Source organism: Chiloscyllium punctatum, chromosome 45 (assembly GCF_047496795.1).
Source record: "Chiloscyllium punctatum isolate Juve2018m chromosome 45, sChiPun1.3, whole genome shotgun sequence".
NCBI classification, from domain to species: domain Eukaryota; kingdom Metazoa; phylum Chordata; class Chondrichthyes; order Orectolobiformes; family Hemiscylliidae; genus Chiloscyllium; species Chiloscyllium punctatum.
Genome location: NC_092783.1, coordinates 30,265,747 through 30,337,835, shown reverse-complemented (window position 1 = coordinate 30,337,835; position 72,089 = coordinate 30,265,747).

The following is a 72,089-nucleotide window of genomic DNA, read 5'->3' as shown; positions in this document are numbered from 1 at the left end:
GGTAGGGGATGTTAACTTTCCAACATAGACTGGGACTGCCATAGTGTTAAGAGTTTAGATGGAGATGGATTTAAGTGTGTACAAGAAAAAATTCTGATTCAGTAAATGGATGCACCAAATATAGAAGGTGCCAAACTTGACCTACTCTTGGGAAATAAGGCAGGGCATGTGACTGAGGTGTCAGTGGGGGAGAACTTTGGGACCAGTGAACATAAATTTATGAGTTTTGAAAGAGAGATGGAAAAGGATAGGCCAGACCTAAAAGTTGAATCTCTAAGTTGGAGGAAGGATAATTTTGATGGTATTAGGCAAGAAATTTCAAAAGCTGACTGGGGGCAAATGTTTGCAGGTAAAGGGATGACTAGAAAATGGGAAGCATTCAGAAATGAGATAATGAGAATCCAGGGACAGTATGTTCCTGTTAGGGCGAAAGGAAAGGCTAGTAGGTACAGGAAATGCTGGATATCTAAAGAAATGGTTCAGAAAAAAGAAGAAAGGTATAAACAAGATAGATCGAGTGAATACTTAGAAGAGAATAAAGGTAGTAGGAGTATACTTAAGAGCATTTTGCATCATTGTTTACTGTGGAAAAGAACATGGAAGATATAGAATGTAGAGAAATAGATAGTGACATCTTGAAAAATGTCCACATTACAGAAGAAGACGCCCTGGATGTCATAGAGTCATAGAGATGTACAACACAGAAACAGACCCTTCGGTCCAACCTGTCCATGCTCACCAGATATCCCACCCAATCTAGTCCCACCTACCAGCAGCTGACCCATATCCCTCCAAACCCTTCCTATTCATATACCCATCCAAATGCCTCTTAAATGTTGCAGTTGTACCAGCCTCCACCACTTTCTCTGGCAGCTCATTCCATACACGTACCACCCTCTGCGTGAAAAAGTTGACCCTTAGGTCTCTTTTATATCTTTCCCCTCTCACCCTAAACCTATGCCCTCTAGTTCTGGACTCCCCGACCCCAGGGAAAAGACTTTGCCTATTTATCCTATCCATGCCCCTCCTAATTTTGTGAACTTATATAAGGTCACCCCTCAGCCTCCAGGGAAAACAGCCCCAGCCTCTTCAGCCTCTCCCTACAGCTCAGATCCTCCAACTCTGGCAATATCCTCATAAATCTTTTCTGAACCCTTTCAAGTTTCACAACATCTTTCTGATAGGGAGGAGACCAGGATTGCATGCAATATTCCAACAGTGGCCTAACCAATGTTCTGTACAGCCGCAACATCACCTCCCAACTCCTGTACTCAATACTTTGACTGATAAAAGAAAGCATTCCAAACGCCTTCTTCACTATCGTATCTACCTGTGACTCCACTTTCAAGGAGGTATGAACCTGCACTCCAAGGTCTTTTTGTTCAGCAACACTCCCTAGAAACTTACCATTAAGCGTATAAGTCCTGGTAAGATTTGCTTTCCCAAAATTCAGCGCCTCGCATTTATCTGAATTAAACTCCATCTGTCACATCTCAGTCCATGTCTTGAAATGCATAAAAGTAGATAAATTCCCAGGACCTGATCAGCTGTACCCTGGAACTCTGTGGGAAGCTAGAGAAGTGATTGCTGGGCCTCTTGTGTCATCGATAGTCTCAGGTAAGGTGCTGAAAAACTGTAGTTTGGTAATGTGGTGCCACTGTTTAAGGAAGGTGGTAAGGACAAGACAGGAACTATAGACCAGTGAGCCTGACGTTGATGGTGGGCAAGTTGTTGGAAGGAATCCTGAGCGGTAGGATGTACATGTATTTGGAAAGGCAAGGACTGATTAGGGATAGTCAACATGGCTTTGTGTGTAGGAAATCATGTCTCACAAACTTGATTGAGGTTTTTGAAGAAGTAACAAAGAGGTTTGGTGAGGGCAGAGTGGTGAACATGATCTATATGGACTTCAGTAAGGTGTTCGACAAGGTTCCCCATGAAAGACTGGTTAGAAAGATTAGAGCTCATGGAATACAGGGAGAACTAACCATTTGGATGTAGAACTGGCTCCAAGGTAGAAGACAGATGGTGGTAAAGGAGGGTTGTTTTTCAGACTGGAGGCCAGTGGCCAGTGGAGTGCCACTGGGATTGGTGGCACTACCTTTCGTCATTTATATAAATGATTTGGATGTGAGCATGAGAGGAATAGTTCGTAAGTTTTCAGATGACACCAATATTGGACGTGTCGTGGATGGTGAAGAAGGTTACCTCAGATTACAACAGTATCTTGATCAGATGGGCCAATGGGCTGAGGACTGTCAGACGGAGTTTACTTTAGATAAGTGCGAGATGCTGCATTTTGGGAAAACAAATCTTACCAGGGCTTATATACTTAATGGTATATTAAGTATATAATACTCGGGAGTGTTGCTGAACAAAGAGGCATTGGAATGCAGGCTCATAGCTCCTTGAAAGTAGAGTCACAAATAGATAGGATGGTGAAGAAGGCATTTGGTATGCTTTCCTTTATTGGTCAGAGTACTGAGTATAGTGGTTGGGATATCATGTTGTCGATGTACAGGACATTAGTTAGGCCACTGTTGGAATATTGCGTGTAATTCTGGTCTGCTTTCTCTCGGAAGGATGGTTTGAAAATTGAAAGGGTTCAGAAAAGATTTACAAGGATGTTGCCAGGATTGTAGGATTTGAGCTATAGGGAGAGGCTGAAGAGGCTGGGGCTGTTTTCCCTGGAGCATTGGAGGCTGAGGGTTGACCTTGTAGAAATTTATAAAATCATGAGGGGCATGAATAGGGTAAATGGACAAGATCTTTTCCCTGGCATGGGTGAGTGCAGAACCAAAGGGCATAGGTTTAGGTGAGAAAGGAAAGATATAAAAGAGACCTAAGGGGCAATGTTTTCACACAGAGGGTGGTACATATGTGGAATGAGCTGCCAGAAGAAGTGGTGGAGGCTGGTACAATTGCAACATCGAAAAAGCATCTGGATGGATACATAAATAGGAAGGGTTTGGAGGGATAAGGGTCGGGTGCTGGCAGGTGGGCCTAGATTGGATTGGGATATCTGGTCTGTATGGATATGGATTTTGATCCAAGGGTCTGTTTCTTGTGCTGTACATCTCTATCACTCTATGACTCTATAACTCTTCTTTAAAACCAATGAAGCATTTATGTAAATAAAAACAGGAATAGACGTCTCAAAAATGATTATAGGACAAGAAAATCCCAGTTTGTATTTCCCCACAAGCACAGCGTGCGAATAGTGGCAAAATTGGAAATAACTCAACGGATTCAAATGTTGATTGATATTTGACCTTTTAATATATCAGTGGTTTTACCGTAGAAGCACAGTGATCATTTTACATGTTTATCCATACAAAAATTACGGCATGGTGGAACAGTGGTTAGCACTGCTACCTTATAGCGCTAGAGACCTGGGTTCAATTCCCCCCTCAGGCGATGGATTGCGTGGAGTTTGCACATTCTCCCCGTGTCTGCGTGGGTTTCCCTCGGTTGCTCCGGTTTCCTCCCACAGTCCAAAAAAAATGTGCAGCTTAGGTGAATTGGCCATGCTAAATTGCACATAGTGTTAGTTGTAGGGGAATGGCTGTGGACTTGTTGGGCCGAAAGGCCTGTTTCCACACTGTAAGTAATCTAATTTAAAATATATCGGCACAGCTGATGTCTCTCTTTCTTCGCCTCCTGCTTTCTCCCCATTTTTTAAATATATCTGATGCCGGGTTTTGCCTCTCCAAAATTGTTTTTCTCCATAACATGAAGTCAACAACATATCGTCTCAGCCAAATCCATTCAATTCTTTCTCGAGAGATTTGAATCCATTGGGTAATATTTTCTCAAAAACCCGTCTGAGTATTAAGTGAACTGGAAGTGCTTGATGGGAACACACGGAAGTTCTCTGCTCAGCATCTAAGCTCAAATGTATCAAAGCTGCGAGGTTTTAGTCTGTTATTGTGAAAAGGACTTTTCATTGTATCTCACCAGTATTATTCTTAGCTGAGGAATGTTTGATGGCTCAGTGTGATGCATATTTAGTTTATAATTAACTTCTACTAAAAATCTCTGGGAATGTTTAATATTAAAGTGAAGAGGGAGGTTAATTCTGTATCGAATGTATTGTACATACACTGAGGGTGTTTTCCCTGGGGGAAATGCAACTCTATTCTGCAGCTTAACCAAATGTGTTTGACAAGATTGCACAGCGCAATGTAGTGAAAGATTTACCCATCGCATACGTGAGCTGTACAATCATGGAAAACATTAGATGTAACAGTGCAAAGGGATTTGAACCTCTACCATTGCCTTCTTCATTTCGGAATGTTGATACAAGAATGAACATGGAACATAACTATGCATTGAACTTTGCTATACAGGTAGACAATAATCTATGGGCACTGACACACATAGACACACAAACACACACACATGCAAAATGTCTTTTAACAAGTCTTGCAGTATTTAATGAATGAGCGCTGAGAGAGCTTTAATATGTGATGTGTGTAATATGTGCGTATTACATGCCCCAGTGTGCGAGATAGGGTGGTTTAAATATAGTTTTAATCTCCTCTGCAGTAGCCTTCATTGTGTTTGACAAATATTCAGCAGAACTGAAATAACGCAACCCAACAAAAGAGGGAGAAAGGTGATCTGTCAATGATGTTATCGAGACTTGTCTTTATTCATGAGGAAGAGGAATTGAATCACTGGGCTGTTCTTGTAAAAGATGAAATTGAGGAAATTTAAGTAAGACCTATTATAATTGTGAAAAGACTAACTTAGAGCTAAAGTCAATTGTAAGGAACCAGACGAAGGTATACGTGAGGACAGCAGATGCTGGAGATCAGAGTCAAGATTCGAGTGGTGCTGGAAAAACACAGTAGGTCAGGCAGCATCCGAGGAGCAGGAAAATTGACGTTTCAGGCAAAAGCCCTTCATCAGGAAAGAGACAGGGAGTCTCCGGGGTGGAGAGATAAATGGGTGGGGGCTGGGGCTGGGGAGAAAGTAGCTAAGGGTGATGCAGACCATTCAGCAAATGAAGTTGGGTCTTTCATTCAATGACATCATGGATGAACTAATAATTCTCATCTCCACTTTTCAGCCTTTTCCCCAGAAGCATACCGAATCAGAATTTATCCATTCCACCCTTGAAAATACTGAATGACTCAACCTCAACAGTCTTCTATGGTAAAAACTCCCAGAGATTCACTGCATTCTGGGAGAGGACATTCTCTTCTGCCATAAATTTGTAACGTTGAATTCATACTCCCAGTCCTAGACTTTCCCATAAGACATAGGGACTGAAATTAAGCCATTTAGCTCATTAGTCTGCTCTGCCATTCAATGATGGCTGATAAATTTCTCAACGCCATGCCCTCCCATAACCCTTGATCCCTTTGATACTCAAGAACCTATCGATGTTAACTTTAAATATACTCAATGACCTGGTGTCCCACAAGGGGAAACAACCTTTCTGCATACAACCCATCAAATATTCTGAAAATAATAGATATTTCAGAATGTCAGTACTGAATCTTCTTTGTTTCAATTAGTACAGGCCCAAACTACTCAATCTCTGCTCTCAAGACAGTCCCTCCATCCTCAGGATCAGTCCACTGAACCTCATGTGGATTGTCTCACATTCCAGTCTATCTTGCCTTTGATATGAGTCTCAGAACAGTTCACAGTATTCCAATGTAGTACAGAGTCATAGAGTCATAGAGGTGTACAACATGGAAGCAGACCCTTCAGATATCCCAACCAAATATAGTCCCACCTGCTAGCACCCGGCACATATCCCTCCAAAGCTTTCCGATTCATATACCCATCCAAATGCCTCTTAAATGTTGCAATCGTAGCAGCCTTCACCACATCCTCTGGCAGCTCATTCCACACACGTACCACCCTCTGTGTGAAATGTTGCCCTTAGGCCTCTTTTATATCTTTCCCCTCTCACCCTAAACCTATGCCCTCTAGTTCTGGACTCCCCAATCCCCGATCCCTATTTATCCTAGCCATGCCCCTCATAATCTTGTGAACCTCTATAAGGTCACCCCTCAGCCTCTGACACTCCAGGGAAAACAGCCCCAGCCTCTTCAGCCTCTCAGATCCTCCAACCCTGGCAACATCCTTGTAAATCTTTTCTGAACCCTTTCACATTTCACAACATCTTTCCGATAGGAAGGAGACCAGAATTGCACGCAATATTTCAACAGTGGCCTAACCAATGTACAGCCACAACATGACCTCCCAACTCCTCTACTCAATACTCTGACTAATAAAGGAAAGCATGCCAAACGCCTTCTTTACTATCCTACCTACCTGCGACTTCCACTTAAAGGAGCTATGAACCTGCACTCCAAGGTCTCTTTGATCAGCAACACTCTCTAGGACCTAACCATTAAGTGTATAAGTCTTGCTAAGATTTGCTTTCCCAAAATGCAGCACCTCACATTTATCTGAATTAAACTCCATCTGCCACTTCTCAGCTCATTGGTCCATCTGGTCCAGATCCTGTTGTACTCTGAGGTAACCCTCTTCGCTGTTCACTACACCTCCAATTTTGGTGTCATCTGCAAACTTACTAACTGTACCTCTTATGCTCACATCCAAATCATTTATGTAAATGACAAAAAGTAGAGGGCCCAGCACCAATTCTTATGGCACTTCAGTCCTCCAGTCTGAAAAACAACCTCCACCAGCACCCTCTGTCTTCTATCTTTGAGCCAGTTCTGTATCCAATTGGCTAGTTCTCCCTGTATTCCATGAGATCTAACCTTGCTAATCAGTCTCCCATGGGGAACCTTGTCGAACACCTTACTGAAGTCCATATAGATCACATCTACTGCTCTGCCCTCATCAATCTTCTTTGTTACTTCTTCAAAAAACTCGATCAAGTTTGTGAGACATGATTTCCCACGCACAAAGCCATGTTGACTATCCCTAATCAGTCCTTGCCTTTCCAAATACATGTACATCCTGTCCGTCAGGATTCCCTCCAACAACTTGCCCACCACCGAGGTCAGGCTCACCGGTCTATAGTTCCCTGGCTTGTCTTTACCACTCTTCTTAAACAGTGACACCACGTTTGCCAACATCCAGTCTTCCAGCACCTCACCTGTGACTATCAATGATACAAACATCTCAGCAAGAGGCCCAGCAATCACTTCTCTAGCTTCCCACACAGTTCTCGGGTAGACCTGATCAGGTCCTGGGGATTTATCCACTTTTAACCGTTTCATGATATCCAGCACCACCTCCTCTATAATCTGGACATTTTGCAAGATGTCACCATCTATTTCGCAACAGTCTATATCTTCCATATCCTTTTCCACAGTAAATACTGATGCAAAAAATGTATGTTGAGAACTTTTTTAAAAAAAGTTTTGTGGGAGATTTGGTATAACACAACTGGCCATTTTGTCACATATTAAAAGCCTCAAATCCATTTTATTTTTCATATAAGCGTCTGTTTGTACGTTCCCAGGCTCAGTGAGGTGGCAGACCTTGTAGCTGTGCTAGCACCTGGTAGTGAACTCTTTCCCAGTATAGGAACGTTCGTCTTTCACAAGAATCTACTGTAATAATAACACCTGCATATCAGCTACTAACTAACACTGTCCAGACAGCTACATGACTGGGGCTAGTGACTGGGTCAATTGCCCACTTATTCATTATGATTCAGTTAACAGTTTGCTAATTGTTAAATGATTGGAACCTATATAACCACGCAACTCTGTATCTCGTTGGAGAGACTTTGTGACCAGTAGGCTAGCTTGTTTCTCCCCGTGAGCTCGCGGAATAAACAGTCAATAACTCAAGGCTTGTGTGGTGTGAGTCAGTCTCCTTAATTCGAGCGAGTCTCAGGCTGAATATTTTCATCCTATCCCCCACAGTTTGGCGTAGTCAGAAGGACCTCTATTGTGCAAGGTTACCAGAACTTTCCCTTAATTTTCTTTTCCTTTTGATTTATTATTCAGCCTGTTTGAGTCGGCGGGTTTTATTTGCAACTCGTCGGCAGGAGTTTTGCGAATAGTCGGTGGATTTATTTGTGAGTAGTCAGCGGGTTCATTTTGCGATTACTGGCCGGGTATGCTATTGCGATTAAACGGGACAAGCTGTGTTCACCAGGGGCGACTGTTTTTCTCTATTCTGCCACTCGCGGAAATAAGTACACTGGGCCGTAGAGAGGCCAGTGTTTTAGTTCTGATGTCTGTGTCTGTGTTAAAAGGTTAAAACGCTGGTGAACGATACCTAAACAAACGTTGCTTTTTAAGACCCCTGTAAACATTCTCCCATGTCAGTTTCTGGCTGCTAGGTAAAACAAGGACTGCAGATGCTGGAAACCAGATTCGCGATTAGAGTGGTGCTGGAAATGCACAGCAGTTAAGGCAGCATTAGGAGATTTTCCTGCTCCTCGGATGCTGCCTGAACTGCTGTGCATTTCCAGCACCACTCTAATCTAGTTTCTAGCTGCTCCTTCTTTGAGCCAAAAGTCGAGAGTAGGAAACGGTCTTAACATTAAAACATATTAAGCTAACAGCGTTTGCCTAGTATTGTTGGCTGGGATCCTGAGTTCTGGTGTCTGTGTCTCTGCTTCTCTGTTGTATGCCTTTTTTTTGGCTTTGCTGTCTGTCTTGTCTATTCGCTTTGATCGCAACTTTCTAAAATCGATGGTGACAAGCTGCCACTGTGGATGAGGTTACCTCGTCCTGCTGTGAAGGACGGTCTGCAGCATTTGGAACCTTCAAAAAGGGCTCTGCAGTGTCATGGTAAATATGACGTGCAAGGTGAGGTCAGAACTGCTTGGGCCCCGGGCGTCACCAGCCAACATCATTTAGAGGGAGACAGGTGATAGTCATTAAATTATTCCCTTTGCGCTTGATTTATATGGGTGGTCCCATGGAAACTGGCTTTATGCAGGATCATTTAAATTAGATAAGATTGACTATTGGTTGGTTAACATTCCCCCGGCATCGTAATTAAATGCTTACTTGTCTGAAAGTTTCAAGAGATTGGTAAATGACACCAGCCTGCCGGAACAAAAGATCCTCACCGATCCCCTAGGTGTCCTCCTTCTCCTACACCCTTGACTCCCCTGCCTTATTCTCCTCAGTACCCCAAAATCCTTGTTTCACCTTCCCAATCTGATCCCCTTATGGAGGAGATTAGTGCCTTTGTTACTACTGGCAATGGGGAGCAGAGGGTGCTGTGCCCAGTGCTGCTCCAGTAACATGTTGTGAATCCCACCCCCAGGGGAGTGGTCTTGCGATGACCCAGGCAACGCCTGCTGTTTCAATGCCACAGTCACCTGATTCCCCACACTGGCCATCGCTACTGTTCTCATTTAAACCAGCAGCAATCGCACCTTGAATCAGGAGGAGGCGGCTCCTCAGATTTTGATAGTTGTCTTAACCCGCAGTTGCCGAGAATAATGATAGGGCGCACTCCACTGGACACACGGAAGTTACAAGACACCCCTGACCTAATAAAGTGACCTGTACCCTTTTTATTGGCTTTTACAAATTTGTGATATTTATGACTGCCTTCCTCAGAAGGTGCAGACTTTATTTTTATTTTTTTTTACCCGAGTGGCCAGTGACGAGCACTGCCCTTCACATCAAAGGGCAATGCTGTGTGATCAAAACAGTGAAGGGGAGGGTAGGGATTAAATCAAAATAGAGTTGGAGGGGGAAAGTCTGTACACGAAGGTACAGACTTTTTTTTTGAAAAAAAATGAAAACTATTGTTTGTTTTCTTTTTATTTTTAACCCCCACACTACCGCCTAACTGCGGTAGTGCTTATTTTTTTTCCCCAAGCACCCATGGTGTGTGTGCAGGTGTAAAACACCGTGAAAGACACAAAGTGCATGAATCTTTATTCAATTTCCACCACCAGGAAGATATGAAAAACACCCGAGTGGCCAGTGACAAGCACTGCCCTTCACATCAAAGGACAATGCTGTGTGATCAAAACAGTGAAGGGGAGGGTAGGGATTAAATCAAAATAGAGTTGGAGGGGGGAATAATGCATTCCACTCCTTGCGGCGCCCACCTCTCCCTGAATGACTCCAGGGTGTTGGTGGACACTGAGTGCTCCTTCTCCAAGGACACACGGGCTCTTACGTACCCCCGGAAGAGGGGTAGGCAGTCTGCCCTAACGACCCCCTCCATGGCCCGCTGCCTGGACCTGTTGATTGCCAGTTTGGCCAGGCCCAGGAGCAGACCCACGAGGAGGTCTTCGGACCTGCCCTCCCTCCTCCGTACCGGGTGCCCGAAGATCAGGAGCGTGGGACTGAAGTGCAGCCAAAAGCAGAGGAGAAGGTTTATAAGAAAATCAAAAAGGGAGTGCAAACGCCGACACCCAATATATACATGGTCCACGGACTCCACAGCGCCACAGAACAAGCAGTTGGGCTGGGAGTCCGTGAACCACCACAATCTGCAGTTGCAGGGGACTGCTGCGTGCAGCACCCTCCACCCCAGATCCCCGAGAGAAAGGGGGAGGACTCCCGCGTAGAGAGACCTCCACTGGGGATCTCCACTGCCCGGTGGCAAATGGGCACGCCAAGGCGTGTCTGGGCGGTGGATGAGGGAGAAGAGGTGGACGGTGTGCAGCAGCAGTCTATACAGGATCTTTCTTTTCACATCTTTGAAAGGGACAAAATTAAAATTCCGGAGGCAGCTCAGGTTGTGGGGCACAGGCTCCCGCGGGAAGTACGGGACCTTGGGGCCAATGTGAAATTCCGTCCGGGCCGGGGTGAGCACGGACGGGATCCCACCGCACACCGAGCGTCCCCCAACTGGTGCACTACTGGTCTGAGCACTGCCGTTTTAAGGCGTCGGATGGCGGTGGCCACGTACCGGATGTCTACCGCTGCCCTGCTAGCTATGTCCTGCGGCAGCATCCAGCCCAGGCCCCCGGCACCCAGCACGTCCCCGACCCTGGTCACCCTCGCCGTCACGGCCCTCCCCTCCGACAGCCACTCGAACCCGTGAGTACGGAGGTGCGGATTCCTGAGCAACGGCTCCCTGACGACAGCTGCTTCTCCAGCCGGAGGGTAGGCGCGACGCGATTCGACCATGTTCCAAACAGTGATCCTGTCCTGGTAAAAGACAGGCAGCGTCTTGAGGGCGACCTCCAAACCGTCACGGTCGACGAACAAGAGCTGCATGCCGTAGTTGAGGTTACGCGCCTGGCGGAAAAAAATACATCGCCAGGGCGCACCACCTAGGAGGAGGCTCGACTTAAAGGTATCACCGCAAGGTCTGAAGGCGGAAAGTCACGACCTGGGTGCGGACGCACACCAGCGACTGACCGCCCTCCTCAATAGGGAGACTCAGAACCTGCGCGGTGACCCAGTGCATCTTTTTGTCCCAGAAGAAGTTGACCAACGTTCTCTGGATGTCAGCGACGAAGCCAGGAGGGGGGGACCAAAGTGACTAGCCGGTACCACAGCATGGCAGCCACCAGTTGGTTTATGACCAGCACTCAACTCCTGTAAGATAGCACTCGGAGCAGTCCTGTCCAGCGGCCCAGGCGAGCCGAGACTTTGGCCTCCAGCTCCTGCCAGTTGGCCGGCCAGGATTCCTCAGCCGGGCTGAGGTAGACCCCCAGGTAGAGGAGATGGGTGGTACTCCAGCTGAACCCCCGTAACTCCTCTGGCAGAGAGTCCACCTGCCATGGACCGACCAGTAGTCCGGAGCATTTGGCCTAGTTGATCCTGGCGGAAGATACTGGCGAGTACATGGCCTGGCACTCGCGCATCCTCCCCAGGTCAGCCGGGTCGGTGGAAGTGAGGAGCACGTAGTCGGCGTATGCCGAGAGGACCACGCCCGCGCCGTGCAGAACCAGCCCTGACAACCTCCTCTGCAAGAGGCGCAGGAAAGGCTCCACGCACAGGGAATACAGCTGGCCGGACAGGGGGCAGCCTTGACTCACTCCTCTCCCGAAGCAAAGGGGCGCCATTAGGGACCCGTTAACTTTACCCAGACACTCTGTGGCGGCGTACAAAAGTCGGATCCAGGTGACTAACCGCGTCCCGAACCCGAATGCCCGCAGAGTCCCGAGCAGGTACTAGTGATCGACCCTGTCGAACTCCTTCTCCTGATCGAGAGACAGGAAGGCACTCGGCAGACCAGCCCGTCGACAGAAATGGATCAGGTCCCGGACCAGGTGGACATTGTCGTGTATCCTCCGGCCCGGGACCGTGTAGGACTGGTCTGGGTGAATCATGCGGGCCAGCACGGAAGCCAGGCGGGAAGACAACACCCTCGCGAAGATTTTGTAGTCCGTGCTGAGGAGGGAGACCGGACGCCAGTTCTTTAAGGAACGAAGGTCCCCCTTCTTTGGCAGCAGGACGATGACCGCCCTACGCCAAGAAAGGGGCAGCTGTCCAGCATTTAGACACTCCCCCAGGACCTGTGCGTAGTCGTTCCCCAGAACGCCCTGAAGAACTCCACAGTCAGCCCGTCCAGCCCCGGGGTTTTGCCCCTCGAGAGCCGGTTGAGGGCACCGGTCAGCTCCTCTAAAGTGACGGGAGCGTCGAGCCTTCCGGCGTCCTCCGGGCTGAGCTGCGGCAGGTCCTCCCACAGAACTCTGTGAGCATCCTCGCTGGACGGATCCGGAGAGAACAGAACCTCGTAATACTTTCGAACATGGGCCCTGATGCCCTCCGGATCTGAGACGAGGGACCCGTCGTCGGCCAGCAGCACAAGGAGCTGCTGACGGGTGCCACGCCTTTTTTCCAGCGAGTAGAAGAAGGGGGAGCTGCGGTCCAGGTCCTGCAGGAGCTGGATCCGTGACTTCACGTATGCGCCCCAAGCCCCAACTAGCTGCAGGTCCCAGAGCGCGGCCTTCTTCTCTTCGTACACCCCGCGCAGGGCCGGGTCCGCGTCGGGCTGACCAAGGCGTGACTCCAGGTCGAGCATCTCCCTCTCCAACTCCCCGATCCTGGATTTCCACCTCTTGGTCGACCCCCTCGCGTACTCCTGACAGAAGACGCGGATGTGAGCCTTGCCCACGTCCCACCATAGCCTCAGGGAGGGGAAGCTTCCCAGCTTCCTTCTCCAGCCGGCCCAGAAACGATGAAACAAGTCCTGGAACCACTCTTCCTCCAGCAGCAGGTTGTTAAAGTGCCAGTACGTGGAGACGAGCCTGGCGCTGAATGGAAGGAGTTCCGCCCACACCAGGTGATGGTCCGTGCACGACACCTGCTGCGTGGAGGCCTTCGGAAAACAGGAGGCGTACGCCCGCGAAACGTACAGGCGGTCGATTCTGGACGCTCCGACCCCAGGCCTCACGAAGGTGAAGGTGAAGGCGATGGAGTTGGGATGGAGATTCCGCCAGACGTCCACTAGGTCGAAGGACTCTACCAAGTCCCCCAACCTCTTCCCCGATGCTCAGCCAGTGCGGGCACCGCCGTGGTCCCTGCCCTCTAGGACGCAGTTAAAATCTCCCCCGAGGACGACGCACTGGTTCTCGTCAATGGAAGCGAGATGAGCGGACACTTCTTCGAAGAAGCTCGCTTGCCTCTGCCCGGCCAGGGGAGCGTATACGTTCACCAAGTGAAACACCGCGCCCCCCAGCCGAACAGTCAGGTGAAGCAAACTGCCTGGCACTGGCTCCCTGACCCCCAAAATCTCCGGCTGAAAATGCGGGGCCAACAGGATAGCCACCCCGCCAGATCTGCGGGTGAGGTGACTCATGTAGGACCCCCCTCGCCACTCCAGGAGCCAGGTGGCTTCGTCTCCCGGGGTAGTGTGGGTTTCTTGCAGGAAGCACACCGCATACCTCCCGTCCCAAAGGACCGAGGGGGGGGTCTGGAATCTGCGCTGTGAATCCCTGCTGCCGTTGATGTTGAGCTTGGCTATAGTCGTCTCCATGTCGGAAGCGTTGCGCTACCACCACCAGTACAGTTAAAAACCAATTACTGGGAGGATGAGGGTGGGGCACAGGTGTCCCTCTCCCTCACCAGGAGTGCCCCCAGGAGGTGCCTGGCGAGCAGCGTGGGCCGACCAATAGACTCTCTCAAAAGAGCTCCAGCGGTCGAGCGCCAATTGGGCTCTATCCCGGCAACCTAAAGTTTCCTCGACAAATTCCCGGAGTTCCTCGAGGGGGATGAGGGGGAGATCAGCAGGAGGCACCTGGGACTCAAATGTCACTGCAGACAGAGTCCGCGTCGTCCCCGGTGTCCGCTACCGATCCCTCCTCTGGGAGGTCGCCTCGGTCACCGACCCCCTCCCCCACCGAGAGGATGGGGGCTGGTCCGGCGCCGCCAACCGGCCTCAAACCCCCGGCGACCCCACCCCCAGGGTCACCGGCGGTACCTTCCTCGGCGCACCCCGTCCCAGAACACCCCGTCGGGCGGCAGAGGCTCGGGGCTCCGCTCCTCTCCCAACACCGGGACGTCTGGCTCCTCAGGGAAAAGGTCATCCCTCAGGGTCAAGGCCCCCGAAAAAACAGTCTGGGAGGGAGGAGCGAGGATAACACCTTCCCCTCTGCCGCTCGGTGACTCAGTAAAGGGTCCTCTGTCATCACCCGCACCATGGCCCTTGTCATTGTTAAGGTCCTCCGCAGGGGCTAGAGGAGTCGATGCAGCAGGAAGCCCTGCTGTAGCACCTGGGGGTTCTGGTAGGTCAGGCCGCGGTGCGGGACACTGGGGGGGGTGGGGGAGGGGCAGCGCCACTGGCGCACTGCAGGAGTATCTCTCCCCTCTAAAGGCCAGCACCTCTTCCCTAGAGAGACAGGGAGGAATTTATGTGCTGTTCCCTCTATGCCTGCCTTGGTGGTCGTGGGGCCTGAGGTCCCTCCCCCCCAGCTTTTCCTGGAATATGATTGGCTGAGGGAAGGCAGGGGCTGTGGCCAGGGTGGGGTGGGTCAGCTGTGTCACTTCCTGCCCCGCCCCTGGTTTATCAGGTGACGGCAGGGGCCCAGTTCCCTCTCCAGGGCCCGGAGACACGGTCGCTGCAGGAGATTGGGCAGTGGTGCCTCTTCCCCAGGTTAGTGCCAGGGTGGGGCAGGGCTCGGGCTCTGGAGCCCCCGGGCCAGGTGTTGCAGCACCAGGGGTGGGCGTCGAAGCCCCAGGGGTTTCTCCACGGGGTGTCAAGGGTAGAAGTGGGGTCAGGGTCGGGTACAGGTTTGGGGGTCAGGGATCCCATGCCGGGGCGACGCTGGCACGGCCGCAGGGGCATTATCGTGCCGGGGCGGGGAAGGTCGTGGGCTGGGTGTCAGGGAAGGGGATAGGGTGGTCTCCCTGGGGGCGGGCTTGACGCGACGCATCTTTTTGAGCGCCTTCTGGCTGGCTGGACCCTCACCCCCTTCCCTGCTGGAGGATTGGAAGCCTCCTGCTTAGGCTCCGGTGCCAGGGCTTGTAGTGTTGACTTTGGGGAAGGGGGAGTGGGTGCGGCGGCACCACCGTCAGCCGTTGGCGCGGGCTGGGCAGCCTTCTGAGTGGGGCAGTTTTTCCTAATGTGCCCCACCTCGCGGCACAGGTGGCACCGCACACCGTCCGCCGTCCAGAAGGTGCGGTTGGCCGCGCCCTCGGAGGAGGGTGAATGAGCCCTCGGTGACCTCCTCCCGGGCCAGGCAAATAAACACCTGGCGTCGGAAGGAGTAGATGCGCCGGAGGGCAGGGTCCTTCAGACTGAGCAGGAGCGGTTGGATCCCTGACCGGATCTCCCCCTATGATAATGCTCAATCCCCACTCCCAGGACACTGTCACCTCCCAACTCTCAGACTCTGTGTGTCTCTCTCCTGACGATACTGCCCTATGCCCACTCGCAGTGTCTGTGTGTCACCCTTCCAAAGATGCTGCCTTATCCCCACTCACAGAATCCATGCACCTGCCTCTCCAGGCCAACTTCCCATCCCCAATCCCAGTGTCTGTGTGTCTCCCTCCCCATGAAGCTGCCCCATCCATACTCCCAGAATCTGAGTGTCTCCCTCCCCATGATACTGCTCCATGCCTACTCCCCGAGTCTGCGTGCCTCCTTCCCAAGGACGCTGTGCCATCCCCTATCCCAGATTCTGTTCTCCTGCCTCCCCAGGCCACTTTCCCATCCCCCAACCCCAGAGTCTGTGCATCTCCCTCCCCATGACACTGAATCATCACCACTCCCAGAACCTGTGTGCCTGCCGCCCCAAGATTCTGCATCAACCTGACTTCCAGCTTCTGTGCCTTTCCCACTCCACGATACTGTCCCATCCCCACTTCCAGAATCTGTAAGTCGCCCTCCCCATTACATTAAATCATCCCCATTCCCAGAGTCCATGTGTTTCCCTTCCCACAAAACTGCCCCATTCCCGCTCCCAGTGTCTGTGAGTTTCATTCCCGCTGATACTGCCCCATTCCCAAAGTCTGTTCACCTGCCTCTCCAGGCCAATTTCCCATTCTCAATCTGAGTCTGTTTAACTCCCTTCCCACAACACTGACCATTCTAAATCCCAGAACCTGTGTGTCTCCCTTCCCATGACACTGCCCCATTCCCCAATCAGAGTCTGTGTGTCTATCTCCCCACAACACTGCCATATCCCCACTCCCAATGTCTGTGCCTCTCATTCGCCACAATACTTTCCCAACTCCACTCCCAGAGTCTGTGTGTTTCCCTTACCTCGACACTATCCCATCCCCACTCCCAGAGTCTGTTTGTCTCCCTCCCCACGAAACCCCCCCCATCCCCATCCCCATTCCTAGTCTGCGTGTCTCCCTCACCACGACACTGCCACATTCCCACTTCCCCAGTCTGTGTGCCTGCCTCCCCATGACACTGCCACATTCCCACTTCCCCAGTCTGTGTTTCTGTCCCCACGACACTGACCCATCCCCATTCCAGAGTCCGTGCACCTGCTTCCCCCGGCCACGTTTCCATTCGCATTCTCAGTATCTGTGTGTATTCCTCCCCATGAAACTGTGCTTTCACCACTCCCAGAGTTTGTGTATCTCCCTCCAATTGACACTGACCCATCCACACTCCCCAAGTCTGTATGCCTGCCTCCCCATGACACTGCCACATCCACACTCCCAGAGACTGCTTCTCTCCATCTGTTGTGCTGCAGTCTCTCAAAAATCTCCTGACATCTCCCCCCACCGCCGCTCCCCCCCCCCCCCACCACACCAGTAGAGAGAAAGACAGAGAGGTAGAGAGAGGATGGAAATTGTTTGAATCAAAACAAAGATGTTTTAAAATAATAATACAGAGAAACAAATGAGATCTATAGGCTAAAGTAAGAATTGTGGGGGCCCTGGCTAATATTTTTGTATCTTCATTAGCTATGGGTGAGGTCCCAGTAGATTGGAGGGTCATGAATATAGTGTCCTTATTCAAGAAGTGCTGCAAAGTAACCCTTGAGAACCATGTACCAGTCGTCTTATCAACTCTGCTAGATTAGTTACTTGAGAAGATTCTGAGGAATAAGATATACATTTAATTGGAAAGGCAGGGTTTGATTAAGAGTTGTCAGCATGGCTTGTGAGTGGGAGATTGTGCCTCACAAATTTGTTAGTGTTCTTTGATGAAGTGACCAAAATAGTTGATGAGACCAGGGCAGTAGCCCTAGTCTACATGGATTTTGGCCAGGCCGTTACTAAGGTAGGCGCTCTGGAAGGTTAGATTGCATGAAATCCACATTGAGCTGGCAAATTGGATAAAAAAATTGGCTCCATGGTAGGAAGCAGAGGGTAAGAGTGGAAGAATACTGGTTGGACTGGAGGCCTGTGACAAGTGGAATGCCTGAGGGATCGGTGCTGGGCCCATTAATGTGTGTTCTCTAGATCAATGACATGGATGAGAATGTACAAGACATGATTTGTCAGTTTGCAGATGACACTAAAGTAGGAGTTATCGTGGACAGTGAGGATTGTTATAAGAAATTGCAGCAGGACATTGATCAGCTGGGGAACTGGGCCAAGAAATGGCAAATGGAGTTTAATGTAGATAGGTGTGAGGTTTTTCATATTGTCAAGTCAAATTAAAGTTAGAGTTTCATATTTATAGAACAGAATCCATATAATATGGCATCAGGACACTTTGCCCGATAAGTCCATACAAACCCTCGAAACAGCATCCCAACCAGACCTATATCCCCACCCCATCATTGATATTTCCCCTGACTAATGCACCTACCCTGAACATTATGGTCAATTTAGCATGGCCAATTCACCTAAACTGTACACCTTTGGACAATGTGAAGAAACCAGAGCCCCCAGAGTGGACCTACACAGGCGGGGCGAATGAACAAATTCCACACAGACAGTCGGCCATGGCTCGAATCGAACCCAGGTCCCTGATGCTGTGAGGTAGCAGTGCTAACCACTGGGCAACTGTGCTTCCTTACTTTCAGAGGGAGTGGTAGGGCTTAAGGAGTCTAATGGAACAGAGTCATTGCTGATCGTGTTCATAATTCTCTAAAAGTAGAGACACAACAGCCTTTGTTGTTGAGGATGCACTTGGATTATCGTGTTCGGTTTTGGTCACCTTGCTGCAGGGAGGATGCTTTAAACTGGAAAGTGTGTGGAAGAAATTTACAAGGCTGTTGCTTGGTCTCAACGGTCTGAGTAACGGAGAGAGGTTGGACAAGTGAGTTGTTTCTTCTTTAGAGCATAGAACAGTGCAGGAGCATAGCGTGTAGCAATAATAATGCTGCAGTGGCACAGGCAATCAATCAAGAAAAACTGATGTATGTAAGAATGGAACTATAATCATGGGATACCTTCGACATGCACATCGATTGAGCGAATCAAGCCGGTAGAGGCACTCTTGAAGAGGAGTTCATAGAAGTCATCCATAATCACTTCCTGGAACAGCATGTTACCGAACCTGCAAGGGAGTATGCAATCTTAGATCTGGTCCTGTGTAATGAGACAGGTAAAATTATGGATCTCATTGTTAAGGATTCTCTTGGAAAGAGTGATCACAGTATGATTGAATTTCGGATACAAATGCAGGGTGGAATAGCATCATCTAAAAGTATTATTTAAATGGTGCAGGATTGCAACATGCTATTGTGCAGAGGGACTTCAGAGTATTCGTAAAGTTGATTTGCAGGTTCAACAGGTAATCAGGAAGGCAAACTGAATATTGGCTTTATTGCTGAAGGGATTGAATTTAAGAGCAGGGAGGTTCTACTGCAATTGTACAAGGTGTTGGAGAGGCTGTACCAGGAGTATTGTGCGCAGTTCTGGTCTCTTTATTTGAGGAAAGATATACTGACTTTAGAAGCGGCACAGAGGAGGTTCACCAGACTGATTCCGGAGATGATGGAGTTACACCAGAAGGAGAGTTTGAGCAGCCTGGGACTGTACTCACTAGAATTTCGAAGAATGAGACAGGATCTGATCAAAACATATAAAATTATGAAAGGAACAGAAAAGATAGAGGCAGGCAAGTTGTTTCTGTTGGTGGGTGAGACTAGGACTTGGGGACATGGCCTCAAGATTAGGGGGAGTAGATTTAAGACAGACATAAGGAGGAACTGCTTCTCCCAGAGAGTAGTGAATCTATGGAATTCTCTGCCCAAGGAAGTAGTAGAGGCAGCTTTCATTAAATATGTTCAAGACATAGTAAGATGGGTTTTTACATGGTAGAGGATTTCAGGGTATGGGGATAACGCTGGTAGGACGAGCTGAGACGATGGATAGATCAGCCTTGATCTTAACGAATGGCAGAGGAGGCCCCTTGGGCCAAGTAGCCTACTCTTGCTTCGATTATGATTAAACTATGAGCTTGAGGGGGATCTTATAGAAGTGTCTCAGATCATGAGAGGTATGGATAGGGCAAATGAACTCAGTCTTTTCCCAGGGTTGAGGAATCGATGACTGGAGGGCATCAGTTTAATGATAGAGGGAAAAGAATAAAAGGGAACCTGAGGGGCAATTTTTGTACACAGACTGGGGCAGCACAGTGGCTCAGTGGTTAGCACTACTGCCTCACAATACCAGGGTCCCAGGTTTGATTCCAGACGTGGAGTTTGCACGTTCTCCCCGTGTCTGTGGGGGTTTCCTCCAGGTGCTCTGGTTTCCTCCCACTGTCCAAACATGTGCAGGTCAGGTGAATTGGCCCTGTTAAATTGCCCATAGTGTTAGGTGCATTGGTTGAAGGGAAATGGGTCTGGGTGGGTTGCTCTTCGGAGGGTTGGTGTGGACTTGTTGGGCCGAAGGGCCTGTTTCCACTCTGTAGGAAACCTAATCATATGGAATAAGCTGCCAGTGGATTTGGACAAATACATAGATATGGAAGGATATGGACCAAGTGCAGGGAAATGTGGTTAGGGTGGATGGGTCTTTTGGTTGGCATAGAGCAGTTTGGGCCTGTTTTCGTACTGTAGGATTCTATGATCCTTTCCCATCACTGACCGACTTCCAAAATCTCTCCAATCTTTCAGCACTTTCCCCTGATTTAAACCCAGAAAACAGGAATAGATTTCAATTAGGATCAATGGGCAAATGCTTTCTGAGAGCCCCCAGTGTCTATTTCCTGAAAGGTTGGGCAATGAATCAATGGTGGGGAGTTTATTTTTTTCTCTCTCTCCCCCTCCCTCCATGTTTAACCTACCCATCTCCAACTGGTGCTCTGAAACTTGGGGAGGTTGGGGGGGGTAATAAAACAGACAGAAACAAAACCAATGACTCCTCCTCTCTCCAGTTTCAATTCATTGAGCACAGCCTCCATGCACACTCCACGTGGGAACGGTGCTGTTTCTACATAAAGTATTAATGAAGAACATTCCACTGGTACAGTCACCTTTCTCATTCTCTATCCATGCCGCTCGCCCTGTCCTTATCTCTCTCTGTCCCTGGCTCTCTCTCTTTCACTCCCCTCTGCCTCTCTCTCTCTCCCTCTCTCTCCCTCTCTCTCTCTCTCTCTCTCTCTCTCTCTCTCTCTCTCTCTCTCTCCTATCCCTGTCTCTCTTTCACTGCTCTCTTCCTCTTTGGCTCCTCTCTCCCTCTTTCACTCCTCCCTCCTTCTATCACTCTCGCTCTCTTTCTCTGTGTCCCTATCTCTCTCTCTTTCATTCATTCCTCTCTCCCTGTATCTCTCTGTCCGAGTCTGTCTCTCTTTCTCTCCCTCACTCTGTCCCTATCCGCCTATCCACCTCTTCTTAGCTTTCCTCTTCCTTTTGAGAATCTCGCTCTCTCTCTCTCTCTCTCTCTCTCTCTCTCTCTCGCCCGCCCTCTCTCGCCCGCCCTCTCTCGCCCGCCCTCTCTCTCGCCCCCTCTCTCTCGCCCCCTCTCTCTCGCCCCCTCTCTCTCGCCCTCTCACACCATATCGTCGATGGTTTGATTGAAATGCCCCCTCTCCTGCCTCACATCTGCCCCATTTTGACTTCCCCATGTGTCTTGTAGACATTCGTTACATCAACATCCCATTTTCGAGGGTGGGACATGAGGTATGGGATGTGGTGGAAGCGAGAGAAGATGCAACCCACCCATTATCAGACCATCAGCAAACTTAGCCTGGGGCCTCATATGTCGGGTGTGAGGAGACCTGCAGGCCAAGGGGCGCACAGCAGCCACAGGCAGCTGAGGGATTCCCTCAACACCCTGTCATAGCCCACCCCCTCCACCATCCCTGACCCCCCACTCAACACACACACACACTCACAGATGAGCTGACATTGAAGTGAAGGCCACTCTGCACAGCAGGACCCTACCAGCTCTCTCCAGCCACCCCTCCCCCATGGTAAAGGAGACAGAATGAAGAAATGGAAATGGCTGGATGGAGGGACAGGGAAACCTAACCCTCCCCTCAGCTCCCCCATTGCCCTCGTTCACCAATGCACTACATTTGAGTGATGTCTGCACCTTCTATTTTGTCCTCGCCATCTTGTGGCCCTGTCTGAAATTCAGATATAACTCTTCACAATGATTGACAAAGCTTCACATAGGCTCAGGACTCCAGATCTCACCATCCCCCAAACCCACCAAACTGCACCGCCCACCGCCCTTTCTCCCCCCCCCCATCCACCACTCGCATACACAACTCCCGGAAGGGGCGAAAGTTGTAATGAAGCAAAAACCACACAGCAAGATCCCACACGCAGTCTCATTGCATTCAAATGGAAGCACATCTCAAGAGTTAGAAACTAGAGGTTGCAAAGGCTGACTCACCTTCCCGCCACCACCTCTTGTTTGTTTTTTCTCTGTCTTCTTCTTCTTCTTTCTCTGTCTTTTTCACTTGTCTCTGTCTTCTTCTCTCTCTCCCAGGCTGTCAGCTTCACTCATGTGCTAGGTCTATTTATTCTGCAATTTCAATGTTCAATAACTGGAGACCACCCCTACCTCTCCCCAGCCCTTGTATCTATTCTCTGCCCCCACATCCCCACCCCAGTTCTCCAAACTTATTCCCACTCCTGCCTTTTCACACACTCCCTCTTTCTCCATCTCTCTCTATTTCCACACTCTATCCGATTTAAAGCTTTGTCTCTGAAATTTTGTACCCTGTCATTTTGTAAACCTGCGAGGAAAACCTGACCCGTCACATTGCAGAATTTACGTTTTAAGATGATCGGTTAGTCTGTAGAGATTGCTAGTGGGAGGGGAGAAGACCCCAGACTGAGGAATGGCAATAGAGAGAGAGAAAGGAGGAGAGAAAGAAAGAGCCAGACGATTGACAGTGAGAAAGGGAGGAAGACTCAAGACTGATAAAGGAACAGAGTTGAATAGGACAATAGAGAAAGAAAATGTCAAATCAGAGCCTCTGCAAACCATATTTTGACACTGAGCCATTTGTTGCAATGCAGAACATGCTGCAAGATTCCACAAGCAGCAGTGCGACTGCAGACAGATTTTGTCTCTCCCTGATGTGGTTAAGGGTTCAATTCTGGCTCCAGAATGACACAGAGGGATACATTCTGCTGTTTGCTGAAATCAAAGCACTTCCCCCTTTTTCTACTGTCTATGTGGTCTGTCTGTCTGTCTCTCTCCTCCCTCTCCATCTCTGAGCTTTTGCTGTCTGTCCCTCTTTCTCTAACCCCCTCTTTATTTTTGGTCTCTCTCTCTCTCTCTCAGATTTAATCTTGTGCATTGTAATCTTTATCTTGCCTTTTTAAAAGACTGTAACATTGTTATTTGGCAATATTCTGTATTATAAACCAGGGTACTGTTTCCCAGCAGTCTCTATGCCAGCAATGCTGCAGGTCATTGGTGCACAGTGTGATCCCACAGGATCCTCAGGCCTGTCCCTCTCTGGAGGAAATTTCTGTCCAAGGGAAGGGTTTCATATTCCATTGTAGTTTCAAAGTAAAAATTCCTCTGTGGGGTGAGTGGATTAAGCGAGAGGGAAAGTCGTTGGAACAGGAAAGGAAGGACATTATTAAACAAACGGCACAGCAAGAGGCCGGGTTTTGTGTCTCTCCGTCAGCAATGCTCAGCTCTGATCAATTCGAGGAAAATATTGGGAAATTTCAATCCCAGACCCCTCAGGCAGCATTAAAATGCAGGGTTTATTGAGACAGTCATTGAGTGATTCACTTTGGTGCAGGCCATTGAGACACAGCAAATCACACAGGCTGAAATATGTCAAGAACAAGATAAGCTCCATTTTTTGATGGGATGCTGGTGAAATGGTAAATATTTCCTGTATCCTGAAGCACTAACACTACAGATATTTACAAATATCAAATGCCTCTCCCACCCACCCTCTATCTTTTCTCCTGCCCCTCTCCCTGCTTGAAGCCTGTCTCTCACTCCCAATGTCAATTTAACATTAACCTATTATTACTCTGACATTATAATTAGTATTTAAAGAGAGTTTCACATTTTGGGTTTAATTTCCTCTTTGAGGAGTCCTGTCAGTCAGACATTCACTGGGAAGGGATTCACATACTTGTGTCAAATCCCAAGGCCCAGTTACTTTAACCACAGGCTTCAACCCTGTTTTTAAAATGACAGGGCTGCAATCCAGCAGAAGCCACTTAACCAGATGCCCCTTAAAATCCAGTTTCCATCAGAGGAAATCAAATCTCAGGATAATAAACATGCACAACTCACTGACCCAATAGGGTGCAGGTTGTTGAACAGGCCTTAGTATTGTGTCACCCTCTGCCAAAAACCCTTGTTCTAAGGTCTCCTGGGGCACTAACTCTCTTTTATTGTTAAAAATCACGCAACACCAGGTTATAGTCCAACAGGTTTAATTGGAAACACCCTAGTTTTCAGAGCGACGCTCCTTTATCAGGTGGTAGTGGAGGGCTCAATCCTAACACACAGAATTTATAGCAAGAATTTACAGTGTGATGTAACTGAAATTATTCATTGAAAAATTGATTGTCTGTTAAGCCTTTCATCTGTTAGAATACAGTGATAGTTTCACTTCTTTCATGTGTAAATCACAAAACCTTTTTTTATAAAATGTTGCATTCTCGGGTTAGCTGATAACAATGGTGATAGCTAGACAACATGTTGAAGGTGTTGGCCCCCTGTGTTCTCTGTCTGTGCCACGATGTTTAGATTGATTCTAATCTAAAAATGAGATAACGGAGTTTTACATGAATTCATGAAGTTTTTGAGCTCAGAGTTCTACGTGAATGTATGCAGATTTTGAGCAAAGTAAAATGTAAACCTGCAAGTACAAATTCACCCCACAAAATATATGTGCACATGTGGGTCTTTGTCTGTCTGTGTGTGTGTGTCTGCCTGGGTTGGGGGTTGTGAGTGTGAGAGAGTGTATGTGTGTGTGTGTAGTGAGTGCAGAGTGTCTTGAGTCTGTGAGGGGGTGCATGTGTGAGTGTGGGAGTGTGTGTGTCCGTAAGGGTGTGTGTAGGAGTGCCTGTGTGTGGGTATAGTGCAATGGTGGTCACCTGTAATGTGACATAAACCCAAGGTCCCGGACATTCAGCCTCGGACCTTCCTGTGACCATTCTCCAAGGTGGACTTCGGGATAGGCAGCAGAGAGAAGTGTCCAAGCAGAGGCTGATAGCTAAGTTCGGTACCCATAGGGAGGGCCTCAACCAGGACCTTGGGTTCATGTCACATTATAGGTGACCACTATTGCACCATACACACACCCAGATACTCCTACACACACACACAGGCACTCCTATCCACACATATATGCGGACACACATACACACAGGCGCGCACACAGGCGCGCCCACAGACACCCACGCACACCCTTACGGAAATACACATTCCCACACTCACACATGCACCCTCTCACAGACTCAAGACACTCTGCACTCACTACACACACACACACACACTCTCTCACACTCACAACCCCCAACCCAGGCAGACAGACACACACAGACAGACAAAGACCCACATGTGCACATATATTTTATGGGATGAATTTATACTTAAAGGGGTTACATTGTACTTTGCTCAAAAACTGCATGCATTCATGTAGAACTCTGAGCTCAAAAACTGCATGAATTCTGTTAAACTCCGTTATCTCACTTTTTAGATTAGAATCAATCTAAACATCATTGCACAGACAGAGAACACAGGGGCCAACACCTTCAACATGTTGTCTAGCTATTCACCATTGTTAACAGCTAACCCGAGAATGCAACTTTTTAAAAGAAGGTTTTGTGATTTACACATGAAAGAAATGAAACTATCACGGTATTCTAACAGATGAGAGGCTTAACAGACAATCAACTTTTCAATGTATAATTTCAGTTACATCACACTGTAAATTTTTGCTATAAATTCTGTGTGTTAGGATTGAGCCCTCCACTACCATCTGATGAAGGAGCGTTACTCTAAAAGCTAGGGTGCTTCCAATTGAACCTGTTGGACTATAAACTGGTGTTGTGTGATTTTTTTTTTAAACTTTGTACACTCCAGTCCAACACCAGCATCTCCAAATTATCTCTTTTTTTATGGATCTTCAAAAAGAATCCTTCAGGTGAAAAATGAGACAGCATTAGTTGAAAGGCAAAGGAGAAAGATTTTACAGAGAGATAGCACAGCAAGATGTCAGGTTTTCTTTTCTGTCACACAGACAATCTCTTGGAAACATTCAAATACCAATATATTGGGAGATGAATTGAGTATTCCTGCCAGACCCTCCAGAAAAATTAGAAGTGGTGGGTAGCCAATTAACACAGTCAGTGCCTGTAATGATGGCACTGGGGCACGATATATAGCAAGATTCCACGTACAGCGGTGGATCAACAGCCAGACAATCTGACTGTTGTTTTTACCTTCACTGTTGCTGGTTCAGTATAACTATTTTCTGCGACCCCAGAATCTTGCCATTATAACTAATTTACAATCTCAAATGCCTCTCCATCGCTTCCCTGTTACTCCTGCTCTCTCAGTTCTTCAAATCTTTCTCTCACTGTCAGACCTACTCCATAACCCACATTAAGTCTCGGTCTCAGAAAGGGACATGGCTCACCGAGGCCTCCATGAGGTGCAGCCTGTCGAACAGGCCTCAAACCAATGCTCCTACCCTCTGGAAGTTGCTCTTGTTCAAGGCTTTACTAGCCCCAGACAATTTGGGTTTTCACGTTGCAGTTTTCTAAACAAAGGTTCCTTGTGATAAAAGAGAAAAGATTAGTTGAAAGGGAGAACAAGAGCACTTTGCTGCAAAATTACACAGGAAGAACCTAGATTTATCTGCACGCCATCACCACCCACCTCCACTGTGTTACATAAAATCACGGCAACATAAAAGTACATGCACACACACATTCAAATGCATGCCAGCATTCAGAACCTCACAGTCTCTCTTTCACAGAGTCACACGACCTTTCACATTCATATCTTATCGCTCACATGCAAACATACTATAAATACACACTTTCAAAGTCAGGAACACCGATGTCAAAATCTCCACCCTCACTCTCGCAGACACACTCTCACTCACCCATTCCATAGTTACACACTCACCCACAAATTACTGCTCACTCACAGAAAAAGATATAATTTAGAGATGCCGGTGTTGGGCACTTTGGACGGTACAGTGACACAGTGGTTAGCACTGTTTTTCACAACGCCAGAGATCCGGGTGCAATTTCCGCCTCAGGCGACTGACTGTGTGGAATTTGTGCATTCTCCCCGTGTCTGCGTGGGTTTCCTCCGGGTGCTCGGGTTTCCTCCCACAGACCAAAAATGTGCAGGTTAGGTAAATTGGCCACCCCAAATTACCTGTAGTGTTTGGTGAAGGGGTAAATGTAGGGGAATAGGCCGGGGTGGGTTGCACTTCGGCGGGTCGGTGAGGACTTGTTGGGCCGAAGGGCCTGTTTCCACACTGTAGGTAAGTAAGTAATCTATAATCATACACACACCTGCACAAACTCCCAAACGTAGACTCGCGTGCACAGTCTCACTCCATAGTTACACACTCCCTCACACTCAATAGTCACATACAAGCCTGCTCACATTTCTATGCATTCCTTAGATGCACACATTGTCAATCACTAATACTCACACACTCGTGCACTCTCTCATATGCATTCACTCCTGTGCATGTGTTCTCTTTTGCTTGCACTATCTTTCCCTGTCTCACATTCGCTCAACCACAAACTCTCACAATCATGCAAGACACACACACTGACACAATCTCTTACACACTCTCACACATTCTTTTGCAAAGTCTCAAACACTGTTTTGCACCCATTCTTTTGCATACAATCTGACACTCTCTCCCATCCATGTGCACTTTCGTCCACGTGCTCTCTGTCTCTGCATCCTCTCTCTCAACCATACTCATGCACTGTTTCAAAACTCTGTCACTCACTCTAATACACACTCTTGCACATGTTTTCACACACTATCTCCCATGCACATTCACTCATACTCTCATAATTTGCCCTATGCGCACTGTCGGACACACTCATACACTCTCTCTCAGGTACATTCACTCAGGCACACTTACATACTTGTACACACTCTCACAGACACGCTCATGCACAGGCACATGTTGTTGTAAGAGCACTTTCTGACAAACGCACACACTCTTGCACAAACACAGATCAAGCTTTGCAAATGCACGTACACAAGCACACTTGTGCACATGCACACATTCTTACACACACACAGTCTCAGTCATCTTAGTGCACACTTCCCTTTCACGCACGCTGACTGTCAGCCACTCACGTTCTTCTACACACCTCTTCCTCACATTTTCTTTTGAAGACATTCTTGTATGCACACTCTTGTGTGCACACATACATGCTTACACAGCCACACATGTACAGCTGCATACACACACACACATTTATGTGCACATTCAATCATTCCATTACACACACTTTTGTACATATACATGTACACTCACTCTTACATGCTCTTGCACATACACCAAAGCTAGCATGCATGCACTCTCTTTTACACAGTGTTACACACACACATAATTGTGCACACGCATGCTGACATGCACAGTCTCCATCATGTACACTCCCTCTCTATCTCATGCATGTGTGTGTGTGTGCGCGCTCACACACACGCACACATACTGTCTCACTCTTTCTTGCAGATACTCTTGCATGCGCATACACACATACAGACACACGTACACACACCCTCTTATGCTCTTACTTAAACAATCTTGCGCATACACATGAATGTACATACTCTTACTCACTTACATGCACTTTTGCACATGTGCACACAGATTCCCACAGTTAAACTTACACGCATTCTTGCTTACACTGCATGTGCACTCTTTCACACATGCAATCTTTTCTTACCTACAGTTACACATATTCACATACACCCTTACACACATCCTCATACAGTTTTCCACCCACATATTTTCACACATACTCACACTCTCTCGTACACTCATGCACATATTCTGTCTCTATAACACACACTCTCTCTGACACACTTACCACACACTCTCTTGCACAAACTCAGGTACACACACAGGCTTGTAGGCAGACACTTATTTTATCACTCTCTCTATGATACCTTTGCACACTCATGCTGTCATGCGCACACTTTCTCTCGCATGCACCCTACCTCTTGACAGTCCTGACTTACCCACACTGGGTTTTGTGCAATCTCTCTCTATTTTGTGCACTCTTTCTCTCACATGTGCATGCTCTCTCGCACTTTTTCTCCCTCTCACACGCTATCTTACAATCACCCCTGCATGCTCTCTTGAGACTCTCTCACTCACTCTCTCTTGTGGGACGTATAGTCTTATCCATTGTCTTCCCCTGGCAATGACCTGCAGCCCCACTCCCACACTGCTCTGCCACAGTCAGTGGTCTACTGTTCATTTAGCAGTGACCTGTGGTCATAGCCCCACTCTGTTCACTGGCACCAGATAGTTGTACAACCGCCACTCTGTTGCCCCAAAGGGAAACAGAGGGACCTGGGGATGTTCGCATAGAAACACCAACATCCCCAGGTCCCTCTGTTTCCCTTTGCAATATCCTGTGTTCCCACTTGCAAACTCTTTCCCCAAGCAACGGCTTGTGAACCCCTCCCCACTGTCTTTCCTTTAGAAACGGCCTGTGAATATACCTCACTCACTTCCACTGGAAACGATCTGTGAAAACAGCCATAAACTGTTCCCTTAGCAATGGAAGGTGAGAAAGGATCCCAGGAAGAGAGGTTTGGAGAATGTGAGGAAACGTGCAGAGAGAGACATTGGGAGGTAAAGAGAGTGCAAGGCGGAGAACAAATGAAGGAGAGTGGCAAAGGGAGAGCGAAAAAGGGAGAGAAAATGCGAGGAGAGAGAAAGGGACATTGCGAGATAGAGAGAAGAGAGAAAGGGACAATATGAGAGACAGTATGTGTGTGAGAGAGAGAGACTGCCAGAGATAATGAGAGGGATAAAGAGAGAGAGAGAGAGAGAGAGAGAGAGAGAGAAGGAGAAAGAGAGTGGAGAAACAGTGTGAAAGAGAGATATGGGCAACAGTGTGAGAGAGTGACAGTCTGAAAGAGTGAGACACGGGTCGGGGGAGAGAGAGAGGTGGAGGGAGGGAGTGACAGAGAGAGAAAGAGAGGCAGAGGGGAGGGGGAAAGTGGAAGCAGAGAAAGAGAGAGAGATAGAGAGACAGAGGAGGTGATAGAGTGACATGGGGAAAGAGAGGGAGGGACGGACGAGAGCGGTAGGAGAGAGGGAAAGTGGAACAAGTGAAAGAGGAGAACAGAAGGAAAGACAATGTGATAGATAGATGGACTGACACACAGAGGGGTGGACAGAGGGAGCTAGAGGGATGAGAGAGAAAGAGGGGGTACATAAGGGTGGAAGTATGGAGTGGGGGTGACAGAGAGGGGATACAGAGATAGAGAGGAGGCAGGTGTAGAAAGAGAGGCAGAGAAGTGTGAGGGAGGGAGAGGGACAGAGGAAAGAAGAGGAGAGAGATATGGGATAGGAGAGGGCGTAAAGAGCAAGGGGGGGCGTGGCAGAAATAGAGAGGCTGGTGGTGAGGAAGATAGTGGAGAGACAGAAGGGGAAAGGGAGAGAGATTGGAGAGGGAGTGGACAGAGTATGGAAAGAGACAGAGGGATGGAGAGAGAGCGACTTGGGGAGGGGGCAGAGAGGGAGATTGAATGAATGAGTCAGACGTGGGTAGAGGGGTCACAGGAAAAAGGGAGGGGAGGCCTGTGAGGCAATGCGGGAGCAAGTGAAAGAAGAGGGCAGAGGAAGAGAAGGACAGAGAGGTGGAAAGAGAGAAAGTGACAGAGGGAAAGACAGAAAGAAGGGGCAGAAGGAGAGTGAAAGAGTAGTAGGAGTGAGGAGAGAGAGTGACAGAGGCAGAAGGAGAGAGAGAAGGAGGGGAGGACAGGAGTTGGGGAGAACAGAAGGGGTGAAAGAGAAGGGTGAGACAGAGGAGGAGAGAGTGATAGAGAGAAGGGGACAGATGGAGAGGATAAAGGCTTAGAGGGGGAGGGGGAAAGAACGACAGCAAAAGTGAGAGAGTAACAGCGCTAGATGGAGGTAGAGAGCACGAGAGAGTGACAGTGTGTGTGAAAGCCAGGGACTGCTTGACAGGTGGACCATGTGAGAAAGGGAGAGAGGGACTGTGCGTGAGATGGAGGGTGGAGGTAGAGAGAGCAAGGTAGGTGTGGAAGGAGGTATAAATCTCATACCAGATATTAGGTCACAGCATGGCTGTGAAAACACCAAATAAAGACATTTTGCAATAATTAGTTATTTTGTCAAAACTGTTCAGAATATTTAGAAGTAGATTCGAATTCAAGATACTTCAGATAATCAGAAAGACAGATTTCAATGAAAGAAGATTAATTAAAATCTGAAAGTTAACTAGTCTCAGTTAGTCTTCCCCTTATCATTAAAGAAATGTCTAGTGCACACTGGAAAAAACACATTGCTTGCCATTCATTTGTTAAAGAACGCTAACAGCAGAAGTAAATATAAAACTTTCGATATAACTAACTTTATAATAGAATTAATGTTATGAATCTTATAGCAGATAGTAACAGCCAACTGCCTTTTGTGTCTTCTATTGTGAGGACAGTGGGAAATGTAAGATGAGTAGCAGAATGTCAAAACAGATGAATGCAATGAATAACAGAATTTACGCAGTCCTTGAAGATAAGCAAGACAGACACATGCCTGTCGGCATATAGCTAGTAACTTTAGAATATGTATTAATGGGATGCATTGAAAGATTCACAGACCTGGTGATTACAATGTCTGCTAAACATCATGACATCATGAGGAACCTGGGGCTATCTGTAGATGTGTCCATCATTGATTAGGTGTTTCATAGAATTGCATATAAAGAATAAGGGGAAGGCACTGTGACCACGTTGTATGTGATTATTGAAACACAAGATGTATAAAAATATTGTATTCCACTAGGAAAGTCAGCGTCATTCTCTTCCAATCTGAACCAAAGATTAAGGTTGAAGCCAGATTCAGGGATGGTCTCTAGTCCTCTGCCTGCTTCAATAAAACTACCATGCGGCTGAATCCTGTCACCTCCTACATCTTTGTCCCTGGTCAGGGTTTTCAATCCTCCTCGAAGTGATAGAGATGGGGAGAGAGAGAGAGTGAGGAGCTGTTAGAGTGAGGGGTGGGAGAGAGTGGGACAGAGAGATGTCAGAGTGAGACAGGAGGGACAGAGAGATGGGGACAGAGGGAGAGAGACTGAGAGGAGAGACAGATGGAGGGAGGGGTGAGGCGGGTGAGAGGCGGACGGGGAGAGAGAAGGAGGCAGGGTGGGAGAGGGCGGGCAAGAGAGAGAGAGGTAGACAGAGAGAGAAAGGGGGGTACAGAGTGGAATGGTGTGCAGAGAGAGTGGGGAGACAGTACAAGAGAGAGGGACCGAGAGAGAGGGGAAGCACAAAGGAGAACGAGAAAGATGAACAGAAAGAGAAATGGACAGAAAGTGAGAGAGAGGGACAGAGACACAGGGAGATGGACAATGTGGAGAGAAGGGAGGAGAAGGGAGGGAGAGAGATGGGCAATGCACAAAACAGTGAGGGAGAGAGAGGGATAGTATGTGTATACAAAGTGTGTGAGAAGACTTGTACCTCGGGTGCTCGTTGTGATTCTGTTCGCCGAGCTGGGAATTTGTGTTGCAGACATTTCGTCCCCTGTTGAGGTGACATCCTCAGTGCTTGGGAGCCTCCTGTGAAGCGCTTCTGTGATCTTTCCTCTGATATTTGCACATCGACCTGGACCCAATATACCGACCACTGCAGCGGACAGCTGGAACTGACAACCAGAAGCAGCAGATTCAAACCACTACAAATGCAACACAAATTCCCAGCTCGGCGAACAGAACCACAACAGTATGTGTTTGAGATAGGGGCCTTGGTAGGTGGAAGGGGAGCAGAAGAGCGAGAAAAGGAGGCGGGGTAAGATGGACATGGTAGTGGTAAAGGTGGAGTGAGAGGGGGTGGAGGAGGGAGAGAGGTGGGGAATGGAGACAGTGCGGAGTGGGACAGTGAAGGGATGGGAGAGATAAAGAGTCGGGGACAGATGGCCGAGAGTGAGACAGAAGGAGAATAGCCGAGAGAGAGGGGTTCAGATGGAGGGAAGAGAAAGTGGACAGAGTGGATGAGAGAGGGTGGGGGAACAGAGAGAAAGAGGCTAACAGAGGGAGAGGTGGGGAACAGAAGGGTTCCATGAGAGAGAGGGGATCAGAGAGACAGAGGGGGATGGCGAGATGGAGAGAGAGGGGAACAGAGGGAGCATGGGGGCAGGCATTTGGGTGAGAGAGACTGTGGGAAATAGAGAGACAGAGAGGAACAGAGGTTGGGTACGAGCGATAGAGAGAGAGATGGGGTGACATGAATGGAGCAATAGGGACAGAGGCAGAGAGAGACAGTAGAGAGGTAGAGATGGGTACAGTGCAAGAGAGAGAGGGAGGAAGCCATTGCGAGAGATAGAGAGAGAATGGGAAACAGTGATAGACAAGGACAGTGTGTGAGAGAGTGAGAAAGAGCAGGGCGGGGGCGGGGGCATTGGAAGGTGGGGGGTTTGGAAGAGAGACAGAGAGAGAAAACAATACGAGAGAGTGAGAAAGAGTGGGCCAGTGGGAGGGAGAAAGAGGAACAGTGAGACACACAAAAGAGAGGGGCAGTATGTGTGTGAGAGATGGACAGTGAACAGAGAGACAGAAAGTCAATGTGAGAGAGGGAATGTGCAAAAAGGTGGTAGGAAGAGATAGAGGGGGAGGAAGAAAGAGGGAGACGGGGAAGAGCGTAATGGGGAGGGACAGAGTGAAGAAATAGGGAAGAGAGGGAGAGAGAGGGGAGGACAGAGAGAGAGAATGGGAAGGATAGTGGTAGGTGAAAGAGAGAGAGAGAGGGAGACAAAGAGAGAGAGGATGGGGACAGATAGTGAAGGGGCAGAGGGGGAGAAACAAAGATGGACACAGGGAGAGAGAGACAGAGGTAGGGAGAGAGACACAGTGAGGGGGAGGGGCAGTTTGAGAGAGAAAGTGAGAAACAGTATGCTAGTGGGAGACAGAGAGAGAACTGGACAGTGCAACAGAGAGAGAGAAGGAGAGATAAAAGCAAATTACTGCTTTGACAAAGGGTCAGTTAGAGTCGAAACGTCAGCTCTTTTCTCTCCTGACATATGTTGCCAGACCTGCTGAGATTTTCCAGCATCTTCTATTTTGGTTTTGCAGAGAAGGAGAGAGATAGACAGTGCGCATGAGAGAGAGAGAGAAGGAGACAACGTAAGAGGGAGGGAACATGTGATAGAGAGGGAAGGTGGAAAAAGAGTTTTGGGTAGTGATAGAGATGGGGAAGAGATTGAGTGGGGAGGGAAGGTCTACGGAGAGATATGGGGGATGGAGAGAGTGAGGAATTGGGGAAGAGACAGAGGGAGAGAGGGTTAAAGTGGGGTAGATAGAGGGATGGGGGTGACGGGGGAGAGAATGAGACCAAGACAGAGAAGGAGGGGAGAGAGAGGATGACAGAAAGAAGGACACGGGGTAGAGAGGGAGGAACAGTGGGGGAGAAACATAAGGGAGAGTGGGGTGCAATTGTGGGAGGGAGAGAGAGAGAGAGAGAGAGACGGGGAAACTGGGGGAAAGAGAACTGGGTGGCACGGTGACACAGTGGTTAGCACTGCTGCCTCACAGCGCCAGAGACCCAAGTTCAATTCTCACATTAGGCAACTGACTGTGTGGAGTTTGCCCGTTCTCCCTGTGTCTGCGTGGGTTTCCTCCAGGTGCTCCGGTTTCCTCCCACAGTCCAAAAATGTGCAGGTTAGGTGAATTGCCTATGCTAAATTGCCTGTAGTGTTACGTGAAGGGGTAAATGTAGGGGAATGGGTCTGGGTGGGTTGCGCTTCGGTGGGTCAGTGTGGACTTGTTGGGCCGAAGGGCCTCTTTCCATACTGTAAGTAATCTAAAAGGGGGGAGAAAAGGGACCAGAGTAAGGGAAACAAAATGCTGTGGATGGGTGGACAGTGGGAGGTGAGAGTGCAGGTGGGGGCAGAAGGGTGATGCAGAGGGTTGTGGGAGAGAGAGAAAACCAAGAGAGATAGAGCGAGATTAGGACAGAGGAAGAACAGGAGAGAGATTGGGGACAGAGAGAGAGAGGGGGGTACCATGGAAGGAGAAAAGGAGACCAAGTGAGAGCAAGGGTTGGGAGGTGCTGAGATAGCGAGAGAGGAACAAAGGGCGAGAAAAGAGGTGGACAGAATTTGATGGCAATAGAAGGGAGACAACAGGGAGAGAGATGGGCCATGGGGGATAGAGAAGGGAACGGAGAGAGGGAGAGAGGAGAGGGGGTGAGATGGATAGAGGGGAGAGTGTGAGAGAGGCATGGGGAGAGGGAAGAGAGAGTGATAGAAGGGGACATGGGGAGAAAACTAGCCAGAGAGGGAAACTGAGAAAGAGATGGGAATTAAAATGGAGGGAGAGGACGAAAGAACAATGGAGGGATGGTGTTGATACAGCGGGGGTGAGAGAGAGAGAGAGAGAAAGGGGTATACAGAGAGTTAGACAGGACATAGACGGGGGGTTTTGAAAGAGAGAAAGGGGGGAGAAGGAGAAAGGGAGAGAGGGGGAGGAGTGGAGGCAGAAGAGAGGGACAGAGAGTGGGGATATGAGGGAGTGTGTGGGTGAGGGAGAGACAGTGTGAAAGTCAAAGGGAGATGTGGTGGGAGAGTGAGCAAGGGAGGAGAGATGAATTCTGCCAAAGCTAGGTTACAGTGGGTGACCAGCAACTGAAAGCAAGGACAGAGTGAATTTAACCCAACCCCTGAGTTTGTACCTGTCCCTACCCTAATGACCAGGACTTGGGGCCGAGTTTGTCTCTCTCCACGTCAGCTTCTTCACCAAAAAAGACAAATACAGTTTGATCTGCTGCCTGACACTTTTAATGGCCATTAATGTTGTCTGGAACAAGGTGTCTCTACGACCAGAGGCTCTTCAACCAGTGTGCACAATATTAATTGACTCAGGCACCTTAACATGAATCAGCAAAGGATTAAACACCACGGGTCTGCAGCCTACAAAACATTTCACAATTTTACTTGAAGACCACATAGTTTACAGGTTAAAATCTGCACTTTTAACAACTCTCCTTCTAACTATCTGATTCTTCAGAAACTTAAAATGTTTCTGAGATAGTGTCAACTTTGCTGGTCTGTCGAATTGTTCAATCTGTTCCTCTCCTCACAGGGTGATTCTACCTCTGGTCAGAGGGTGAGCTTCTCTGGTCACTGCTGTATCCCAACATACTTTTCGGTAGGCTGGAGAAGGGGGGTTCTCAACTCCTGGCCAAAAATATAAAGGAGGATAGTAAAAGCTTTTTTAGGTATGTGAAAAGCAAAAAAAAAATGGTTAAGACTAAAATTGGGCCCTTGAAGACAGAAACAGGGGAATATATTACGGGGAACAAAGAAATGGCAGAAGAATTGAATTGGTACTTCAGATCTGCGTTCACTGGGGAAGACACAAGCAATCTCCCTGAGGTAACAGTGGCTGAAGGACCTGCACTTAAGGGAATTTATATTTGCCAGGATTTGGTGTTGGAGAGACTGTTAGGTCTGAAGGTTGATAAGTCCCCGGGGCCTGATGGTCTACATCTCAGGGTACTGAAAAAGGGGGCTCGAGAAATCGTGGATGCGTTGGTGATTATTTTCCAGAGTTCGATAGATTTGGGATCAGTTCCTGCGGATTGGAGGGTGGCTAATGTTGTACCACTTTTTAAGAAAGGTGGGAGAGAGAAAGCAGAAAATTATAGACCAGTTAGTCTGACCTCAGTGGTGGGAAAGATACTGGAGTCTATTATAAAGGATGAAATTATGACACATCTGGATAGTAGTAACAGGATAGGTCAGAGTCAGCATGGATTTATGAAGGGGAAATCATGCCTATCTAATCTTCTGGAATTTTTTTGAGGATGTAGCTCTGAAGATGGACGAGGGAGATCCAGTAGATGTAGTGTACCTGCACTTTCAGAAAGCTTTTGATAAAGTCCCACATAGGAGGTTAGTGAGCAAAATTAGGGCGCATGGTATTGGGGGCAAAGTACTAAATTGGATTGAAAGTTGGTTGGCTGATCGGAAACAAAGAATAGTGATAAACGGCTCAATTTTGGAATGGCAGGCAGTGACCAGTGGGGTACTGCAGGGATCAGTGCTGGGACCGCAGCTTTTTATAATATATATTAATGATATAGAAGATGGTATTAGTAATAGCATTAGCAAATTTGCTGATGATACTAAGCTGGGTGGCAGGGTGAAATGTGAGGAGGATGTTAGGAGATTACAGGGTGACCTGGACAGGTTAGGTGAGTGGTCAGATGCATCGCAGATGCAGTTTAATGTGGATAAATGTATGGTTATCCACTTTGGTGGCAAGAAAAGGAAGGCAGATTACTACCTAAATGGAATCAATTTAGGTAAAGGGGTAGTACAAAGAGATCTGGGTGTTCTTGTATACCAGTCAATGAAGGCAAGCATGCAGGTACAGCAGGTAGTGAAGAAGGCTAATAGCATGCTGGCCTTCATAACAAGAGGGATTGAGTATAGAAGCAAAGAGGTTCTTCTGCAGCTGTACAGGGCCCTGGTGAGACCACACCTGGAGTACTGTGTGCAGTTCTGGTCTCCAAATTTGAGGAAAGACATTCTGGCTATTGAGGGAGTGCAGCGTAGGTTCACGAGGTCAATTCCTGGAATGGCGGGGCTACCTTACGCTGAAAAACTGGAGCCACTGGGCTTGTATACCCTTGAGTTTAGAAGACTGAGAGGGGATCTGATTGAGACATAAGATTATTAAAGGATTGGATACTCTGGAGGCAGGAAACATGTTTCCGCTGATGGGTGAGTGCCGAGCCAGAAGGCACAATTTTAAAATACGGTGTAGACCATTTAGGACAGTGATGAGGAGAAACTTCTTCACCCAGAGAGTGGTGGCTGTGTGGAATGCTCTGCCCCAGAGGGCAGTGGAGGCCCAGTCTCTGGATTCATTTAAGAAAGAGTTGGATAGAGCTCTCAAGGATAGTGGAATCAAGGGTTATGGAGATCAGGCAGGAACAGGATGCTGATTAAGGGTGATCAGCCTTGATCATATTGAATGGCAGTGCAGTCTCGAAGGGCAGAATGGCCTACTCCTGCATCTATTGTCGATTGTCTGCTGTGTTGGGTTCTTTTAAACTTCTGGCTACCTTCTGGAACTTTCCAAGGACTTGACCAATCAGAGGTTTCAAGCTAGTTGATTTTATCACCTTATAGCAGCCATTAGAGCTGCCACTTGCTCTTGATGTCTTGCTTAACAGTGACAAATTTGATGTGTCTAGTTTTCAGCTTGGAAGTCTGACTTTGTCCCAGACTATTCAGAGTAAAAATGTCAGGAGATCTCAGAAAGGTGTTATGGTCCACTTGTTCAATGTGGGAGCTCAAGGACATGGCTGATTGCCCTGACTCCTTCACTTGCAGGACGTGTACCCAGCTGCAGCTTTTGTTAGATTGCATGTCAGGAGGCACAGTGGTTAGCAATGCAGCCTCACAGGGTTCCAGCTTCGATTCCAGCCTCGGACGACTGTCTGTGTGGAGTCGTGGATAGCATGTGTATCGAATTAGTCACACGACAGATTAGGATTGCTCAGGGAGAAAGGGAATAGGTGACAAAAAGACAGACGAAGAGCAGGAAGGCAATGCAAGTGTTCCTGTGGTCATAGAACCTAGAATATTACAGCGCAGTACAGAACCTTTGGCCCTCAATGTTTTGCTGAATTATGGAACCAATCTGAAGCCCTTCTATCCTGCACTATTCCATCCTCCTCCATATGTTTATGCAATGACCATTTAAATGCCCTTAAAGTTTGCGAGTCTACAGGCAGGGCATTCTATGCCTCTATTAATCTCTGATATCTGTCCTATATCTATCACCCTTCAATTTAAAGCTATGACCCCTCATGCTAGCCATCAACTTTCGAGGATAAAGGCTCTCACTGTCCACCCTATCTAACCCTCTGATTATCTTCTATGCCTCTATTAAATCACCTGTCAACCTTCTTCGCTCTAACAAAAACAGCCTCAAGTCCCTCAGTCTTTCCCTTTAAGACCTTCCCTCCATACCAGGCAACATCCTAGTAAATCACCTCTGAACACTTTCCAAAGCTTCCACATCTTTGCTATAATGTGGTGACGAGAAATGTACGCAATACTCCAAATGCGTCCACACCAGAGTTTTGTACAGCTGCAGCATGACCTCATGGCTCCAAAACTCAATCCCTCTATTAATATAAACTACACACTGTGTGATTTCTTAATAACCCTCGCTTAACAACAGGTATACTGTTTTTGGTCACTGTTGAGGGAGTTGGCTCACCAGGAGAAGGCAGCAGGAACCAGGTTCATGGCACTGTGGCCGGCTCTGCTGTACAGGAGGGTGGGAAAAAAGAGTGGAAGGGCTACAGTGATAGGGGATTCAATTATAAGTGAACAATAGATCTTTCTGTTGTTGAAAACGAGACTCCTGAACGGTATGTTGTTTCCCTGGTGCATGGGTCAGGGATGTCTCAGATCAGCTGCAGGAGGTTCTGAAGGTGGAGCGTGAACAAGTAGCTGACATAGTGCACATAGGCACCAATGATACAGGCAAAAAAAAGGATTAGTTCCTACAAGCAGAATTTAAGTACTTAGGAACCAAGTTAAAAAGTAGGACCTCAGAGATAGTAATCTCAGGATTGCTACTATTGCTATTTGCTAGTTAAAGGAGAAATGAAAGAATAGGCAAGATGAATGAGGGCCTTGAGAGATCGTGCAGGAGGGAGGGGAGTTCAGATTTTTGTGACATTGGGATCGGTTCTGGGGGAGGTGGGACTATTACAAATCGAACCATCTACACTTGGGCAGTAATGGAAACAATGCCCTTGGGGGTATTTTTGCTAACGCTGTTGGGAAGAGTTTAAACTAATGTGGCAGGGGGGATGGGAACCAAATGAAGAGGTTAGTGGACTATAAGGAGCTAGTAACTAAAGCCTGTAAGGAACTAGATACGTTTCTACCCTACTATTGTTATAATACTGAATGGACTCACAAACTCTTAGCATTCGCCTGTACCTGTGTTTTGTTTTTTTGCCATTGTTTACCTATTATTTACTTACTTATGCTATTTAACCATGTGACCAGCCTGTATTGCTCACCAGGCAAAGCTTGTCACTGTACCTCAGTACACGTGACAATAAATTCAATTCAAATCAGCGTGAGTAAGGGGAAGGGTAGGCAGGGAGATGATGATAACCGCAAAGGGTCAGGTGTTCTGGGGAGCATTTGTTTAAATGAGAGAAGTGTAGTAAGTAAGGCAGATGAACTTGGGGCTTGAATTAGCATCTGGGAGTATGATGTTATCGCTATTACTGAGACTTGGTTGAGGGAACGGTAACATCCCAGGATATGGATGCTTCTGGTGGGATAGAGAGGAACGTAAAAGGGGTGGAGGAGTTGCATTACTGGTCAGAGAGAATATCACAGCTGTGCTGAAGGAGGGCACTATGGAGGATTCGAGCAGCTGGGACCTTAACAGATATCTTTGCAGAATCCTTAAACACAGGTGAGGTCTCAGAAAACTGGAGAATTGCTAACATTGTCCCCTTGTTTAAGAAGGATGGCAAGGATAATCCAGGTAATTATAGACCAGTGAGCCTGACGTCAGTGGTAGGGAAGCTGCTGAAGATACTGAGGGATAGGATCTATTCCCATTTGGAAGAAAATGGGCTTACAGTGACAGGCCACATGGTTTTGTAAAGGGAAGTTCATGTCTTACTAACTTAATAACATTTTTTGTGGAAGTGACAAAGTTGATACATGAGGGAAGGGTTTTAGATGTCATTTACATTGACTTCAAGAAGGCGCTTGATTAGGTTCCCCATAGTGGGCTGATGGAGAAAGTGGACTTGCATGGGGTCTAGGATATATGAGATAGGTGGAGAAAGAACAGGAGACAGAGAGTAGTAGTGGAAGGGTGTTTCTCAAAATGGAGAACCGTGAGCGTGGTGTTCCACAGCGCTCCATGCTGGGACCACTATTGTTTGTGATGCACATAAATGATCTTAAGGAAGGTATAGGTGGTCTGATTAGCAAGCTTGCAGATGACACTAAGATGGGTAGAGTAGCAGATAGTGAGGGGACTGTCAGAGAATGCAGAAGAATGGATGCAAGGTTGCTTGCTGAACTGGAAGCTTCACTTTCAGACATTTTGTCACCATGCTAGATAACATCATCAGTGAGCCTCAGGTGAAGCATGAGTTATAGTGACCTGCATTCTATTTATATGTTTAGGTTTCCTTGGGTTGGTGATGTCATTCTTCCCAACACCCACAAACAAAGCTGCATTAGAACATTATTTCAACAAGTCAACACAAACTGCAGCACAGAGGAACTATGAAGACCAGAGGAAAAATCACCTATACAGTGCATTCAAAAAGAGCAGGAACCCAATTAATACAGTCCTCCAAATTCTCAGCAACAAACCCAAACAACCAGACAAAACACATCCAAAAAGCCTATCCACTTTCCCCTACGTCAACGACATCTCAAAAATGACTGCCAGGCTGCTCAGACCTCTTGGCATCATGGTAGCCCACAAACACACCAACACACTAAAACAGCAGCTAATGAACTTGAACTATCCTAGACAGACAATAAGCAAAACTAATATCATGTACAAAATAACCTGCAAGGACTGTAACAAACACTACATTGGACAAACTGGCAGAAAACTAGCCACCAGGATACGTGAACATCAACTAACCACAAAAAGACATGACCCACTCTTACCAGTATCCTTATATGCAGATGAGGAAAGACAACTGGGACAACACATCCATCCGGAGACAAGCTAAACAGAGATACACATGTGAATTCCTAGAAGCATGGCATTTCAATCGGAACTCTATCAACAAACACATTGACTTAGATCCCAGTTACCACCGCCTGAGAAAAAGAACAGGAAATTACATCACCATAGGAAATGACATCACTATAGGAATGACATCACAATCCCAAGGAAACCTAAACACATAAATAGAATGTGAGTCACTATCACCATTGTATCACCGGAGGGTCACTGATGATGTTACTTAGCATGGTGACGAAACATCTAAAAACAAAGCTTTCAGCGAGCAAACTTACATCCAGAATGTCAACCTGAGCTACAAATGTTCTCAAAACTGACTAATGCAAAAGAATCTGGATAGATTGGAAAGTTAGGTGGAGAAATGGCAGATGAAGTTCAATCTGGACAAATGTGAGGTAATACATTTTGGAAGATCGAATTCTAGAGCGGACTATACCATAAATGGAAAAACCCTGGGGAAAATTGATGTACACAGAGATCTGGGTGTTCATGTCTATTGTACCCTGAAGGTGGCAACGCAGTTTGATAGAGTGGTCAAGAAGGCATATAGCATGCTTTCCTTCATCGGACGGGGTATTGAGCACAAGAGTTGGCAAGTCATGTTACAGTTGTCAAAAACTTTTGTCCGGTCACATTTAGAATACTGCATAGAGTTCTGGTCGCCACATTACCAAAAGGACGTGGATGATTTGGAGAGGGTGCAGAGGATATTCATCAGGATGTTGCCTGGATGGAGGGTGCTAGCTATGAAGAGAGGTTGAGTAGATTAGGATTATTTTTCTTAGAATCTAATCAACCTCTCTTAACAGCTACAGAAAGAGGAGTGGTGCCTTTTCTCACTGGCCCATTATTTGAGACAAATATTGAAATGTGTCACCAGCACACTACCCTCAGTCTATTACAATAGTGACAGGTTACTTCATTGTTGAAAATTTGAATTTAAATGAAGAAATCAAGGATTTATTGACTACTGAGTGAGTTTGTTTGATTTAATAATTTGAGTGAAGGGATATTTCAGCACATTCTTCAGCTGCTGTCTGAACTTTGTCTGGGTCATAACATAAATTGCAGTGTTTGTGCAGCAACTGAGGAGCTGCAGCATGAAGCCCAGTTCCCGCACAAACCAATCAAGAGACACAGACTTATACCCAATCAAAAACATCCGGTACCATATAGAAAACACCATTAACATTGACCATAACAGAATGAAAGTGGCCGAGATTACAAAAAGTAAAATGATGGATTTTTTTCGATTTTACATTTCTGTGCAACACTGACCATCCCCACTGGTGTGAGTCTGGAGTCTCCTGCGGGCTCTGCTGGTCACTAAAATGTCATTGACAATGAAAACATTGAGCAGCAGAATCAGGAGAAATGGGAGAATTGGGTTTAGAATATGGTGGAGGAATTCAATTGTGACCCAGAATAGACAGAATTGAACATCCCTTGTTACATAACAAAACCATGAGTTGATCTCCAGCCAATACCAACCCGAGAGCATAAAACACCAGAAAATGTTCTTTAAACAGCTCAGCACAGTCACTGTTCCCAGAACGACAGCCACCGTTTTCTCACTGCAATATTTACTTTTCAGCTTCTGGCAACAAATGGCCACAAATTGATCAAAGGTGAAAGTGACGGTGAACCAGACAGAGCAGTCAGTGGCTGCATAAAGCAGGACGGCATGGACATTGCACACGGGGATGGACTTCAGGAAATAAAACTATTCATCATAAACAATGGGAATGTGTCTCAATATCAGGTTAAGGATAATGACCAGCAGATCTGCCACTGTCATGGCCACCAGGTAGCATCTGACACATGGAGATAATCTACAATCTTTATAAAGCAGGATGAAGATCGTTACTACGTTAACTGTGAGGAAGGCAAGCAAATAAATTAAACATCAGTCTAGAGGCAAAGTTACCAGTTTGCTTGAGGAGTGAGTCAAATTGTCAAATGAGTCACTGTATTCAGTGGTTTATTGATGGAATTGTAGCTGAATTAATAAAAGTTTTGAATTACTTCCAAAAATGTGATGTTAATAAAACATCTCCCGCCTAAACACACAGACACACATCCATAAAAATAGATGATTTGTGGAACAATTTTATGCACTTGATCATTCGATAGCAAACACTGTTCATATGGCTACAGTTCCTAACATGGAGGGTGAAAGTGCTGCTGTCCTCAAGGATTCTCTCTCAGTTCTTTTCAGACAAATGAGGTTGGAAATTTCCGTCTTTTAGTTTTATTTTTTATTGGTCTAGATTAGATTCCCTACAGTATGGAAACAGGCCTTTTGGCCCAACAAGTCCCATCAACCTCTGAAGAGTAACACACCAGACCCATTCCCCTACCCTATATTTACCGCTGACTAATGCACCTAGTACTGTGGGAAATTTAGCATGGCCAATTCAACTAGCCTGCACATCTTTGGACTGTGGGAGGAAACCCACGCAGACAGAGAGAGAATGTGCAAACTCCACACAGACATACACCCGAGGCTGGAATCAAACCTGGGTCCCTGACACTTTGAGGCAGTAGTGCTAAACACTGAGCCATCATGCTGTCTGTACCCTCTACAGTGAAAAAAACATAAATGCAGGGAAAACGTATTCACCCATTTAGCTGTCTGAGGGGATTTCCAAACAACGTCTCGTTCTCCCTGGAATGGGATCTCTTCCCTCGGAATCTTAGCTTTTGTTCAATTAATTGACGTTCAAATATAATATCAGATGTAAAATATTCCAGAAAATTCCCAGGTTCAGGAAAAGACCAGATTCTCCCAATATGTGACACATGAAAATGAGCAGAGTCTCTTTTTTTTCATGAATTCAGGTACATCATGAGGCTATTCAACCCTTCAAATCGTCTCCATCATTTATTGAGGTTGTGGCTGATCTGATGGCGTCCTGGGCTTCATGTTACAGGAACTTTTATTCATTTAATGTTTTGGGTTCCTGTCACTGACCAGTGGCCAATCGGACTCTTTTTACACTGATTTTCTTCAAGCATGTGTTCAGGAACAAAGTCCACAATGACTGACTATCCAAACAATACATTCCATCAGATTTAAATTTTGATGTTATTTTAAGAGCACTTTACACATAACAATAAAAACAGACACTCTTTTAGTGGATATCATGATTCACTTACAGTTAGGAGATGTGGTGATTTGACTTGTCTCATCTTAAGTTATTTAATCAATGACAGCATTGAGACTCTTGATTCATTATAAAATACCATTTAAAAAGGCCTGTGTAGGAAATGTCAGGAATTAGGAACAAAAGTAAAGAGCAGAACCTCAAGTGTTAGACTCCCTGGATCGTTACCCAAGCCACTTGTAAATTGGTACAGAAAGAAGAAAAATCAGGAAGTAAATGTGTCAGAAAGGTTAGTGCAGGATTTCATGGGAAACACACATCCGTATTAGGTCAGGAAGGAAGTGGACCAATGGGATGGGCTCCACCTGAACCCATCAGCAACCAGAATCCGAGCGGAACAGTTAAACAGCGTGGTCACAGGACTGGAAATAGTTGAAGGACAGAGGGCTCAGGAGAGGATTTTAAAATTTCCAGAACAAATAATAGGAGAGACAGTTTGCTGCTGGTTAGTAATCTAACTTCAGGCACAGCAGATAAGGGACAACAATGATAAGTGAGATAATTAATGCAGCACATAGGATGTTGGACTTAAATGCTTGCAGTACATGAAACAAGGTAAAAGAGCTTGCAGCTCTGATTGAATCTGGTGGGTACATGGATGTGGGCAACCCTGAGACAGGGCTGCAAGGGGATCAGGGTTGGGAAGTAAATATCCAAGGGATTATGTCCGATTGAAAAATCAGGCAGTTGGGGAGAACAAGAGGGAATACCTTGTTAGTAAGAGATGAAATTAAATCAATAACGAGAAGTGATATATGGTGAGAAGGCATTGAATCCGTGTGCATAGAGATCAGGAACAGCAAAGGAAAAATAAAGTCTCCGTGGGAGCTGCATGCAGACCTCCTAACAGTTGTCAGGATGTGAGGCACGAAAGAAATTAGGAGACAGAAAAAGCATGTAAAAAAGTCACTGCTGCGACAATCGTGGGGGAATTCAATATGCAAGTGATCTGGGAAAATCTGTTGATAATAGATCCCAAGAAAAGGAATTTGTGGAATATATACGAGATTTCTTTTAGACAAGCTTTCCTTTGGACCTCAAGGCAATTCTTGATTTGATGATGCATATTGAGGCAGACGTGATGGAGCTGAAGGAGCTTGTGTGGGCAGTGAGCACAATATGGTCAATGACACCTTGCACTTTGAGAAGGAGAAGCTGGAAATCAGCACCGTTGACTAAACATAGCTTCAAAGACATGACGGAGGAGCTGGCCAGAGTTGATTGGAAGGAGAGGCGAACAGGGAAGTCGGTGGAGCAGCAACGACTCAAGTTTCTGGCGGTAATTTGGGAGGCACAGCATAAATTCATGCCAAGGAATAAGACACATACTAATGGGAGAAAGAGGGTAGATAGGAAAATGGCAAACGTAACAACTGTTTAAGGCAGGGAGGGAGACAGAAATGGAAGATTACAGGCTGTTTGGGCTTACCTCGGTCAATGATTAGATATTACCATTCATTAATAAGGATGAGATTGTGGAGTGGGTGGTAAAATAGGGCTAAGTCAACATGACTTCATGTGAAGCAGAGGTTCCAGAAGACCTTTGATAAGGTGCCGCACAAGAGGCTGCTAAATAAGTGCCCAAGGTGTTTAGGGCAAGATACTGACATAAACAGAACATGTCTGATTGGCAGGAGGCTGAGATTAGGGGTAAATGGATCATTTTCAGGATGGCATCTGTTGACTGGCAGAGTTCTGGTGGGGACCAGAGTTAGGACACAACTGTTCATGTTACACATTAATGATCTGGATGCAGGAACTGAGGCCTTTGTTGCTAAGCTTGCAGATGACACAAAGACTGGTGGAGGGACAGGTGAAGGCGATGAGACAACAGAAAGAAAAATCCCTGAAGGTGGCAGGAGGGTTTAGTGAGATAATTAAGAAAGTATATGGGGCACTTTATTTCTAAAGGCATTGATTGCAAGAGTGCAGATGTTATGATGAGCAGTTCAGAACTTTGGTTAGGCCAAAGCTGGAGGACTGTATACAGGTCTGGCCCTCACTCTAGAGGAAGGATATAATTGCAATGGAATGGCTGCAGAGGAGGTTCACCAGGATGTTGCCTGGGATAAGACCACAAGACAATGGAGCCAAAGTAGGCCATTCAGCTAATCGAGTCTGCTCCACCACTCATGGTTGATGTGATAACCCTCAAATTCCATTAACTTTCATAGAAACATAGAAACTTAGAAAAATACAGCGCAGTGCAGGCCCTTTGGTCCTCAATGTTGCGCCAATCCAAGCCCACCTAATCTACACTAGCCCATTATTCTCCATGTGCCTATCCAATGCCCGTTTAAATGCCCATAAAGAGGGAGAGTCCACCACTGCTACTGGCAGGGCATTCCATGAACTCATGACTCGCCGAGTAAAGAATCTACCCCTTCTTTCATTTCTTTTTGATTCTCTTACTGATTAAAAATCTGTCATCTCAGCTTTGAATGCACTTAATGACCTAGTCTCGACAGCCCCCTTGTGGTTTAGAATTCAATAGAATCACTAAGGGTAAATGTTGTGCTTGGAATGTGGTCAGCCAGGTAGATATCAGAGTATGAGTTCCTCCAAAGAGGAGGTTAATCTGGGCCAATCAGAAAGCCCCAGCTGACAGCTATAAAGAGCAATATTCAGGGAGTGGAGTGCATCATTTCTCCCTCCAACTCTATTTTGATTTAGTCCCTACCCTCCCCTTCACTGTTTTGATCACACAGCATTGCCCTGTGGTTTGAAGGGCAGTGCTTGTCACTGGCCACTCGGGTGTTTTCCCCCCATTGTGTGGAGATATCAGATCAGTGTAGGACTGTGACTCTCTCTGTGTGAACACATACGAGGACTCTCCCTGTTGCTGCTTGGGGCCTGCCTCCCTGCTGCTGCCTGGGACTCGCCTTGGGGCCCCTCCCCAGGACCTCCACCTCCACTGCTGCTGTTGTGGCCTGAGAAGAGGCCTGCCTCCACTGCTGCTGCTGCCCGAGGCCTACCTCCACCAGCGCTGCCTGGGACTCGCCTTGGGGGCCCCTCCCCAGGACCTCCACCACTGCTGCTGTTGTGGCCTGAGAAGAGGCCTGCCTCCACTGCTGCTGCTGCCCGAGGCCTACCTCCACCAGCGCTGCCTGGGACTCGCCTTGGGGCCCCTCCCTGGGACCTCCACCACCACTGTTGCTGTTGCCTGAGGCCTACCTCCACCGCTGCTGCCTTGGGCTCGATTTTGGGGCTGCCTGGGACTTTCCTTGGGGATCCTCCCCAACAGGCTGCCCCCCCCCCCCCCCCCACCACTGCTGTGACTGGAGGAACTGCCCGGGACTTGCCAGAGGCCTGCCTTCCGCCACCGCTGCCGGGGACTTGCCTTGGGGACCCTCCCCGACAGGCCTGCCCCCTACAACTGCTGCGACCGAGGGCCTGCCCAGGACTTGCCGGAGGCCTGCTTTCCACCACTGCTGTTGCCTGAGGCCTGCCTCTACGTCTGCTGCCTGGGACTCAATTTTGGGGCTGCCTGGGACTTGCCTTGGGGACCTTCCCCAACAGGTCTGCCCCACACCGCTGCGACCGAGGGCCTACCTGGGACTCGCCTGAGGCCTGCCTCCACCGCTGTTGCCACCTGAGGCAGGTCTCCACAGTCGTTGCCTGGGACCCCCCCCAGCGACCTCCACCACCCGGCGGCAGAGGATGGCGAGCCCGAAGGTCGCGGGGCCCAGCCGCACCTACGCCGGGGTAGCCGCTGCCTTAGGCTCGGCTGGCCCAGCCCCGGCTGTAAACCACACCCCCTTCAGGCACCTGACGAAACGCCTGGGGGTCAAGGCCTATCCCCACCCCAATATGACCATCGAGGCCTGCAGCAAGGCCATGGCTAGTGTGGTCGGCCCACTGGCCATAGTCGCTGCGGCCCGGATGTACGGGAAGGCCGTATTTTTCCTAAAGACCGAGCAGGCGGTCCACCTGGCCGTGGAGAGGGGGCTCGCTGTGGGCGGGACACATTTGCCCGTCGACCCTCTGGAGGTTACGGCCCAGAGGGTCGTGATCTCCAACGTCCCGCCCTTTATTGCCAGCGAGCTCCTTCTCCCCCACCTCACCACCTTGGGGGAAATCCGGTCAGGGATCCAGCCGCTCCTGCTCGGTCTGAAGGACCCCGCCCTCCGGCACATTTACTCCTTCCGACGCCAGGTGTTCATTTGCCTGGCCCGGGAGGAGGTCACCGAGGGCTCATTTACCCTCGCCCACGAGGGCGCGGCCTACCGCGCCTTCTGGACGGCGGACGGCGTGCGGTGCCACCTGTGCCGCGAGGTGGGGCACATTAGAAGAAACTGCCCCACCCAGAAGGCTGCCCAGCCCGCGCCAACGGCTGATGGTGGTGCCGCCGCACCCACTCCCCCTCCCCCAAAGTCAACACCGCAGGCCCCGGCACCGGAGCCTGAGCCGGAGGCTTCTGATCCTCCAGCCTCCGGCAGGGAGGGGGGTGAGCGTCCAGCCGGCCGGAAGGCGCTCAGGAAGGCGCGACGCGTCAGGCCCGCCCACGGGGAGACCACCCTATCCCCATCCCCGACACCCAGCCCACGACCTGCCCCGCCCCGGCACGACGATGCCCCTGCGGCCGTGCCAGCGTCGCCCCGGCGCGGGAACCCTGACCCCCAATCCCCCGAACCCGTACCGGACCCTGACCCCACTGACCCCGCATCCGACCCCCACCCCGACGGAGAAACCCCTGGGGCTGCGACGCCTGCCCCAGGCCCTGCAACACCTGGCCCCGGGGACCCCGAGCCCGAGCCCTGCCCCGCCCAGCCACACCCTGGCACTAACCTCGGGGGGACCACCGCTGCTCGACCTCCCGCAGCCACCGTGTCTCCAGGCCCCGGAGAGGGAACTGGGCCCCTGCCCCGCCCGCCATCACCTGATAAACCAGGGGCGGGGCAGGAAGTGACACGGCTGACCCTCCCCGCCCTGGCCACGCCCCCTGCCTTCCCCCAGCCAATCGTATTCCGGGAAAGGCTGGGGGGAGGGGCCTCAAGCCCCATGACCACCGAGGCGGGCGGGGAGGGAAAGGCCCATAAATCCCCCCCTGTCTCTCTGGGGAAGAGGGGCTGGCCCTTGGAGGGGAGAGACAGTCCTGCAGCACGCCGGCGGCGCTGCCCCTCTCCAGGGGACGGGCCCACGGGACCCTCCGACGATCCCGCACCGCGGCCTGACCTGCCGAAGCCCCCAGGGGCTGCAGCAGGGCTTCCTGCTGCCTCGACTCCACTGGCCCCTGGGGGGGACTTTGACAACCACGAGGGCCGCGGTGCGGGTGATGACAAAGGACCCTTTACTGGGTCACCGAGCGGCGGAGGGGAGGTAGGTGTTATCCCCGCTCCTCCCTCCCAGACTGTTTTTCCGGGTGCCTTGGCCCTGGGGGATGACCTTTTCCTGGGGGATGACCTTTTCCCCGAGGAGCCAGGCGTCCCGGTGTCGGGAGGAGAGCGGGGCCCCGAGCCTCCGCCGCCCGACGACCCGAACTCGGGGCGCTCCGGGACGGGGTGCGCCGAGGAAGGTACCGCCGGTGACCCTGGGGGTGGGGTCGCCGGGGGTTCGAGGCCGGTTGGCGGCGCCGGACCAGCCCCCATCCTCTCGGTGGGGGAGGGGTCGGCGACCGAGGGCGACCTCCCGGAGGAGGGTTCGGGGTCGGTGGCGGACACCGGGGACGACGCGGACTCCGTCTGCAGTGACGTTTTTGAGTCCCAGGTGCCCCCCGCCGGTCTCCCCCTCATCCCCCTCGAGGAACTCCGGGAATTTGTCGAGGAAACTCGAGGTCGCCGGGATAGAGCCCAACTGGCGCTCGACCACTGGAGCTCTTTTGAGAAAGTTTATTGGTCGGCCCACGCTGCTCACCAGGCGCCTGGGCTCGGCGTCAACGAGCGAAAGCGAGTCAGGAACTTCCTGGGGGCACTCCTGGTGAGGGCGAGGGACTCCTGTGCCCCTCCCTCGTCCTCCCAGTAACTGTATTTGTTTTTGTGTACTGGTGGTGGTAGCACAACGCTTCCGACATGGAGACTACTATAGCCAGCCTCAACATCAACGGCAGCAGGGAGTCACAGCGCAGATTCCAGACCCTCTCGGTCCTTCGGGACGGGAGGTATGCGGTGTGCTTCCTGCAAGAAACCCACACTGCCCCGGGAGACGAAGCCACCTGGCTCCTGGAGTGGCGAGGGGGGGTCTACATGAGTCACCTCACCCGCAGATCTGGCGGGGTGGCTATCCTGTTGGCCCCGCATTTTCAGCCCGGGATCTTGGGGGTCAGGGAGCCGGTGCCAGGCCGTTTGCTTCACCTGACGGTTCGGCTGGGGGGCGCGGTGCTTCACTTGGTGAACGTATACGCTCCCCTGGCCGGGCCGAGGCAAGCGAGCTTCTTTCAAGAACTGTCCGCTCATCTGGCTTCCATCGACGAGAACCAGTGCGTCGTCCTCGGGGGAGATTTTAACTGCGTCCTCGAGGGCAGGGACCACGGCGGTGCCCGCACTGGCTGCGCGTCGGGGAAGAGGTTGGGGGACTTGGTCAGGTCCTTCGACCTGGTGGACGTCTGGCGGACTCTCCATCCCGACTCCATCGCCTTCACCTTCGTGAGGCCTGGGGTCGGAGCGTCCAGAATCGACCGCCTGTACGTTTCGCGGGCGTACGCCTCCTGTTTTCCGAAGGCCTCCACGCGGCAGGTGTCGTGCACGGACCATCACCTGGTGTGGGCGGAACTCCTTCCGTTCGGCGCCAGGCTCGGCTCCGCGTACTGGCACTTTAACAACCTGCTGCTGGAGGACGAGCGGTTCCGGGACTCGTTTCGTCGTTTCTGGGCCGGCTGGAGAAGGAAGCGGGGAAGCTTCCCCTCCCTGAGGCTATGGTGGGACGTGGGCAAGGCTCACGTCCGCGTCTTCTGTCAGGAGTACGCGAGGGGGTCGACCAAGAGGCGGAAATCCAGGATCGTGGAGTTGGAGAGGGAGATGTTCGACCTGGAGTCACGCCTCGGTCAGCCCGACGCGGACCCGGCCCTGCGCGGGGTGTACGAAGAGAAGAAGGCCGCGCTCCGGGACCTGCAGCTCGTCGGGGCTCGGGGCGCGTACGTGAGGTCGCGGATCCAGCTCCTGCAGGACCTGGACCGCGGCTCCCCCTTCTTCTACTCGCTGGAAAAAAGGCGCGGCACCCGTCAGCAGCTCCTTGTGCTGCTGGCCGACGACGGGTCCCTCGTCTCGGATCCGGAGGGCGTCAGGGCCCACGTCCGAAACTATTACACGGCTCTGTTCTCTCCGGATCCGTCCAGCGAGGACGCTCGCAGAGTTCTGTGGGAGGACCTGCCGCAGCTCGGCCCGGAGGACGCCGGAAGGCTCGACGCTCCCGTCACTTTAGAGGAGCTGACCGGCGCCCTCGACCGGCTCTCGAGGGGCAAAACCCCGGGGCTGGACGGGCTGACTGTGGAGTTCTTCAGGGCGTTCTGGGACGTCCTGGGGAACGACTACGCACAGGTCCTGGGGGAGTGTCTAAATGCCGGACAGCTGCCCCTTTCTTGGCGCAGGGCGGTCATCGTCCTGCTGCCGAAGAAGGGGGACCTTCGTTCTCTGAAGAACTGGCGTCCGGTCTCCCTCCTCGGCACGGACTACAAAATTTTCGCCAGGGTGTTGTCTTCTCGCCTGGCTTCCGTGCTGGCCCACGTGATTCACCCGGACCAGTCCTACACGGTCCCGGGCCGGAGGATACACGACAACGTCCACCTGGTCCGGGACCTGATCCATTTCTGTCGACGGGCTGGTCTGCCGAGCGCCTTCCTGTCTCTCGACCAGGAGAAGGCGTTCGACAGGGTCGATCACGAGTACCTGCTCGGGACTCTGCGGGCGTTCGGGTTCGGGACGCGGTTCGTCGCCCGGATCCGACTTTTGTACGCCGCCGCAGAGTGTCTGGTTAAAGTTAACGGGTCCCTGACGGCGCCCCTTCGCTTCGGGAGAGGAGTGCGTCAAGGCTGCCCCCTGTCCGGCCAGCTGTATTCCCTGTGCGTGGAGCCTTTCCTGCGCCTCTTGCGGAGGAGGTTGTCGGGGCTGGTTCTGCGCGGCGCGGGCACGGGGGTGGTCCTCTCGGCCTACGCCGACGACGTGCTCCTCACTTTCACCGACCCGGCTGACCTGGGGAGGATGCGCGAGTGCCAGGCCGTGTACTCGGCGGCGTCTTCCGCCAGGATCAACTGGGCCAAGTGTTCCGGACTACTGGTCGGTCCGTGGCGGGTGGACTCTCTGCCGGAGGAGTTACGGGGGTTCAGCTGGAGTACCACCCATCTCCTCTACCTGGGGGTCTACCTCAGCCCGGCTGAGGAATCCTGGCCGGCCAACTGGCAGGAGCTGGAGGCCAAAGTCTCGGCTCGCCTAGGCCGCTGGACAGGACTGCTCCGAGTGCTATCTTACAGGAGTCGAGTGCTGGTCATAAACCAGCTGGTGGCCGCCATGCTGTGGTACCGGCTGGTCACTTTGGTCCCTCCTCCTGGCTTTGTCGCTGACATCCAGAGAACGTTGGTCGACTTCTTCTGGGACAAAAAGATGCACTGGGTCGCCGCGCAGGTTCTGAGTCTCCCTATCGAGGAGGGCGGTCAGTCGCTGGTGTGCGTCCGCACCCAGGTCGCGACGTTCCGCCTTCAGACCTTGCGGCGATACCTTTACGTCGAGCCTCCTCCTAGGTGGTGCGCCCTGGCGACGTATTTTTTCCGCCAGGTGCGTAACCTCAACTACGACACGCAGCTCCTGTTCGTCGACCGCGACGGCTTGGAGGTCTCCCTCAAGGTGCTGCCTGTCTTTTACCAGGACCTGATCACTGTCTGGAACATGGTCGAATCGCGTCGCGCCTACCCTCCGGCTGGAGTAGCGGCTGTCGTCAGGGAGCCGTTGCTCAGGAATCCGCACCTCCGTACTCGCGGGTTCGAGTGGCTGTCGGAGGGGAGGGCCGTGGCGGCGAGGGCGACCAGGGTCGGGGACGTGCTGGGTGCCGGGGGCCTGGGCTGGACGCTGCCGCAGGACATAGCGAGCAGGGCAGCGGTAGACGTCCGGTACGTGGCCACCGCCATCCGACGCCTTAAAACGGCGGTGCTCGGACCCGACGTAGTGCACCGGTTGGAGGACGCTCAGGTGTGCGGTGGGATCCCGTCCGCGCTCACCCCGGCCCGGACGGAATTTCACATCGGCCCCAAGGTCCCGTACTTCCCGCGGGAGCCTGTGCCCCACAACCTGAGCCGCCTCCGGAATTTTAATTTTGTTGCTTTTAGGGACGTAAAAAGGAGGGCCCTGTATCGACTGCTGCTGCACACCGTCCACCTCTTCTCCCTCATCCACCGTCCGGACACGCCTTGGCGTGCCCATTTGCCACCGGGCGGCGGAGATCCCCAGTGGAGGGCTCTCTACGCGGGAGTCCTCCCCCTTTCTCTCGGGGATCTGGGGTGGAGGGTGCTGCACGCAGCAGTCCCCTGCAACCGCAGATTGCGGTGGTTCACGGACTCCCAGCCCAACTGCTTGTTCTGTGGCGCTGTGGAGTCCGTGGACCATGTATATATTGGGTGTGGGCGTTTGCACTCCCTTTTTGATTTTCTTAAGAACCTTCTCCTCCGCTTTTGGCTGCACTTCAGTCCCACGCTCCTGATCTTCGGGCACCCGGTACGGAGGAGGGAGGGCAGGTCCGAGGACCTCCTCGTGGGTCTGCTCCTGGGCCTGGCCAAACTGGCCATCAACAGGTCCAGGCAGCGGGCCGTGGAGGGGGTCGTTAGGGCCGACTGCCTGCCCCTCTTCCGGGGTTACGTTAGAGCCCGGGTGTCCTTGGAGAAGGAGCACGCGGTGTCCACCGACACCCTGGAGTCGTTCAGGGAGAGGTGGGCGCCGCAGGGAGTGGAGTGCATCATTTCTCCCTCCAACTCTATTTTGATTTAGTCCCTACCCTCCCCTTCACTGTTTTGATCACACAGCATTGCCCTGTGGTTTGAAGGGCAGTGCTTGTCACTGGCCACTCGGGTGTTTTTCATATCTTCCTGGTGGTGGTAATTGAATAAAGATTTGTGCACTTTGTGTCTTTCACTGTGTCTCACACCTGCACACACACACCATGGGTGCTGGGGAAAAAAAAAAAATAAGCACTACCGCACTTAGGCGGTAGTGTGGGGGTTAATAAAAATAAAAATAAAAAAAAAAAAAAAAAACAATAAACAGGAGATTCAGAGTCTCTTCAGTTTAGGGGACTGACTCTGTGCTGGTTGGTGCTACAGTCAGTATGTTACTGTTGGTGTGAGGGGGGGAAAAACCTGATTCCTGAACTGGCTGAGTTATTTAGTCAGTTTTGGCCATTGTGTGGAGATATCAGATCAGTGTAGGACTGTGACTCTCTCTGTGTGAACACATACGAGGACTCTCCCTGTTGCTGCTTGGGGCCTGCCTCCCTGCTGCTGCCTGGGGCTTGCCTTGGGGCCCCTCCCCAGGACCTCCACCACCACTGCTGCTGTTGTGGCCTGAGAAGAGGCCTGCCTCCACTGCTGCTGCTGCCCGAGGCCTACCTCCACCAGCGCTGCCTGGGACTCGCCTTGGGGCCCCTCCCCGGGACCTCCACCACCACTGTTGCTGTTGCCTGAGGCCTACCTCCACCGCTGCTGCCTTGGGCTCGATTTTGGGGCTGCCTGGGACTTTCCTTGGGGATCCTCCCCAACAGGCCGCCCCCCCCCCCCCCCCCCACCACTGCTGTGACTGGAGGAACTGCCCGGGACTTGCCAGAGGCCTGCCTTCCGCCACCGCTGCCGGAGACTTGCCTTGGGGACCCTCCCCAACAGGCCTGCCCCCCACGACTGCTGCGACCGAGGGCCTGCCCAGGACTTGCCGGAGGCCTACTTTCCACCACTGCTGTTGCCTGAGGCCTGCCTCTACATCTGCTGCCTGGGACTCGATTTTGGGGCTGCCTGGGACTTTCCTTGGGGATCCTCCCCAACAGGCCGCCCCCCCCCCCCACCACTGCTGTGACTGGGGGAACTGCCCGGGACTTGCCAGAGGCCTGCCTTCCGCCACCGCTGCCGGGGACTTGCCTTGGGGACCCTCCCCGACAGGCCTGCCCCCCACAACTGCTGCGACCGAGGGCCTGCCCAGGACTTGCCGGAGGCCTACTTTCCACCACTGCTGTTGCCTGAGGCCTGCCTCTACATCTGCTGCCTGGGACTCAATTTTGGGGCTGCCTGGGACTTGCCTTGGGGACCCTCCCCAACAGGTCTGCCCCACACCGCTGCGACCGGGGGCCTACCTGGGACTCGCCTGAGGCCTGCCTCCACCGCTGTTGCCACCTGAGGCAGGTCTCCACAGTCGTTGCCTGGGACCCCCCCCCCCAGCAACCTCCACCACCCGGCGGCAGAGGATGGCGAGCCCGAAGGTCGCGGGGCCCAGCCGCACCTACGCCGGGGTAGCCGCTGCCTTAGGCTCGGCTGGCCCAGCCCCGGCTGCAAACCACACCCCCTTCAGGCACCTGACGAAACGCCTGGGGGTCAAGGCCTATCCCCACCCCAATATGACCATCGAGGCCTGCAGCAAGGCTATGGCTAGTGTGGTCGGCCCACTGGCCATAGTCGCTGCGGCCCGGATGTACGGGAAGGCCGTATTTTTCCTAAAGACCGAGCAGGCGGTCCACCTGGCCGTGGAGAGGGGGCTCGCTGTGGGCGGGACACATTTGCCCGTGGACCCTCTGGAGGTCACGGCCCAGAGGGTCGTGATCTCCAACGTCCCGCCCTTTATTGCCAGCGAGCTCCTTCTCCCCCACCTCACCACCTTGGGGGAGATCCGGTCGGGGATCCAGCCGCTCCTGCTCGGTCTGAAGGACCCCGCCCTTCGGCACATCTACTCCTTCCGACGCCAGGTGTTTATTTGCCTGGCCCGGGAGGAGGTCACGGAGGGCTCCTTTACCCTCCTCCACGAGGGCGCGGCCTACCGCGCCTTCTGGACGGCGGACGGCGTGCGGTGCCACCTGTGCCGCGAGGTGGGGCACATCAGGAGAAACTGCCCCACCCAGAAGGCCGCCCAGCCCTCGCCAACGGCTGACGGTGGTGCCGCCGCACCCACTCCCCCTCCCCCAAAGTCAACACCACAGGCCCCGGCACCGGAGCCTGAGCCGGAGGCTTCTGATCCTCCAGCCTCCGGCAGGGAGGGGGGTGAGCGTCCAGCCGGCCGGAAGGCGCTCAGGAAGGCGCGACGCGTCAGGCCCGCCCACGGGGAGACCACCCTATCCCCATCCCCGACACCCAGCCCACGACCTGCCCCGCCCCGGCACGACAATGCCCTTGCGGCCGTGCCAGCGTCGCCCCGGCGCGGGAACCCTGACCCCCAAACCCCCGAACCCGTACCCGACCCTGACCCCACATCTACCCCCCGCCCCGATGGAGATACCCCTGGGGCTGCGACGCCCGCCCCGGGCACTGCAACACCTGGCCCGGGGGACCCTGAGCCCGAGCCCCACCCCACCCCACCCAGCCACACCCTGGCACTAACCTCGGGGGGACCACCGCTGCCCGACCTCCCGCAGCCACCGTGTCTCCAGGCCCCGGAGAGGGAACTGGGCCCCTGCCCCGCCCGCCATCACCTGATAAACCAGGGGCGGGGCAGGAAGTGACACGGCTGACCCTCCCCACTCTGGCCACGCCCCCTGCTTTCCCCCAGCCAATCGTATTCCGGGAGAGGCTGGGGGGAGGGGCCTCAGGCCCCATGACCACCACGACGGGCGGGGAGGGGAAGGCCCATAAATCCCCCCCTGTCTCTCTGGGGAAGAGGTGCTGGCCTTTGGAGGGGGGAGAGAGTCCTGCAGCGCGCCGGAGGCGCTGCCCCTCTCCGGGGGACGGGCCCACGGTACCCCCCGACAATCCCACACCGCGGCCTGACCTGCCCGACAACGGCCGCGAGGGCCGCGGTGCGGGCGTCGACAACGGACCCTTTACTGGGTCGCCGAGCGGCGGAGGGGAGGTAGGTGTTATCCCCGCTCCTCCCTCCCAGACTGTTTTTCCGGGTGCCTTGGCCCTGGGGGACGACCTTTTCCTGGGGGATGACCTTTTCCCCGAGGAGCCAGGCGTCCCGGTGTCGGGAGGAGAGCAGGGCCCCGAGCCTCCGCCGCCCGACGACCCGAACTCGGGGCGCTCCGGGACGGGGTGCGCCGAGGAAGGTACCGCCGGTGACCCTGGGGGTGGGGTCGCCGGGGGTTCGAGGCCGGTTGGCGGCGCCGGACCAGCCCCCATCCTCTCGGTGGGGGAGGGGTCGGCGACCGAGGGCGACCTCCCGGAGGAGGGTTCGGGGTCGGTGGCGGACACCGGGGACGACGCGGACTCCGTCTGCAGTGACGTCTTTGAGTCCCAGGTGCCCCCCGCCGGTCTCCCCCTCATCCCCCTCGAGGAACTCCGGGAATTTGTCGAGGAAACTCGAGGTCGCCGGGATAGAGCCCAACTGGCGCTCGACCGCTGGAGCTCTTCTGAGAAAGTTTATTGGTCGGCCCACGCTGCTCACCAGGCGCCTGGGCTCGGCGTCAACGAGCGAAAGCGAGTCAGGAACTTCCTGGGGGCACTACTGGTGAGGGCGAGGGACTCCTGTGCCCCTCCCTCGTCCTCCCAGTAACTGTATTTGTTTTTGTGTACTGGTGGTGGTAGCACAACGCTTCCGACATGGAGACTACTATAGCCAGCCTCAACATCAACGGCAGCAGGGAGTCACAGCGCAGATTCCAGACCCCCTCGGTCCTTCGGGACGGGAGGTATGCGGTGTGCTTCCTGCAAGAAACCCACACCGCCCCGGGAGACGAAGCCACCTGGCTCCTGGAGTGGCGAGGGGGGGTCTACATGAGTCACCTCACCGCAGATCTGGCGGGGTGGCTATCCTGTTGGCCCCGCATTTTCAGCCCGAGATCTTGGGGGTCAGGGAGCCGGTGCCAGGCCGTTTGCTTCACCTGACGGTTCGGCTGGGGGGCGCGGTGCTTCACTTGGTGAACGTATACGCTCCCCTGGCCGGGCCGAGGCAAGCGAGCTTCTTTCAAGAACTGTCCGCTCATCTGGCTTCCATCGACGAGAACCAGTGCGTCGTCCTCGGGGGAGATTTTAACTGCGTCCTCGAGGGCAGGGACCACGGCGGTGCCCGCACTGGCTGCGTGTCGGGGAAGAGGTTGGGGGACTTGGTCAAGTCCTTCGACCTGGTGGACGTCTGGCGGACTCTCCATCCCGACTCCGTCGCCTTCACCTTCGTGAGGCCTGGGGTCGGAGCGTCCAGAATCGACCGCCTGTACGTTTCGCGGGCGTACGCCTCCTGTTTTCCGAAGGCCTCCACGCGGCAGGTGTCGTGCACGGACCATCACCTGGTGTGGGCGGAACTCCTTCCGTTCGGCGCCAGGCTCGGCTCCGCGTACTGGCACTTTAACAACCTGCTGCTGGAGGACGAGCGGTTCCGGGACTCGTTTCGTCGTTTCTGGGCCGGCTGGAGAAGGAAGCGGGGAAGCTTCCCCTCCCTGAGGCTATGGTGGGACGTGGGCAAGGCTCACGTCCGCGTCTTCTGTCAGGAGTACGCGAGGGGGTCGACCAAGAGGCGGAAATCCAGGATCGCGGAGTTGGAGAGGGAGATGCTCGACCTGGAGTCACGCCTCGGTCAGCCCGACGCGGACCCGGCCCTGCGCGGGGTGTACGAAGAGAAGAAGGCCGCGCTCCGGGACCTGCAGCTCGTCGGGGCTCGGGGCGCGTACGTGAGGTCGCGGATCCAGCTCCTGCAGGACCTGGACCGCGGCTCCCCCTTCTTCTACTCGCTGGAAAAAAGGCGCGGCACCCGTCAGCAGCTCCTTGTGCTGCTGGCCGACGACGGGTCCCTCGTCTCGGATCCGGAGGGCGTCAGGGCCCACGTCCGAAACTATTACACGGCTCTGTTCTCTCCGGATCCGTCCAGCGAGGACGCTCGCAGAGTTCTGTGGGAGGACCTGCCGCAGCTCGGCCCGGAGGACGCCGGAAGGCTCGACGCTCCCGTCACTTTAGAGGAGCTGACCGGCGCCCTCGACCGGCTCTCGAGGGGCAAAACCCCAGGGCTGGACGGGCTGACTGTGGAGTTCTTCAGGGCGTTCTGGGACGTCCTGGGGAACGACTACGCACAGGTCCTGGAGGAGTGTCTAAATGCCGGACAGCTGCCCCTTTCTTGGCGCAGGGCGGTCATCGTCCTGCTGCCGAAGAAGGGGGACCTTCGTTCTCTGAAGAACTGGCGTCCGGTCTCCCTCCTCGGCACGGACTACAAAATCTTCGCCAGGGTGTTGTCTTCTCGCCTGGCTTCCGTGCTGGCCCACATGATTCACCCGGACCAGTCCTACACGGTCCCGGGCCGGAGGATACACGACAACGTCCACCTGGTCCGGGACCTGATCCATTTCTGTCGACGGGCTGGTCTGCCGAGCGCCTTCCTGTCTCTCGACCAGGAGAAGGCGTTCGACAGGGTCGATCACGAGTACCTGCTCGGGACTCTGCGGGCGTTCGGGTTCGGGACGCGGTTCGTCGCCCGGATCCGACTTTTGTACGCCGCCGCAGAGTGTCTGGTTAAAGTTAACGGGTCCCTGATGGCGCCCCTTCGCTTCGGGAGAGGAGTGCGTCAAGGCTGCCCCCTGTCCGGCCAGCTGTATTCCCTGTGCGTGGAGCCTTTCCTGCGCCTCTTGCGGAGGAGGTTGTCGGGGCTGGTTCTGCGCGGCGCGGGCACGGGGGTGGTCCTCTCGGCCTACGCCGACGACGTGCTCCTCACTTTCACCGACCCGGCTGACCTGGGGAGGATGCGCGAGTGCCAGGCCGTGTACTCGGCGGCGTCTTCCGCCAGGATCAACTGGGCCAAGTGTTCCGGACTACTGGTCGGTCCGTGGCGGGTGGACTCTCTGCCGGAGGAGTTACGGGGGTTCAGCTGGAGTACCACCCATCTCCTCTACCTGGGGGTCTACCTCAGCCCGGCTGAGGAATCCTGGCCGGCCAACTGGCAGGAGCTGGAGGCCAAAGTCTCGGCTCGCCTGGGCCGCTGGACAGGACTGCTCCGAGTGCTATCTTACAGGAGTCGAGTGCTGGTCATAAACCAGCTGGTGGCCGCCATGCTGTGGTACCGGCTGGTCACTTTGGTCCCTCCTCCTGGCTTCGTCGCTGACATCCAGAGAACGTTGGTCGACTTCTTCTGGGACAAAAAGATGCACTGGGTCGCCGCGCAGGTTCTGAGTCTCCCTATTGAGGAGGGCGGTCAGTCGCTGGTGTGCGTCCGCACCCAGGTCGCGACGTTCCGCCTTCAGACCTTGCGGCGATACCTTTACGTCGAGCCTCCTCCTAGGTGGTGCGCCCTGGCGACGTATTTTTTCCGCCAGGTGCGTAACCTCAACTACGACACGCAGCTCCTGTTCGTCGACCGCGACGGCTTGGAGGTCTCCCTCCAGGTGCTGCCTGTCTTTTACCAGGACCTGATCACTGTCTGGAACATGGTCGAATCGCGTCGCGCCTACCCTCCGGCTGGAGTAGCGGCTGTCGTCAGGGAGCCGTTGCTCAGGAATCCGCACCTCCGTACTCGCGGGTTCGAGTGGCTGTCGGAGGGGAGGGCCGTGGCGGCGAGGGCGACCAGGGTCGGGGACGTGCTGGGTGCCGGGGGCCTGGGCTGGACGCTGCCGCAGGACATAGCGAGCAGGGCAGCGGTAGACGTCCGGTACGTGGCCACCGCCATCCGACGCCTTAAAACGGCGGTGCTCGGACCCGACGTAGTGCACCGGTTGGAGGACGCTCAGGTGTGCGGTGGGATCCCGTCCGCGCTCACCCCGGCCCGGACGGAATTTCACATTGGCCCCAAGGTCCCGTACTTCCCGCGGGAGCCTGTGCCCCACAACCTGAGCCGCCTCCGGAATTTTAATTTTGTCGCTTTTAGGGACATAAAAAGGAGGGCCCTGTATCGACTGCTGCTGCACACCGTCCACCTCTTCTCCCTCATCCACCGTCCGGACACGCCTTGGCGTGCCCATTTGCCACCGGGCGGCGGAGATCCCCAGTGGAGGGCTCTCTACGCGGGAGTCCTCCCCCTTTCTCTCGGGGATCTGGGGTGGAGGGTGCTGCACGCAGCAGTCCCCTGCAACCGCAGGTTGCGGTGGTTCACGGACTCCCAGCCCAACTGCTTGTTCTGTGGCGCTGTGGAGTCCGTGGACCATGTATATATTGGGTGTGGGCGTTTGCACTCCCTTTTTGATTTCCTCAAAAACCTTCTCCTCTGTTTCTGGCTGCACTTCAGTCCCACGCTCCTGATCTTCGGGCACCCGGTACGGAGGAGGGAGGGCAGGTCCGAGGACCTCCTCGTGGGTCTGCTCCTGGGCCTGGCCAAACTGGCCATCAACAGGTCCAGGCAGCGGGCCGTGGAGGGGGTCGTTAGGGCCGACTGCCTGCCCCTCTTCCGGGGTTACGTTAGAGCCCGGGTGTCCTTGGAGAAGGAGCACGCGGTGTCCACCGACACCCTGGAGTCGTTCAGGGAGAGGTGGGCGCCGCAGGGAGTGGAGTGCATCATTTCTCCCTCCAACTCTATTTTGATTTAGTCCCTACCCTCCCCTTCACTGTTTTGCTCACACAGCATTGCCCTGTGGTTTGAAGGGCAGTGCTCGTCACTGGCCACCCGGGTGTTTTTCCTATCTTCCTGGTGGTGGAAAATTGAATAAAGATTCGTGCACTTTGTGTCTTTTCACTGTGTCTCACACCTGCACACACACACACTATGGGTGCTGGGGAATAAAAATATGAACAACCTTAAAACTCCGGGTGTCCTTGGAGAAGGAGCACGCGGTGTCCACCAACACCCTGGAGTCGTTCAGGGAGAGGTGGGCGCCGCAGGGAGTGGAGTGCATCATTTCTCCCTCCAACTCTATTTTGATTTAGTCCCTACCCTCCCCGTCAAAAAAGAAATAAAGAGCAATATTCATTGGGGCAATGTTTTCTTGTACAAAATGCATCACTGAATTGTACTGTGGGAAGTCGGATTGGAAGAACAGTGTGCTGAGTGGCTGTGTAACAGGAGGAGCAATTTGTTTCCGAGCTGGCCTAAAGGCAGGAGCCATTGGATGTGGTGGGTTTGCTGCCTTTTCTGCAGTCATTGACTACTACTTACGGTGAAGTAAACTCTGAACTGTCTTGCTGCAAGTCAATTGGGACTATTGGCTGTCAAAGTCCCTACACAGCGAGTGAGCTGGAACTGACTCATGTATAGTAAGGACATGTGCTAGAGGTCTGAATGAGCACACACTGACTGCAGCCAGTGTCACACAACATGTATTGTTGCCATGGGACAAACCCAGGACGTATTGAAACAAGGTGAAATGTCTGAATGGAGATTCCAGTCTAGGACAGAGTTCAGGTTTTGATCTGTTGTCGCTGTGTCCTATAATGTAAAAGATTTATTGTCATGATGGAATGGAATAAAATCTATTGTTTTATATAAAAAATAAAGAGGAATATTTGTGGGTGGCACGGTGGCACAGTGGTTAGCACTGCTGCCTCACAGCGCCAGAAACCTGGGTTCAATTCCTGCCTCAGGTGACTGATTGTGTGGAGTTTGCACATTCTCCCTTTGTCTGCATGGGTTTCCTCCGGGTACTCTGATTTCCTCCCACAGTACAAAAGATGTGCAGGTTAGGTCAATTGGCCACACTAAATTGCCTGTGGTGTTAGGTCTGGGTGGATGCATTTCAGTGTGGACTTGTTGGGCTGAAGGGCCTGTTCCCACACTGTAAGTAATCTAGTCTAATCTGAGGGGTGACCTTATATAAGAAAGAGAAGGAAAAAATATAAAGAGGAATAATCATGATTCGGCTTATTTACTTTGGAAGCAAATTCTGAGGAAGCAGGATCATTGTCAAGGACTTTCCATTTGTAAATATAGGGTGGTTTGGTGACAGAAAACCAGTCACTGTGCAGGTATTTCTGTAAAGTTATCATAGTCCTGCTTGACTGTAGGGCTGTTCCTCTCATTGGAGAGAGATACCTGGTGGTGGTATAAAGTGAGGATCACCACCCCTCAGGCAAGGCAAGAGGTAGAGGCTTTCATGGCAATCTCAACCTGTACGAGAAATGACACCATGTTGTTGGCATCCCTGTGCATTACAAACCATCGGACCAGTGAAGTGAGCTAACCAAACCTCTAAACAGGTTCTCTACCCTCTGAGATGGAATTAAAAAAACTATTGTTCTTTGTCTTAAATGTATGAGTCCTTATTCTCAGATTCTGCCGTCTGGTCTCAGACTCTCCCAGAAGGAGAAACAACATCTCCATGTTTATGCTGTCAAGTCCCCTAAATATCTTGAATGTTTTAATAAGGTGATAGGTAAATCGTTTTCCAGGCATCATTTATGATAGCCACTTTGTCAGTCCCTGTTACCCAAGGGACACTTCTTCTTATCTATAGAACGGGACAATTTATTAATATCTTCTTGGAAGCAAAAGTCTAAAGTCTCGGACAGTGGCAGCAATGCTGGCCCATGTACAGTTCACAGGATGAAAGAAATCTACTGACAAAGTCCTGATGTCAAACAATGATGTCAGCTGAAAAAGAAACGTTTTCTGCACTTGTCTTTGCAACCTACAGACTTCCCTACCCACAGCGCTGTGTGGGGGGCACAGTGGCACAGTGGTTCGCCCTGCTGCCTCACAATGCTAGAGACCCGGGTTCAATTCCCCCCTCAGGCAACTAACTGTGTGGAGCATGCACATTGTCTGCGTGGGTGTGCTCCACGTTCCTCCTACAGTCACAAAGATGTGCAGGCCAGGTGAATTGGCCATGCTAAATTGCTTCTGGTGTTGGGTGAAGGGGTAAATGTATGGGTGAGTTGTAGATTGTTGTGGACTTGTTGGACCGAAGGGCCTGTTTCCACGCTGGAAGTAATCTAAATCTCCTGATCACATGCAGCGCCACTAACTCCAGATTGAGCATAACTTCCTCTGATCTTAGGTGCTTAAAGTGACCCCTTCCCTTCCTGGGGTATGTAACACAGTGTTACAACATAGGAGGTGACCATCCATCCTATTATTTCTCTGCTGACTCTCTTAGTAAGTAATTTACATCTTACCATTCCCACCAATTCTGTATATTCTTCCTTTTTGGATAATAATTCATGCTTGCTCAAATGAATCTATTTCCATTGCATTTCTTGGCAGAACATTCCATCCTAACCGCTCATTGTATGATAATATCTTTCTTACTGTCGCTATTGTTTCTTTTGCCAAAATCTGTGGCCGTCTGTTCTCGATCCTTCCATTGATTGGGAACCTATTCTCTCTGCCTACTTTGTTCAGGCCCCTCATGATTTTGAGCACCTCCATCAAACCTCCTTTTAACTTTCACATCTCCAAGCAAAACAGGCAGAACTTCTGCAATCTACCAGCCTCACTAAAATTAGAGAGATTCACAGCCGACTGTGTTTGGGAAACGAAAGAAGAGGTCAATCCTTCGATTTCTATCCCATGTGTAACGGCACAGCAGGCTGTTCACTTGCTTCCAATGGCCAGATCAAACTGGGAGCACTGTGCACATGGTGAATCACAGTCATTAATAAGAGCAATGGGGAAAACAAAGGAAGTTCTTTACGCGTACAACAGCCAGAAAATTGAGCTCGCTACTGCATGAAGAAGAGGAGGCAGATTTCACAGGTACATATGGATACAATGGGCCAAATAGCCTTTTTCTATGCTGTAATGACTCGATAAATTTAACGGAAGCTCTACCAGTGTCTGAATAATAAAATAATAGGAAATGCCAAGAGTTTTAAATGAATACTGTGAATTCAGGGGTGATGTGTGAATGGGGCAGTGTAGGTCAGTGATTTCAGTGATAATAGTGAACGGGACAGTGTAAGTCAGGCTGACTGTATGTAATTTTTGAATGACTGGTCAGTCAGGGATAATGGCGCATAGAGAGAGAACTGCAGCTGAGAACACAAGGCTATGACCTACAATTTTATTTACTGCTGGAGTAGTGTCAAAGGGGCGAATGTCCTTGTGCTTCTCGGTTCTATGTAGTGATGTTCCATTTAGCCCTTTGAAAATGTTGCACAGGAGAAGCTAGCCTTTTTTGATGGTTAGGTGTAAGTTGTAAAATGTACTTGGATAATCCAGTCTAGCTCAAGAATAGCTACCTCATCCCCATTCCCAGCTTCCCCTCTTTGTAACATTTGCTCCAGATATTAGTCATGCTACAGACCCAGACTCACTGTCAATACAGGCCTCACCTCGGTCAAATCCTCTGGTCTCATAAAATGCAACATTGTACTCACGGCCTCCAGGAAATAAAAAGTAACGTTCCCAAAGCAGAACATAAGTGTGATGGTAATGTGGGGTTGCAAGGTGTAATTTTGAAGAGATATTTTAAGTTGGAGGTGTCTTGTAGTTTGCCAGCTTATAAGGTTTTGGTTTTTTTAAAAGTTGGAACAATAGAAACAGCCTGAATGGGTGGCATCGAGCTCTCACAGAACCAGGAATTTTAGTTTTAAATAGGAGTTGCTGTTGAAGTCGTGAAGAAGTGAAAGCTATTCTTTCCTTCTCTATTTTACAGCCAAAAGCTGGGGTTCTCTTTTCTTATGGGAGTTGTATGTGAGACAATGTTTTTTCTGAATTTGCCTTTTGCTAAGTGTTGTGGACTAGGCCAGACCACTTAAAACATTCTGAAGCAGGCAGCCTAGACCATAACCTTGCAACTTGATTTGTTAAGTGTACAGTAAAAATTCCCCAGATTACGTTGGCAAGATTGACTACCAGGTTTAAAACAGACAAAAAATGTATTCACAAAATTACACAATGAAATATGAAGAACAGAATAAAGAATCACTACAAAACTCAGTCTATCCAAACTGGATTTAAGTCTGCTGTTCTGAATATATACAACAGTCCCAGTAAACAAACTCCCTTTGAAACACAGTACAAAAAAGGGTCAGATGCTTACGGGTTGAAGTTAGAAAGGCAGAAGAAGGAGTTTCTACACAGCTCGCTGTTGAACTCCCAACCAGTTCTCGACTTATCTAGAGAGCTGACCACTCCCCTTTCATTCTACAGGCCACTTCGAAAACATAACCACTTTGGTCTGTAGTCTCACCTGCTTAAAAAAACAAAAGGTCTCCCAAAATACTTTTCATCTCTGTACCAAGCCAAAGGATTGGAACCCAGCCTGGCTTATAACCTCTCTGAAAAAAAAATCAAGAACACAGTATCCTTGAGCCAAGGAACATCTTTTAGAAAAAAAAGGACTAGCTTTGTGACATAAGGCTGTGCTTATGGGATGTTGCTACATTGGAAAAGTTAATTAGTAATAGTTACTGTATGGATTATTCCATTCTGTATTCCAATGGAGTTAGTATTTCCAAATCCTCCTTTAGTTTTTTGTATTTTAACTGTAGTGAATAAATAAATTGTGCTTTGCTTTAAATTCAGTATCGATTGAATTGCATCTTGAATACAACATCTTACATTTACTTTTAAAATAAGAAAGAAATAGGGTCCAGAGTATCTTCTGAATATTTTGAGGGATGTTGGCATGGTTTATTCTAATGGAAAATTAATATTTATTGTGAAATCTATAAAGGCATAGGGAAACAAAGAAGTAAAGGCCTGACTGAAACTAGAGCAAGTATTGCAAACAAACAGAAAAATATAAAGGCAAGCCAACGTAACAGCAGACTTACAAGGCCAGTTAAACTACCATATCAACAGCCCAGGAATGAGAAAAACAACTCCATATATGGAAAGGAACTCAAATGTTCCAGGCCCCTAACCTGGCAAGTGTTGATAAGAGGAAGCGAATTATAGTATAAAGAGAATATCTGAAAGCTATCAAGCACCCCTTACATGAGGCGTCTTTCCAATGCATTGGGTCCTTTTGCAGAGGTCTGACATAAACTTTTTCTTTGCTCCTGCAAGCATTTGAGTCGAGACTAGTTAATTTCCATGACATTCATAAAATGTGAATATAAGAAATGGGATCAGGAGTAGTCCATTCCATTCCTTAATCCTGCACTGTCATTCAAAAAGAGCATGACCGATCTGCTCCACTTTCATGTCAACTCCTTGCATTCCTCAAAACCTTCAGTGATCTAGCATTCACAAATCTCTGGATTAGGGAATTCCAGATATTCACTACTTTCTGAGAGAAGACAGTTCTTTGCATCTCATTTTTAAATCAACATCTCTTTTTGTGTTTGTATGTTCCTTAGTTCAAGAATCTGCCCAGGGGTGTAAACACCTTCTCAACATGAAGCCTCTCTGCATCTTGTACTTCAGTAATATCAGCTCCCCCCTCCCCTCCATTCATTTCAACTACAATGAATACATACCATTTCCACTTTAAATGTTCTTGGTAATCAACACTTTCATCCCAGGAATCAACCTTATGAATCAGCCTAGTTACTTGCTGCCTCAGTATGCTATGTTTATGTATCATACACAGAAACACCCCAATCGCTTTGTACAGCACCTTTCTTTGGAGCCTCTTCCATTAATCAATAGTCTGCCTTTTGCTTCTCAGTGCCAAAGTGCATGACATCATATTTCTTCACATAGTCGGCATGGTGGCTCAGTGTCTAGCACTGCTGCCTAACAGTACCAGGGATCTGGGTTTGTTTCCAGCCTTGGGAAACTGCCTGTGTGGAGTTTGCATGTTCTCCCCGTGTCTGCGTGAGTCTCGTTTCCTACCACAATCCAAGATGTGCAGGTTTGGTGAATTGGCTATGCTAAATTGCACATAGTGTTTGGGGATGTGTAGGCTAGGTGGATTGGTCTGGGATAATGTAATAGGGTATGGAAATGGGTCTGGATGGGTTACTTTTCAGAGGGTTGGTGTGGACTTGTTGGACCGAAGGGCCTGTTTCCACACTGCAGGGATTCTATGATTCTATGAATAAACCCCATTTGCTAGTGACGACACTTTTTAATTAAAACTTGAAATAACACTTTTCACTTTATTTTCGTACCTTTTACAGTGAATCTAAATCAAAAATCTCACTGGCTTTATCTATATCATCTTTCAAATTCCTTCCATCCTTTCTGCAACATGGTCTCCCACCTATCTTTGTGTCATACACAAACCTGGGCATGTAATGCATTGAACCCCCTCCTTCATTATGAGCCTTGAATATGAAAGCTATAAATAACTGACATCATTGGACTGATGTTTGTGGTACTCTAGTGGATTTATCTTTTTAACCGGATAAAGACCTATTAATCTAAACTCGAATTCGCCTGTGTGTTAACCAATCCTCATTCCATGCTAATACATTCCAAATCAGGCACCTGTTAGCCATAATGTGGAGGTGCCTGTATTGGACTGGGGTGGACAAACTCATAAATCAGACAACACTAAATTATGGTCCAACAGGTTTATTTGATACCACAAGCTTTCAGCGCACTGTTCCTCCATCAGGTAAAATGAGGACTTCTCCTGACAAAGGAACATTGATCCAAAATCTTGTGATTTCAAATGGATCTATTGGGCTATACCGTGGTATCATGTGACCTCTGACTTAATGCATTATCTGTCATACTGCAAGCTCCTGCTGTGTGCAATAACTTGTATTCTGTGCTAAGTAATCAACAACCTCTGGAAAGCCAAATGCACTCTCTATCAGTTCCCTTTCATCAAGTTATGCTTGTTATGTTTCCTGTGAACTCCAACATAATTTTATATGAATTTTACATGATAGAACATGAGTTCACTTTCACAAAATCATGTTGACACTGATTGCATTAAGGTTTTCTAAACGTCTTGCAATCCCTTCCTTAATAGTGGAATCTCACAAATATCTAACAACAAATGTTAGGCAAACTGGCCAAGAGGTCCCTGTTTTCTGTCTCACTTCATTCTTGAAGAGTGCCCTTACATCAGAGGTTTGACTGTCTCATTGGAACAATCTTGCAATCCAAAGAGTTGTGGAATATTTCAAAAGTACTTCCAGGGAAAGTGGGTACTGTAGATGCTGGAGATTAGAGTCAAGATAGAGTGGTACTGGAAAAGCACAGCAGGTCAGGCAACATCTGGGAACTAGACATTTCAGGCAAAAGCCTGATTTCTAATGAAGGGATTTTGCCCAAAATGTCAATTTTCCTGCTCCAAAAATGCTTCCAGTCAATCTGGAACTACTTCGTTTATCAGCTGCTGCTGGCTTGTCTATCCTTGGACTCATTCGCTTATCAAAAACCTTTTCCCTTCTGTTAGAGACAGTTCTAGATCTTTTCTCCCATTACCATTTTTATATCTTTGAAATGCTTGTGCTGTCTTCTCCTGTGAGAACTGATGCAAAATGCTGGTTTAAATTATTTGCCAGTTCTCTGTTCCCTGCAACCAACTCCCCTGTCGCATTCTCAAAGCATCCCACAAATGCTTTCAAAACTGTCTTTCTTCCAAGTAGCACGTGCACACCGTGAGCTTTTTTTATATACACACAGAAAAGCTCTTCCTCCTTGTTTATATATTTTGTACTAATTTATTTCCATAATAATTTTTTGCTACATAGCATCTGCTTTCAAAAATATAAAACATAGAACATGTAAGCGCAGTACAGGTCCTTCGGCCCTCGATGTTGCGCCAAACTGTGAAACCAATCTGAAGCCCATCTAACCTATATTATTTCATTCTCGCCCATATTCCTATCCAATGACCATTTAAATGCTCTTAAAGTTGACGAGTCTCCTACTGTTGCAGGCTTGGCGTTTCACACCCCTTTTACTCTCTGAGCAAGGAAACCACCACTGACATCTGTCCTCTATCTATCATCCTTCAATTTGAAGCCATGTCCATTCATGTGAGCCATCACCATCCGAGGAAAAAGGCACTCACTCTCTACCTGATCTAACCCTCTGATCGTCTTGTATGTCTCAATTAAGTCAACTTGCTTCTCTCGAACAAAAACAATCTCAAGTCCATCAGTCATTCCTCGTAAGACAATCTCTCTGTACCAGGCAACACCCTAATAAATCTCCTCTGCACCCTTTCCAAAGCTTCCACATGCTTCCTATAATGCAGTGACCAGAACTGTGTACAATACACCAAGTGCAGCTGCAACAGAGTTTTGTCCAGCTGCAACATGACCTCATGGTTCCGAAACGCAATCTCTCTACAAATGTATGACTTCTCAACAACTCTATCAATTTGGGTGGCAACTTTCAGGGATCTATATACATGGACACCAAGATCTTTCTGCTCACCTACATTAAAACGAATCTTACCATTAGGCTGATCGTCTGCATTCCTGCTCTCCCTTGCAAAGTGAATCACCTCACACTTTTCTGCATTAAATTTCATTAGCCACCTCTCAGCCTAGCTCTGCAGATTATCTAAATCCCTCTGTAACCTAAAACATTCTTCGTCACTGTCCACTACTCTACCGACCTTAGTGTTATCCGTAAATTTACTAAACCATCCTTGCATGCCCTCGCCTAGATCATTTATAAAACTGACAAACAGCAGTGGACCCAAGACAGAGTGAACTCCAGGATGAACATTTCCCATCAACCGCTAAATTCTGTCTTCTTTCAGCTAGCCAATTTCCAATCTAAACTACTAAATCGCCTTCAATCCCATGCCTCTGTATTTTGTGCAATAGTCTACCATGGGGAACCTATCAAACACCTTACTGAAATTCATATACACCATATCAACCGCTTTACCCTCATCCACCTATTTGGTCACCTTCTCAAAGAACTCATTAAGCTTTGTGAGGCATGACCAACCCTTGTGAAACCATGTTGCCTATCCCTAATCAACTTATTCACTTCCAGATGATTATAATCCTATCTCTTATAACTCTGTCCAACACTTTACCCAAAACCGAAGGCTCGCTGGTCTATAATTATCAAGGTTGTCTCTACTCCCCTTGTTAAACAAGGGAACAGCATTTGCTATTTTCCAGTCTTCTGGCACTTTTCCTGAAGACAATGATGACGTAAAGATCAAATCCAAAGGCTCGGCAATCTCCATCCTGGCTTCCCAGAGAATCCTAGGATAAATCCCAATCCCCCCAGGAGAGTTATCTATATTTACACTTTCCAGAATTGCTAACACCTCCTCCTCCTTGTGACCCTCAGTCCCATCTAGTCTAATAGCCTGTATCTTAGTATTCTCCTCGACAACATTGTCTTTTTGCTGTGTGAATACTGACAAAAAATATTCATTTAGCACTTCCCCTATCTCCAGTGACTTCATGCACACAACTTCCTACTACTATCCTTAATTGGCATGATTAGATCTTACTCTAGTCATTCTTTTAT